Genomic DNA, 72,089 nt, shown 5'->3' on the forward strand with positions numbered 1-72,089 from the left:
GAACCTCAATGGATAGAGTGAGATGCCAAAACTATTCAAGAGGCAAAAAGCTATAAGTCCCGCTCATATGATTGAAGCTATGTTTCATTGATAGTTTGGAATTTATAGTATATTCTCTTCTTTTTATCCTATTTGATTTTCAGTTGCTTGGGGACAAGCAACAATTTAAGTTTGGTGTTGTGATGAGCGGATAATTTATACACTTTTTGACATTATTTTTAGTATGTTTTTAGTAGGATCTAGTTACTTTTAGGGATGTTTTCATTAGTTTTTATATTAAATTCACATTTCTGGACTTTACTATGAGTTTGTGTGTTTTTCTATGATTTCAGGTATTTTCTGGCTGAAATTGAGGGACTTGAGCAAAAATCAGATTCAGAGGTTGAAGAAGGACTGCTGATGCTGTTGGATTCTGACCTCCCTGCACTCAAAGTGGCTTTTCTGGAGCTCCAGAACTCGCAATGGCGTGCTTCCAATTGCGTTGGAAATTAGACATCCAGGGCTTTCCAGAAATTTATAATAGTCCATACTTTGCCCAAGTTTAGATGATGTAAACTGGCGTTCAACGCCAGTTCTCTGCCCAATTCTGGCGTCCAGCGCCAGAAACAAGTTGCAAAGTGGAGTTCAACGCCCAAAATGGCACAAAAGCTGGCGTTCAACTCCAAGAATGACCTCTCCACGTGTAGACTTCAAGCTCAGCCCAAGCACACACCAAGTGGGCCCCGGAAGTGGATTTATGCATCAATTACTTACTTCTGTAAACCCTAGTAGCTAGTTTATTATAAATAGGACCTTTTACTATTGTATTAGACATCCTGGATTGTATTTTGATCCTGTGATCTCGTTTTGGGGGCTGGCCATCTCGGCCATGCCTGGACCTTTCACTTATGTATTTTCTACGGTAGAGTTTCTACACTCCATAGATTAAGGTGTGGAGCTCTGCTGTTCCTCAAAGAGTAATGCAAAGTACTACTGTTTTCTATTCAATTCATCTTATTTCGCTTCTAAGATATTCATTCGCACTTCAACCTGAATGTGATGAACGTGACAATCATCATCATTCCCTATGAACGCGTGCCTGACAACCACTTCCGTTCTACATTAGATTGAATGAGTATCTCTTAGATCTCTTAATCGGAATCTTCGTGGTGTAAGCTAGAATGATGGCGGCATTCAAGAGAATCCGGAAGGTCTAAACCTTGTCTGTGGTATTACGAGTAGGATTCAATGATTGAATGACTGTGACGAGCTTCAAACTCGCGATTACTGGGCGTAGTGACAGACGCAAAAGGATAGTAAATCCTATTCCAGCATGATCGAGAACCGACAGATGAATAGCCGTGCCGTGACAGGGTGCGTTGACCATTTTCACTGAGAGGATAAGATGAAACCATTGACAAGGGTGATGCCTCCAGACGATTAGTCGTGCCGTGACAGGGCATTTGGATCATTTTCCCGAGAAAAGACCGAAAGTAGCCATTGACAATGGTGATGTATCACATAAAGCCAGCCATGGAAAGGAGTAAGACTGATTGGATGAAGACAGCAGGAAAGCAGAGGTTCAGAGGAATGAAAGCATCTCTATTCGCTTATCTGAAATTCTCACCAATGATTTACATAAGTATTTCTATCCCTATTTTATTAATTATTTTTGAAAACCCCATTACTATTTTATATCCGCCTGACTGAGATTTACAAGGTGACCATAGCTTGCTTCATACCAACAATCTCCGTGGGATTCGACCCTTACTCACGTAAGGTATTACTTGGACGACCCAGTTCACTTGCTGGTTAGTTGTGCGAAGTTGTGAACCATGGTATTGGCATCATGTTTTTGGCGCCATTACCAGGGAAAGAAAGAGCGATGAATTTTACATAATTAAAGTGTAATCACAATTTCTGCGCACCAGTGCTCCAGTGTATTTATAGTAGTGTGGGCTGACCTTTCTGATAAGATAAGTTAGTTATCTTATCTTATCTTATCTTATTTTGGGTGAAGTCAGCTTTATCTTCAAGGGAACCGCCTTTATCTTTATAGGCTTGGATTGCCTTTGGATGTGGGTCGTGTTCCTCTATTTGGGCCCTTTGTTGGGCTTTCTTGTCGATTTGGCCGACCTCTTTGAGAAGAGGTCGGATAGCCTGACCTGAAGAGGTCGGTCGCTTTGTCGCCAATCATCCCAGGTCGGGTAGCGCGACCCGGGGTATGAACACCTACCCATTGCCAGCCCTATTTCCAGTCTCTCCTCGTGAACGCGTACGACCCCATCTAAGAGTAGCCATTAGGGTTCCTGTCTACACCAAACAATCGATATCAAGGTGATCAGTCTCAATATCAAAAGCCTAGTGCTTCAATTATGCCAAAAAGGCACTCACAAACAAGTATGCTATGCAATATCAATGAGATAACCAAAATAGCATAAAAAAAGACACAGAGTATGCATTGAAGCCCAATCGGTCCAACCCTCAGGCTCACGAGGACGAACCGCTCTGATACCACTAAATGTAATACTGGTGCACGAAATTGTGATCTCAGGCAACGGCGCCAAAAACTCTGTATGCACGTCTTAATAAAATCGTTTTTCATTCACAACTTCGATACAACTAACCAGTAAGTGCACTGGGTCGTCCAAGTAATAAAACCTTACGTGAGTAAGGGTCGATCCCACGGAGATTATTGGTATGAAGCAAGCTATGGTCATCTTGTAAATCTCAGTCAGGCGGATAATAATTGATTATGGAGTTTTCGAAAATAAATAATAAATAGACAGAAAATAAAGATAGAAATACTTATGTATATCATTGGTGAGAATTTCAGATAAAGGTATAGAGATGCTTTCGTCCCTCTGAACTTCTGCTTTCCTGCTGTCTTCATCCAATCAGTCTTACTCCTTTCTATGGCTGGCTTTATGTAAGGACATCACCATTGTCAATGGCTACTTTTCATCCTCTCTGGAAAATGGTCCGATACGCTGTCACTGCATGGCTAATCATCTGGAGGTATCACCATGGTCAATGGCTGCATCCTATCCTCTTGTGAAAATGGTCCAAATGCTCTGTCACAGCACGGCTAATCATCTGAGGTTCTCAATCATACTGGAATAGGATTCACCCTCCTTTTGCGCCTGTCACTACGCCCAGCACTCGCGAGTTTGAAGTTCGTCACAGCCATTCAATCCCAGAATCCTACTCGAAATACCACAGACAAGGTTTAGACTTTCCGAATTCTCATGAATGCCGCCATCAATCTAGCTTATACCACGAAGATTCTGATTAAGAGATCCAAGAGATAATCATTCAATCTAAGGTGGAACAGAAGTGGTTGTCAGGCACGCGTTCGTGGGGGAATGATGATGATTGTCACGTTCATCACATTCATGTTGAAGTGCGAATGAATATCTTAGAAGCGGAATAAGTTGAGTTGAATAGAAAAATAATAGTACTTTGCATTAATTCATGAGGAACAGCAGAGCTCCACACCTTAATCTATGGAGTGTAGAAACTCTACCGTTTGAAAATACATAAGTGAAAGGTTCAGGCATGGCCGAATGGCCAGCCCTCATGATCTAAGAACCAGAAGTCCCAAGATGTTTAAAAATAATAGTAAAAAGTCCTATTTATACTAAACTAGTTACTAGGGTTTACAGAAGTAAGTAATTGATGCATAAATCCACTTCCGGGGCTCACTTGGTGTGTGCTTGGGCTGAGCTTGAATGTTACACGTGCAGGGGCTCTTTCTGGAGCTGAACGCAGGTTGTAACGTGTTTCTGGCGTTCAACTCTGGTTTGTGACGTGTTTCTGGCGTTTAACTCCAGACAGCAGCGTAGAACTGGCGTTCAACGCCCTTTTACGTCGTCTAAACTCGGCCAAAGTATGGACTATTATATATTGCTGGAAAGCCCTGGATGTCTACTTTCCAACTCAATTAGAAGCGCGCCATTTTGAGTTCTGTAGCTCCAAAAAATCCACTTTGAGTGCTGGGAGGTCAGAATCTAACAGCATCAGCAGTCCTTCTTCAACCTCTGAATCTGATTTTTGCTCAAGTCCCTCAATTTCAGCCAGAAAATACCTGAAATCATTGAAAAACACACAAACTCATAGTAAAGTCCAGGCATGTAAATTTAACATAAAAACTAATGAAAATATCCCTAAAAGTAACTAGATCCTACTAAAAACATACTAAAAACAATGCCAAAAAGCGTATAAATTATCCGCTCATCAAATACCCTAATTACCCTAAGCCTTACCTCGCGTAGTAAAGCAAATGAATCAAAGGTTACGACAATTCTAAAGCTTGTACATATTTATATAGAAAGAAATAATATATTCTAAAAGCCCGATGAAGGATTTAAGCCCAAAAACAGAATTCGAAAAGCGCAAAATGTACTCACGAAGCTACACCAAACGAGGCACAAGATATACGTACAGATATCTAGGTATATGTATATAGATATATCAAAAGATAATAATATAGAGTTTAAGCCAGCTAGTTACATACAAACATACAGAGTTTAGACAGATAAAATAGCTTATACAAACTTCCTCTCAAAGTAAGCCTCTAGGCCAAAGATAAATACAAAAGTGAGATATCTTAAACAAAATACTCAAAAGACTTCAAAACAAGATAGAGATCCTCCGCTCTGTCACCACCAAAGCAACTCACCGAGGTGGGTTGCGACCTGCATCTGAAAAATAACAACAGAATATAGTATGAGAACCGGAGGTTCTCAGTATGGTAATAATGTCCAGTGATGTAAGATATAAGACTCCGAGATGCCAGAGGCAATCCTAGAACTTCATATCCATCACAAGATTCATCTTAAAGCAAAACTAAAACATTAAAACATAACATGAAACCATAAAATTAAAGAGGTATTCTAACTTAGTGGATTTCTAATCTAACAACTCTCCGCTGACCCACAGCCTTCACCAGCCTATCCTCCATGCAATCCCATCGCCACCGCCTTCCGAACCTCCTCAATCCCAGTAGAATACACAATTAATACAACGCAAGCAAAACACAAGTATAAGCATATATGTCAAGTAATTCAAATAGGCACTTAGGCATGTTATACAATTAGGTAAACAATACAAGTCGGCAAAGCAAACAAACAGATAGCATATGTACATGATATGAATGCCTGTCCTATAAACTGTGATATCACATTGTCGGTTCAACTGCTAACCCAACACACCTCCATGGAGATGTCGCCCTTCGGTATCATACTGGCAACCCCTGAGATATCGTGCCCAGAACACGGTCCAGGATATAGTGCCTGCACACTCTAGTGATCCGAAGGGATACGAGCGGGATACTCTTGCCACAGACCTCACAGCTCAACGTAAGCGGGATTAACTACCGTCCTTACACCGCCGCTGCGACCTCGACAGGCGGGATTAACTGCCGTCCCTGCCAGGTGCATAGCGTCTCATAATTCTCAGTATAAAACAATGATTCAGTGGTTTTCAGAAAATCATTTCTATTTAGTACTCAATAATTCACCACTTTCATAATTCATTCAAAACTCATTAGTTCACCACTTTCACATTTCATTGTCAACAATCACCAATACCATACGCTGCCTTCTCACTCAACCAAAACCGTCCTCAGTACTCCAGAAACCTAAGCCTCGGTCCTCTAACTTTTTACCAGAAATACCTAATTAGATTCACCTAGGACTTTCTCTATGTTTTGACATCCAAAAATAAGCCAAAGAGTCTTAGATAAGTGTCACAAAAGTTTATAAGCTTGCCGGGAAGGTGAAACAGTTAAGAACAAGGTTTTTATTGAAAAATAGGACAGTGTGCATACGCATAGGGGTGTATGTACGCACGCCCAAGAGGATTTTCAAGAAGTGTGCGTACGCATAGAGGTGTGCGTACGCACAGGAGTAAAAATTTCCAATTATGAGCTTGAATGTTATACGTGCAGGGGCTCTTTCTGGAGTTGAACGCCAGGTTGTAACGTGTTTCTGGCATTCAACTCTGGTTTGTGACGTGTTTCTGGCGTTTAACTCCAGACACCAGCGTAGAACTGGCGTTCAACGCCCTTTTACATCATCTAAACTCGGCCAAAGTATAGACTATTATATATTGCTGGAAAGCCCTGGATGTCTACTTTCCAACGCAATTAGAAGCGCGCCATTTTGAGTTCTGTAGCTCCAGAAAATCCACTTTGAGTACAGGGAGGTCAGAATCCAACAGCATCAGCAGTCCTTCTTCAACCTCTGAATCTGATTTTTGCTCAAGTCCCTCAATTTCAGCCAGAAAATACCTGAAATCACAGAAAAACACACAAACTCATAGTAAAGTCCAGGCATGTGAATTTAATATAAAAACTAATGAAAACATCCCTAAAAGTAACTATATCCTACTAAAAACATACTAAAAACAATGCCAAAAAGCGTATAAATTATCCGCTCATCACAACACCAAACTTAAATTGTTGCTTGTCCCCAAGCAACTGAAAATCAAATAGGATAAAAAGAAGAGAATATACTATAAATTCCAAACTATCAATGAAACATAGCTCTAATCAGATGAGCGGGACTTGTAGCTTTTTGCCTCTTGAATAGTTTTGGCATCTCACTTTATCCGTTGAGGTTCAGAATGATTGGCATCTATAGGAACTCAGAGTTTAGATAGTGTTATTGATTCTCCTAGTTCAGTATGTTGATTCTTGAACACAGCTACTTTATTAGTCTTGGCCGTGGCCCTAAGCATTTTGTTTTCCAGTATTACCACCGGATACATAAATGCCACAGACACATAATTGGGTAAACCTTTTCAGATTGTGACTCAGCTTTGCTAAAGTCCCCAATTAGAGGTGTCCAGGGTTCTTAAGCACACTCTTTTTTTTTTTTGCTTTGGACCTTGACTTTAACCGCTCAGTCTCAAGTTTTCACTTGACACCTTCACACCACAAGCACATGGTTAGGGACAGCTTGGTTTAGCCGCTTAGACCAGGATTTTATTCCTTTAGGCCCTCGTATCCACTGATGCTCAAAGCCTTGGGATCCTTTTTATTTACCCTTGCCTTTTGGTTTTAAGGGTTATTGGCTTTTTGCTCTTACCTCTTGGTTTTAAGAGCTTTGGCTTTTTCTGCTTGCTTTTTCTCTCTATTTTTTTTTTCTATTTTTTTTTTCTGCAAGCTTTATTCTTTGCTGCTTTTTCTTGCTTCAAGAATCATTTTTATGATTTTTTAGATTATAAATAACATGTCTCTTTGTCATCATTCTTTCAAGAGCCAACATATTTAACATTCTTAAACAACAACTTCAAAAGACATATGCACTGTTCAAGCATTCATTCAGAAAACAAAAAGTATTGTCACCACATCAATATAATTAAACTAAGTTCAAGGATAAATTCGAAACTCATGTACTTCTTGTTCTTTTGAATTAAAACATTTTTCATTTAAGAGAGGTGATGGATTCATATTCACTTACTTTAAGGCATAGACACTTAGACACTAATGATCATGTAGTAAGACACAAATATAAATAAACATAAAGCTCAAAAATCGAAAAACAGGAATAAATAGACAAGGAGATTAAGGAATGAGTCTACCTTAGTGAGGATGACATCTTTCTCTTCTTGAAGAACCAATGGTGCTTTTGAGCTCCTCTATGTCTCTTCCTTGTCTTTGTTGCTCCTCCTTAGTGATTTTTGGTATTTCTATCCTCAGTTGCTCCCAATAATTATGTGGGGAAAATGTATCCCCTGAGGTATCTCAGGGATCTCTTGATTTGCAGTCAAATGTTCTACCACTGAGCTATAGATCCTTTACATTAATTTCTCCATTTCCCATGACTTGGAGGTGGAAGCTTTTGTCTTCCCTTTTCTCTTCTCTCTTTTTTTTTTTTTTTTTTTTTTTGAGGTTTCTCTGGCCTTAGGTGACATCAATGGTTATGGAAAAGCAAAATAAGCAATGCTTTTACCACACCAAACTTAGAATGTTGCTCGCCCTCGAGCAAAAGAAGAAAGAATAGATGAAGAAGAAGATGTGGAAAAAAACTAGGATTATTAGGAGGGAAGGTGGGGATCCTGTGGGGTCCACAAATCTTGAGGTGTCAAGGATTTACATCTCTACACCAATTAGGCATGTAAAATGCCTTTGCATGCAATTCTGGCATTTAAACGCCGAACTGATGCTTGTTCTAGGCGTTCAACGCCCAGATGCAGCATATTTCTGGCGTTGAACGCCAGCCAGATGTTGTTTCTGGCGTTCAGCGCTAGCTCTTCCTCAGTGTGCATTTCTGGCGTCTGAACGCCAGGATGCTGCTTGTTTCTGGCGTTCAACGCCAGAAACATGCTCTGTTCTGGCGTTGAACGCCAGACAGATGCTCCTTACTGGCGTTTGAACGCCAGTGAACTCCTCCTCCAGGGTGTGCTATTTTTTTATGTTGTTTTTGATTTTTCTTCAATTTTTTCAGTTGTTTTTGTGACTCCACATGATCATAAACCTATGAAGACATATAACTAATAAAAAATATAATTAGATTAATAAAAATTGGGTTGCCTCCCAACAAGCGCTTCTTTAATGTCAATAGCTTGACAGTGGGCTCTCATGGAGCCTCACAGATGTTCAGAGCATTGTTGAGACTCCCCAACACCAAACTTAGAGTTTGGATATGGGAGTTCAACACCAAACTTAGAGTTTGGTTGTGGCCTCCCAACACCAAACTTAGAGTTTGACTGTGGGGGCTCTGGTTGACTCTGTTTTGAGAGAAGCTTACTGTGCCTCTTTTCCATGTTTACAGAAGGATGACCTTGAGTTTTAAACACAAGGGAGTCCTCATTCAATTGAAGGACTAGTTCGCTTCTGTCAACATCAATCACAGCTCTTGCTGTGGCTAGGAAGGGTCTTCCAAGGATGATGGATTCATCCTCATCCTTCCCAGTATCTAGGACTATGAAATCAGCAGGGATGTAAAGACCTTCAACCTTTACTAACACATCCTCTACTTGTCCATAAGCCTGTTTTCTTGAATTGTCTGCCATCTCTAATGAGATTTTAGCAGCTTGCACCCCAAAGATTCCCAGTTTCTCTATTACAGAGAGGGACATGATGTTTATCCCTGAACCAAGGTCACACAGAGCCTTTCCAAAGATCATGGTGCCTATGGTACAAGGTATTAGGAACTTTTCAGGATCCTGTTTCTTCTGAGGCAATGTCAGTTGATCCAGATCACTTAGTTCATTGGTGAACAAGAGAGGTTCATCTTCCCAAGTCTCAATACCAAATAATTTAGCATTCAGCTTCATGATTGCACCAAGGTACTTGGTAACTTGCTCCTCAGTAACATCCTCATTCTCTTCAGAAGAGGAATACTCATCAGAGCTTACGAATGGCATAAGGAGGTTTAATGGAATCTCTATGGTCTCTAGTTGAGCTTCAGATTCCTTTGGTTCCTCAGAGGGGAACTCCTTATTGATCACTGGACGTCCCAGGAGGTCTTCCTCCTTGGGATTCACGTCCTCCTCCTCTTTTGTGGTTTCGGCCATGATGGTCATTTCAATGGCCTTGCACTCTCCTTTTGGATTTTCTTCTGTATTGCTTAGGAGAGTACTAGGAGGGATTTCAGTGACTCTTTTACTCAGCTGGCCCACTTGTGCTTTCAAATTTCTAATGGAGGACCTTGTTTCATTCATGAAACTCACAGTGGTCTTAGATAGATCAGAGACTAAGTTTGCTAAATTAGAAGTATTTTGTTCAGAGTTCTCTGTCTGTTGCTGAGTGGATGATGGAAAAGGCTTGCTATTGCTAAACCTGTTTCTTCCACCATTATTAAAGCCTTGTTGAGGCCTTTGTTGATCCTTCCATGAGAGATTTGGGTGATTTCTCCATGAGGGATTATAGGTGTTTCCATATGATTCACCCATGTAATTCACCTCTGCTATTGCAAGGTTCTCAGGATCATAAGCTTCTTCTTCAGAAGCTGCCTCTTGAGTACTATTGGATGCAGCTTGCATTCCATTCAGAATCTGAGAAATCATATTGACTTGCTGAGTCAATATTTTATTCTGAGCCAATATGGCATTCAGAGTATCAATTTCAAGAACTCCCTTCTTCTGAGGCGTCCCATTACTCACAGGATTCCTCTCAGAAGTGTACATGAACTGGTTATTAGCAACCATGTCAATGAGTTCTTAAGCTTCTGCAGGCATTTTTTTTAGGTGAATGGATCCACCTGCAGAAGTATCCAATGACATCTTAGCTAATTCAGACAGACCATCATAGAATATATCCAGGATGGTCCATTCTGAACGCATGTCAGAAGGACACTTTTTGGTCAGTTCCTTGTATCTCTCCCAAGCTTCATAGAGGGATTTACCTTCTTTCTGTCAGAAGGTTTGAACATCCACTCTAAGCTTACTAAGCTTTTGAGGAGGAAAGAACTTGGCTAAGAAAGCCTTGACCGGCTTATCCCAAGAGTTCAGGCTATCCTTAGGTTGAGAGTCCAACCATATTCTAGCTCTGTCTCTTACAGCAAAAGGGAAAAGCATGAGCCTGTAGACTTCAGGATCTACTCCATTAGTCTTAACAGTATCACAGATCTGCAAGAATTCAGTTAAGAACTGAAAAGGATCTTCATATGAAAGTCCATGAAACTTGTAGTTTTGTTGTATCAGAGAAACTAATTGAGGTTTCAGCTCAAAATTGTTTGCTCCAATGGTGGGGATGGAGATGCTTCTTCCATTTAAATTAGAATTAGGTGCAGTAAAGTCACCAAGCATCCTCCTTGCATTATTATTATTTTCGGCTGCCATCTCCTCTTCCTGTTCGAAAATTTCTGAAAGGTGCTTGCTGGGTTGTTGTAATTTAGCTTCTCTTAGTTTCCTCTTCAGAGTCCTTTCAGGTTCTGGATCTGCTTCAACAAGAATATTCTTGTCCTTGCTCCTGCTCATATGAAAAAGAGGGAACAGAAAAATAATAATAATAATAGGGATCCTTTTTGCCCAGGTATAGAGGTTCCCTTAGGTGAGTGGAAGAAAAGAAGAGTAGAAGAAAAGAAGAAGAGAAAATCTGAACTCAGAGAAAGAGAGGGGGTTCGGATTTTTGGTGAGTGAGGAAGAGATGTTAGTAGATAAATAAATAAACAGAAGGAGATGAGAGAGAAGGATTTTCGAAAATTATTTTTGAAAAAGAGTTAGTGATTTTCGAAAATAGTTTTTGAAAAAGGTTAGTAATTTTCAAAAATTAAAATCAACAATTAAAATAATTAGTTAATTAAAAAGAATTTTTTGAAAAAGAGGGAGATATTTTCGAAAATTGAGAGAGAGAGTTAGTTAGGTAGTTTTGAAAAAGATAAGAAATAAACAAAAAGTTAGTTAGTTAGTTGAAACAAATTTGAAAATCAATTTTGAAAAGATAAGAAGATAAGAAGTTAGAAAAGATATTTTAAAATCAAATTTTTGAAAAAAAAAAAGATATGATTTTGAAAAAGATAAGATTTTTAAATTGAAAATTTGATTTGACTCATAAGAAACAACTAAATTTTAAAAAGTTTTGAAAAAGTCAACTCAAATTTTTGAATTTATGAGAGAAAAGAGGGAAAGATATTTTTTTTATTTTTGAATTTTTATGATGAGAGAGAAAAACATAAAAATGATGCAATGCATGAAAATTTTTAGATCAAAACAATGAATGCATGCAAGAATGCTATGAATGTCAAGATGAATACCAAGAACACTTTGAATGTCAAGATGAACACCAAGAACATATTTTTGAAAATTTTTATATGCAAAGGAAACATGCATGACACCAAACTTAGAAATCTTTAATGCTTAGGCACTAAGAATTCAATAATGCATATGAAAAACACCATACAACACAAAACAAGAAAACATCAAGATCAAACAAGAAAACTTACCAAGAACAACTTGAAGATCATGAAGAACACTATGAATGCATGAATTTTTCGAAAATTTTATGCAAACTTTAAAACATGCAATTGACACCAAACTTGAAATTGACTCAAGACTCAAACAAGAAACACAAAATATTTTTTATTTTTTTTTATTTTCTAATTTTTTTTGGTATTTTTCGAAAATTAATTTGTGAAAGAAAAATAAGGATTCCAAAATTTTTAATATGAATTCCAAGAATCTTTGTACTCTTAGTCTAAAGCTCCAATCTGAGGGTTAGGCATGGCTTAATAGCCAGCCAAGCTTTAGCATGTAACATCAGGACATACTGCTCATTACTTATCAAATTAACTTGCCTCTATGTTGATGGTTGGAAGCCCCTATCCAAAAGAATTAGACATGGCTTTACAGCCAGCCAGGCTCCAACATTTTTCATGAAACTCTAGAATTCATTCTTAAAAATTTAGAATAATTTTCGAAAACAGATGAGGAATTTTTGAAAGATTTTTGAAAAAAAAAGTTTTTGAAAACTTTTTGAAAATAAAATAAGAGGAAAATTACCTAATCTGAGCAACAGGATGAACCGTCAGTTGTCCAAACTCGAACAATCCCCGGCAACGGCGCCAAAAACTTGGTGCACGAAATTGTGATCTCAGGCAACGGCGCCAAAAACTCTGTACGCACGTCTTAATAAAATCGTTTTTCATTCACAACTTCGATACAACTAACCAGCAAGTGCACTGGGTCGTCCAAGTAATAAAACCTTACGTGAGTAAGGGTCGATCCCACGGAGATTGTTGGTATGAAGCAAGCTATGGTCATCTTGTAAATCTCAGTCAGGCGGATAATAATTGATTATGGAGTTTTCGAAAATAAATAATAAATAGACAGAAAATAAAGATAGAAATACTTATGTATATCATTGGTGAGAATTTCAGATAAAGGTATAGAGATGCTTTCGTCCCTCTGAACTTCTGCTTTCCTGCTGTCTTCATCCAATCAGTCTTACTCCTTTCTATGGCTGGCTTTATGTAAGGACATCACCATTGTCAATGGCTACTTTTCATCCTCTCTGGAAAATGGTCCGATGCGCTGTCACTGCATGGCTAATCATCTGGAGGCATCACCGTGGTCAATGGCTGCATCCTATCCTCTTGTGAAAATGGTCCAAATGCTCTGTCACAGCACGGCTAATCATCTGAGGTTCTCGATCATACTGGAATAGGATTCACCCTCCTTTTGCGTCTGTCACTACGCCCAGCACTCGCGAGTTTGAAGTTTGTCACAGCCATTCAATCCCAGAATCCTACTCGGAATACCACAGACAAGGTTTAGACTTTCCGAATTCTCATGAATGCCGCCATCAATCTAGTTTATACCACGAAGATTCTGATTAAGAGATCCAAGAGATAATCATTCAATCTAAGGTGGAACGGAAGTGGTTGTCAGGCACGCGTTCGTGGGGGAATGATGATGATTGTCACGTTCATCACATTCATGTTGAAGTGCGAATGAATATCTTAGAAGCGGAATAAGTTGAGTTGAATAGAAAAATAATAGTACTTTTCATTAATTCCTGAGGAACAGCAGAGCTCCACACCTTAATCTATGGAGTGTAGAAACTCTACCGTTTGAAAATACATAAGTGAAAGGTTCAGGCATGGCCGAATGGCCAGCCCCCATGATCTAAGAACCAGACGTCCCAAGATGTTTAAAGATAATAGTAAAAAGTCCTATTTATACTAAACTAGTTACTAGGGTTTACAGAAGTAAGTAATTGATGCATAAATCCACTTTCGGGGCCCACTTGGTGTGTGCTTGGGCTGAGCTTGAATGTTACACGTGCAGGGGCTCTTTCTGGAGTTGAACGCCAGGTTGTAACGTGTTTCTGGCGTTCAACTCTGGTTTGTGACGTGTTTCTGGCGTTTAACTCCAGACAGCAGCGTAGAACTGGCATTCAACGCCCTTTTACATCATCTAAACTCGGCCAAAGTATGAACTATTATATATTGCTGGAAAGCCCTGGATGTCTACTTTCCAACTCAATTAGAAGCGCGCCATTTTGAGTTCTGTAGCTCCAAAAAATCCACTTTGAGTGCAGGGAGGTCAGAATCTAACAGCATCAGCAGTCCTTCTTCAACCTCTAAATCTGATTTTTGCTCAAGTCCCTCAATTTCAGCCAGAAAATACCTGAAATCACAGAAAAACACACAAACTCATAGTAAAGTCTAGGCATGTGAATTTAACATAAAAACTAATGAAAATATCCCTAAAAGTAACTAGATCCTACTAAAAACATACTAAAAACAATGCCAAAAAGCGTATAAATTATCCGCTCATCAAATACCCTAATTACCCTAAGCCTTACCTCACGTAGTAAAGCAAATGTTAATCAAAGGTTACGACAATTCTAAAGCTTGTACATATTTATATAGAAAGAAATAATATATTCTAAAAGCCCGATGAAGGATTTAAGCCCAAAAACAGAATTCGAAAAGTGCAAAATGTACTCACGAAGCTACACCAAACGAGGCACAAGATATACGTACAGATATCTAGGTATATGTATATAGATATATCAAAAGATAATAATATAGAGTTTAAGCCAGCTAGTTACATACAAACATACAGAGTTTAGACAGATAAAATAGCTTATACAAACTTCCTCTCAAAGTAAGCCTCTAGACCAAAGATAAATACAAAAGTGAGATATCTTAAACAAAATACTCAAAAGACTTCAAAACAAGATAGAGATCCTCCGCTCTGTCACCACCAAAGCAACTCACCGAGGTGGGTTGCGACCTGCATCTGAAAAATAACAACAGAATATAGTATGAGAACCGAAGGTTCTCAGTATGGTAACAGTGTCCAGTGATGTAAGATATAAGACTCCGGGATGCCAGAGGCAATCCTAGAACTTCATATCCATCACAAGATTCATCTTAAAGCAAAACTAAAACATTAAAACATAACATGAAACCATAAAATTAAAGAGGTATTCTAACTTAGTGGATTTCTAATCTAACAACTCTCCGCTAACCCACAGCCTTCACCAGCCTATCCTCCATGCAATCCCATCGCCACCGCCTTCCGAACCTCCTCAATCCCAGTAGAATACACAATTAATACAATGCAAGCAAAACACAAGTATAAGCATATATGTCAAGTAATTCAAATAGGCACTTAGGCATGTTATACAATTAGGTAAACAATACAAGTCGGCAAAGCAAACAAACAAATAGAATATATACATGATGAATGCCTGTCCTATAAACTGTGATATCACATTGTCGGTTCAACTGCTAACCCAACACACCTCCATGGAGATGTCGCCCTTCGGTATCATACTGGCAACCCCTGAGATATCGTGCCCAGAACACGGTCCAGGATATAGTGCCTGCACACTCTAGTGATCCAAAGGGATACGAGCGGGATACTCTTGCCACGGACCTCACATCTCAACGTAAGCGGGATTAACTACCATCCTTACACCGCCGCTGCGACCTCGACAGGCGGGATTAACTGCCGTCCCTGCCAGGTGCATAGCGTCTCATAATTCTCAGTATAAAACAATGATTCAGTGGTTTTCAGAAAATCATTTCTATTTAGTACTCAATAATTCACCACTTTCACAATTCATTCAGAACTCATTAGTTCACCACTTTCACATTTCATTGTCAACAATCACCAATACCATACGCCGCCTTCTCACTCAACCAAAACCGTCCTCAGTACTCCAGAAACCTAAGCCTCGGTCCTCTAACTTTTTACCAGAAATACCTAATTAGATTCACCTAGGACTTTCTCTATGTTTTGACATCCAAAAATAAGCCAAAGAGTCTTAGATAAGCGTCACAAAAGTTTATAAGCTTGCCGGGAAGGTGAAACAGTTAAAAACAAGGTTTTTATTGAAAAATAGGACAGTGTGCGTACGCATAAGGGTGTACGTACGCACGCCCAGGAGGATTTTCAAGAAGTGTGCGTACGCATAGAGGTGTGCGTACGTACAGGAGTAAAAATTTCCAATTATGCTCATTCGCACAATGCGTGCAAATGCCCTCAACAGAGTGCACCTTCCAACGTGTGCATACGCACAAGGCTGTTCGTGCGTGCAGCTTGCAAAACTTCATTGGTTGTGTGTGCGCACAGAGCGTGCTAGCGCTCCCAACAGTAGCCATATCCCCGTGTATGCGTGCGCACATTTTCAAAAATACACGGGGTGTGCGTGCGCACAGGGCTGTGCGTGCACACACAAACCAGAAATCACAAATTCTGCAACATTCACAGAATTTAGATTTCAGACACCAACTTTTAACGATCATATCTTTCTCTACAAAATTCAGATTTCCACAAAATATATACCATTTTAAAGCTTTTTAAATTATCTTTCATTTTATATAAAATGCAATCAATTTCAGGAACTGTAGCTCAAGAATGATCAGTCAAAGTTCACTAAAAATCCATTTTTACCAAAGTTTCCTAAATTCTCAACTTACCAACATTTCCAACAAAACCACTCCAAACTCCAATATACCTCATAACTTACCTTTTGTGCCATAAATCACCATTTACACCAATTTCCATTCACATTATACATTCATCAACCTCAATTTATCAATTATTTTACACTAAAATATTTTTCACCCAACACAATCACCCATCATCATTATATCACCACAATCATCATGATCAATCTCAATCTAAATCTTCAACACCATATTGTCAATATCAACATCACAATTCATCAAAATAACCCAAATCATCAAATCATCATACATCATCATACAACAATTCCAACAACCAATTTAATTCAATACTATCCTATGGGTCTCTAGCCTAAATGTCCAGAAATATTATATATTACATAGAGAAAACCGAAACCATACATTGGCTGATTCCCAATATGCACTAAAACCCAATTTGAGTGCAATCAAGCTTCCAAACACAACCAAGCCACCAATTCAACTCCAAAGCTCCAAGTAAATGCCAATAATCACAACTTCAAGATATATATACACGTAATTCATAGCTAATTAACATAGGGATCATCATAATCATAATTTCACAAGGGTTAAGAACAACTCACCTTACCCAATAGTTTTGGAAGCAAAACCCAATAGATTCCTCAAGCTAGATTGATCCTAAACACATCAAAACACCAAAATCTCAAAAATCCCAAACACTAGATTTTTGGATTTTTGAAGGAAATTCTAAGAAGGGATTCGCAATTTCCTTACCAGTTTCTTGGATGAGTTTTGTAGAGCTCTTTGTGGTGATCGCGTGGCCACAAACAATGCGGTGATCGGAGCTTCGTAGCTCAAGTTATGAGCTTGGGAAGTTTGAGATGAATAGTGTTAATGGAACCCTCTTCTCTCTTCTGTTCTTAGCTGTGTTGTGTTGTGTTTATGGCTGATGGGTTCATTAATGGAGGGTTATATATGTTGGGCTTGGGCCCAACTTGGTCCCGGTCTAACTCGTTAGCATTTTTGGTCCGTTTGGCTCAATTTCGGGCCAAACCTTTTTAATTAATGCCCGGTTTTTCGACTTTAAATATTTTCCCAAGGTTTTCTACTGTTTTTAATTATTCTCACACACTACCGAACAGACTTAAACTGGTTCGGTCGGTTCATCTGCCGGTTCAAGTTTTTATGCGGTTTTTCGCAGAAAATTAAATTTTTTGACTCAGATAAATCTACTGAGTCCAAAATCATATTTAATGTCCCTAATTCTCACTCTAAATTTTCGAAACCCAATCTGGGCAATTTAATTATTTAATTGAATAATTAATTAATCTCGATTCTTACAGAAGGAGCTTGTATCCCCTAACCACAGGCCTATAGAGGCTTAAATTTCTGATTTTTTTTTCAGGAGGATTTCTCTTATCCTTATCTCTTTGTTATCATAAATATTATTTTTTGAAATTGCAGAGGAACTACCTCTAAGGGGTTCCTTTTTTCATTAAAGACCTTGTTTATAAATATCATGCTAACTTAATTTTTCTACTTGAAGCTCGTATTTCAGGACACAAAGTGGAAGCTACTATCAAGAAGCTAGGGTTCGATTCTTGGTGTATTAGTGATGCTGGTGGTTTTGCGGGAGGTATTTGATGCCTTTGGAACAAGTCTCTTTGAAATATCAAACCTGTGCTTATTGAGAAATAGTTTGTGCACATGAAAGTTAGATATGAACAAGGAGAACCATGGTGGCTTACTGCTATTTATGGTAGTCCTCATGTAAGGAATAGAAGCGGCCTTTGGAATAAGTTAAAATATTTAGCTATGGGAATTAATGGCCTTTGGTGTCTTGGAGGGGATTTTAACTCGATCATCACTTTGGAAAATATTGGGAAAAATTCTAATGTTTCACAAGATACCAACAAATTCATTAGTTGCATGAGGAATTGTAATTTAAATTCCTTAGACTTCTCTGGTCCACCATACACTTGGCAGAGAGGAAAAGTCAAGAGAAGACTGGACAGATTCATCTGTAACATTAATTTTTGTAGTTTGTTTTCGACAGCAACGGTTAAACACCTTCCGAAGCTCAAATTTGACCACTTTCCACTTCTCCTAGATTTCAACATTGCCACTATACAAGGTGGGGAGAGACCTTTTTTGTTTGCTGGCACCTTGGTTAATTCATGAAGATTACAATCTGGTAGAGCAGAGTTGGGACAATCAAGGAAACCTTTTGGATAATATTTCAGTTTTTATGGGTAATGCCAAATATTGGAATATCCACACTTTTGGCGATATTTTTCAAAAGAAGCGTAGACTCTTCATGAGGCTGGATGGTATTAATCACAACCTCTCTTTCAGCACGAATCCCTTCTTAAAAAAGCTATAGAAGGATCTTTGGAAGGAGTATGAGATTATTACTATTCAGGAGGAAAGCTATTGGTAACAGATGTCTAGGTATAATGTGATAAATTTTGGCGATAAGAATTCTAAGTACTTCCACCAGAAAGCTAATGGAAGAAGACGGATAAACAAAATCCTTACCTTAAAGAATGATGAGGGAAGTTGGATTGAAGATGTGGATATTCTTAAGGCTATGGGAGCCTCTTTTTTCAAATATTGATATTCACCTGATCAATACAATCCTGATTTGCCTATATTTTCTATTGTAGGTCGGTTTCCTATTATCTCAGAGGAAGGAAAGCAACAACTTGTAAGAGAAGTCACAATGGAGGAAATAAAGCTGACAGTCTTTAGTATGGGAAGTTGGAAAGCTCCAGGAAGCGATAGGCTACCTGCCAAGTTTTTCCAACATTCTTGGAGCATTATGGTTGAGTCCCTTACCAAGTGGATAAAGTTGATTTTAGAGAGCCTGAGAATATAGCTCACGTCAACCGGACTCTTATCTCTATTATACCTAAGATCCATTTCCTTGAAAATTTTACTCATTTTAGGCCTATTAGTCTCTGTAATGTGTGTTATAAAATTGTTACTAAAATTATTGCTGACATATTGAAACCTTACTTGGACAGTCTGATTGCTAATACCCAAGCTAGCTTTGTCCCAGGCAGAGTTAGTGTAGATAACATTTTAGTTCCGCAGGAAGATGTTCATACTATAAGGACCAGGAATAAAGGCATGGGACTTATGGCCATAAAGATAGATTTGGAGAAGGCGTATGACAAATTAAACTAGCTATTTATTATTGACATGCTTAGGGATATTGGAATACCGGAGGAAATTGATACGTTCATTAATCTTTGTATTTCGTCTCCTAGCATGAGCTTTTTTTGGAATGGATCTTCTTCTGAGGCTTTCACACCATCCAAAGGAATAAGACAGGGAGATCTCCTCTCACCCTATATTTTTGTACTTTGTGTTGAAATACTATCACATCTTATCCTTTCTTTTATTGAAAATAAAAAGCGGAAACCTATAAAGTTGTCTGGGAATAGTCCTAATCTTTCTCATCTTTGTTTGCAGATGACATAGTCTTTTTTCCGCAAGTTAACTGGGACCAAGTTGGTGTTGTCAAAGAGGCACTAAAAATCTTCTACAAATCTTCAAGACAAAAAGTCAGCCTCAACGTGCATTTGCTTTTCCAAAAATGTGAACCACAATATCAGAGAAGAGCTTAGCCGGGAACTAGGGATACCCCTCACTAGAAATCTGGGAAAATACTTAGGTGTTCCGCTGATCCACGAGAAGTGCGGTAAACAACATTTTCAACATATCATTGACAAGATGCAAGCCAATCTCTCTAGTTGCAATATGAAGACCTTATCCATAGCAGAAAGAGCAATGCTTGCTCAGTCTATTTTGTCTTCTATTCCAAGCTATGTTATGCAAACTATGAAAGTTCCAAACAAAATCTGCAACAAGATTAATAAGATTTTTGTCAGGATTTTTTTTTTTTTGGGTTTGAGTGATCAAGATAGGAAAATTCACCCTCTTAACTGGGACACCGTGTGTAAACCGAAAGATCAAGGCGGGTTAGGCATTTGCAAAGCTCAAGAAACAAATAACATTTTTCTCATGAAAGTTGCTTGGGGGCTTATGACGAAATCTGATAGTTTGTGGGTTAAAGTTTTCAAAGCCAAGTACAGATGTGGTGAGTACTTGATTCCTAAAGTCCATCAAAAAGCTAACTGCTCAAACGCTTGGAAAGGAATCATGAAAGTCTGGAACCATTTTCAAAGGAATTTAATCTGGAGAATTGGTGATGGACAATCTATTGCAGTTTGAACTGATTATTGGATTCTTGGAATTACCAGCCTAAAAGATGTATCTTTATGTCCTGTCGCTGCAGATAGACTTGTTGAGAAGCTCTCAAGTTTTACTAATGGGGATGGGGAATGGAATTGGGAGATGATAAACAGCTATTTCCCTGAAGATATTACTAATATAATTCACACTCTAAAAGCTGCTCACAACTCGCTTCGTGTGGACTGTATTAGCTGGCTACCCTCTACTAATGGAGAATTTTCTATTAAATCAGCATATTCTACTTATTACAGTGAAGATGGAGAATCCGACACTAATTTCAAATTGTGTTGGAAAATCAAAGTTCCTCAAAGATTAAGAGCTTTCACTTAGATAATCTACCATAATGCACTTCTTACAAATGCTAAGAGAAGGACAAGAGGTCTTACTATGGTTGAAAGTTGCCCCAGATGTCCGGATCAAGAAGAGACTCTACTTCATGTGCTGCGCGACTGTCCTTATGCAGTGTCTGTACTAGCAGGTCACCCAGTGTTCTTCTCCGAGGTTTCTTTAATCAACCTTTGCAAGATTTGTTAAGGATAAATCTCTTCAGGATCACTCAAAAAATTAGTGGGACCCCTTGGCCCACCTTCTTTATTACTGTCTACAACAATATTTGGAAAGCCCGGAATGAATTAATCTTCAATTCGAAAAATTCTACCGCTTTCATCTGCATAATCTATCTAGTTATTTGGCAGAGTAGTAGAACAATTTGATGAACCTCATAGAAAGCAGTAAAAAAATTCTCAACAAAAAAATTCTCAACCCCACTAAAGCTTACCTAGTCGGTTGGGAACCTCCAGTATATGGGTGTATAAAGCTAAATGTTGATGGATTAGTCATCCAACCCGCTAGTTTTGGAACCTGCGACGGCCTCCTTTGTAACGGAGATGGAAACCTCATGGCGGGTTTCATGATATGAGGATTGGAAAAGTCACCATAACATCTGCAAAAATTTGGGCCATCTACATCGGGATGAAGCTAGTTGTTCCGAGGGTTACCTGAAAGTGTAGGTCGATCTCAGATGAGATCTGTTGTTGTGGTCGGAGCTGCCGTGTCCGACTTGTTGGAGCTGGTGCCGCTGATCTTTGATCACCGGAGGGTGGTAGTACCTGCAAGAGACTCCGATGCTTAAGTTAGCATGGGCTTTGAGCATGTACTTTTGTGTAGAATCAGAGTATGAGTTATACCTGGGTGCTCCAGTGTATTTATAGTAGTGTGGGGTGTCCTTTAAGATAAGTTAGTTATCTTATCTTATCTTTTAGGGGAACTGCCTTATCTTTCTAGGCTTTGCCGCCTTTAGAATGGGCTGCGTTCCTTCATTTGGGTCTGCTTGGGCCTCTATGGCGATTTGGCCGAACTCTTTAAGGAGAGTTCGGGGGCGACCCAACCTGAAGAGGTCGGTCGCTCTTGTCTTCAATCAGCCCGGGTCGCATAGCTTGACCCAGGGTATGAACAGTGCCCCTGCTCGAGTTCGATCTTTCCCTTGAGGTCGTGTCTTTAGACTTCGACCCCTTTGAGGAAGTCGTGCTCGAGCATTTTGCCTTTAGTCGATCTCCTGTATAACTCCTGCTGGGACTCCTTGAATGCAAAACGCTTTCTTTCTTTTTCTTTTTTAATTGTAGCGTGCGTTGTGCTTCCTTGAGAACGTGCAAGGGTTTAAAAGCTCATTAATTTCCCTTCGCCGTTTTTTCTTTTCCCTCTTTTGCATTTTGAAATTTTAAAGAATCACTTTCAATTTCTTCTTTCCCTTCCTTTCTTTGTTCATTTCTTGCTTAACTCTTCTGACTTTATGCCCTCAAGTCTTTCTACCTCTTCTACTTCTCGAAAAAGGCGCTCTGCTTGTTTGCTTCTATCTGGGTGGTCATCGTTCTTGCTCCTTCTTCTGCGGGTCGGTATTTTTCTTGTACTTTGATAATCGTTCTTATGCATGCTTTTACTGTTGCGTTCTTGCAAAGTTTTGATTTTATTGAGTTTGCTTTTGAGAAGCTTGATTCTTTCTGTAAAAGATTGAATCTTTGTGCCTGATTGATGTTGTGACTTTTCTCTGCTGCTCCTGTTTTGAGGAAAATGTGCACCTTCTAGGTTTTTGGTGGTTTTGCTTTCGTAGGGATTTTTTGCTTGTTGCTGTTCCTGTCGCTTTCTACCCTTGCATGGTAGTTTTTGTTTGAACTGTTGGTAGAAAAAGGTTGGAGCTTTTCTTGACGATTCTTTGTGTGGTCTTGTGATGATGATGGTCTTTTGCTATTTGTATGGAGAGATGTTACCAGAAGATGATTGATCTCTTTGTGTTTTTTATTTGAGAGGTGTTGGGGCTGGTTTAGGGCACAGATTGTCGACTTCCCTTTTCTGGGTTATTGCCTTGTTGTTGCCTCCAAAGGGTGCCCCTGGACTTTAGTGTTGGTCCTTCACTTTTTGCGAGTACTGAGGTTTCCCTTTTGCTGCCATATCTGACATTTGCTGATTGCTTTTTATTGTCCGAGTTGTTTCCTTATTGCTCGAGTTGTTTGGTAGTGACCATTTTTACTTTTTCTTATTGTAGGGATAGTTGACCTATGTCTTCATGAAAAAATATTGTCGAGATATCTTCGAAAGTTCCCGCTGGTATGGCCGATTGGCTGGACTCAATAGTTCTAATGTGTGTGACCGTAGCTAACCTGAGTACTGTGTAAGACTTAGGAGGTTCCACAGGATTTGTAGTGATAGGGACAAAGAGAAGAATTATGAGTTGGTGTTGCCTGACCCTGAGGAGAAGGTTAGTTTTCCTTCCTTAACTCAGGGAGAACGGCCATTTTTCTATGCTTATGACTACTTTTTTAGTCAGTTGAATATCACCATCCCTTTTTCCACTTTCAAAACTGACCTGTTGTGGTCTTGTAATGTGGCCTCTTCCCAGCTCCATCCGAACTCGTGGGGTTTCATAAAGATTTTTCAACTGTTGTGTCAGTAATTGGGTGTCTGACCTACCCAGACTCTCTTTCTATATCTTTTTGTGTTGACAAAGCCTGGGGTAGCTAAGAAGAAAGCCTCTTGGATTTCTTTCCGAGCTACTCAAGGAAAGAAAGTATTCTCTATGTATGATGAGTCCTTTTGTGATTTCAAGAACTATTACTTCAAGGTCTGAGCTGTTGAGGGTGCTCGGCCCTTCTTTTTAGATGAAAATAATGAACCCACCTTCCCTTTGTCGTGGCAAAAGGATCCAGTAGTAGTTAAGTATTCTTGGGAGAGCTTAAGCGAGTTAGAACAAGCCTTTGTGGGTGTGTTAGAGGAGAACTGGGGGGAGCCTCCTCACCTGGATACGAAGAGATTTCTGGGAGATCCTTCCCTCCTCCGTGCTGAACTGGGTAGTGGCCGACTTCTTTTTCTGACAACTTTCTTTTTTGTCTGTTTGCTGATTTATCCCTTTTTTACTTGTAACTTGGGTTTGCTGGTTTCTTTTTTAGAAATGGTGAAGTCTATGGACTCCATGAAGGCCTTCCATCGGGCTAAGAAGGCGACAGCTGCACAGAGTCTGACAGCGAAGACCTCTGGAGAAGGATCCTCCCTACTGCCTCTGAAGAAGCCGACCTCGGATGCTTCTGGGCCGAGGAAGGTCATTCTGACTCCTCAGGTCCGGACAGTTCCTTCTGATGTAGTTCAACCAACTTTTGGTGCTGCCTTCTCTCCTACTGCTGTTGGTCCTCTCCCAAAACGACAAAAAACTGTTGGTTCTTTTGATCTGAATAGCAAGGATTTCGATGCTGTGGGTTTTGCTGACGAGCTGATTGCTCCTCACGGTAGGATTCCTTTGGACGATGTGTCACTTCTTCATCATATGGATTTTGTTGTGGGTAGTAGCATCCGGGTTGCCAACATTGGGGCGGCCCTTTCCCGGATTATTAAGGAGTCTTCTGTCCATGCTACTAGGGCTTTCATGGAGGAAGCCAAGGCTGAGTATGATCGGGTTAAGGGTTTGAAGGATGAGCTCAACACCAAGGTTGCAAAGTTTGAGATTGACGTGGAAAGGGAGAAATCCCGAGCTACTGCCGCTGAGGCTTCTGCAAATCTGGTTGAGGAGGCGGCAAAAAAATATAAGGAGAGTTATACTCGCACTTATGGCGAGCTGCTGGAATTTAAGGAAAGGCTTGAGTCTACCCAGGCCAATTATGCCAAGCTCCAGGGTTATCTGGTGGGCAGTGTGACTGATGAATATGAGAACTTGAAAGCCCAAATTCGAGTTCTGGCCCCTGAGCTCGACCTGACTCTTTTTAGTTTGGATAATGTGGTCGAGAATGGCAAGATAGTGCCTGCCCCTGACGATGAGGATGAGAGTCCTCCTCCTCTTTTATGTTTAATCGGACGAGGGGTGGGATCTTTTCAGTGTTGCATATCTCTCTGTATACATCCACAAGGGACACTCTGAGCGGAGTGTAGTTGTGGTACTTTTGAGTTTTTTTGGCAGGATGATCCTCCTTTTTCCTGGACTTTTTATCCTTATCTCGCGGTGGGTGGGAGAATCCGGATTTTGAGGTTTCTCCTAATCGAGAATTTTCCTCCATATTGATATATTTTTCTGCCCGTTCTTGTATCTCGTTCAGAGATGTTGGATTTTTTTGGATATTGAGTGGCTAAAAGGTCCCTCTCTCAGGCCGTTGATGAGCCCCATGATGGCTGCTTCTGTTGGGAGACTTTGTATGTCGAGACATGCTTTGTTGAACCTTTCCATGTAGCTGAAAAGGCTTTCTCGATCTCCTTGTTTAACTTCCAGTAAGCTTGGAGCGTGTTTGGTTTTGTTCTTTTGGATGGAGAACCTGGCAAGAAACTTTTTGGCTAGGTCGTCAAAACTTACGATCGATCTTGGAGGCAAATTATCTAACCACTTTATTGCTGTTCTTGTCAGGGTAGTCGGGAAATCTTTGCATCGAATTGCATCTCGAGGCGTCTGTGAGATACATCCTGCTTCTGAAATTGCTGAGATGATAGCTTAGATCTAAGGTACCATCATATGGAGTCATGTCAGGAGCTTTGAAGTCCTTTGGGACTTTAGTTTTCACGATCTCTTTAGTGAATGGATCTTGATCCTTGCGGGTGTTATCTTCATGGTTGGAATGAGCAGCTTTGGTTTTGAGATTGGCCTCGAGCTTTGCAAGCTTGTCCTCTAGCTCTCGGTGACGTCTCGCTTCTCTTCAGAGGTCTCTCTCGGCCTCCCGCTGATGTTCAGTGATGAGCGGATAATTTATACACTTTTTGGCATTGTTTTTAGGTAGTTTTTAGTATAATTTAGTTAGTTTTTACTATGTTTTTAAGCAAAATTCACATTTCTGGACTTTACTATGAGTTTTTGTGTTTTTCTGTGATTTCAGGTATTTTCTGACTGAAATTGAGGGACCTGTGCAAAAATCTGATTCAGAGGCTGAAAAAGGATTGTAGATGCTGTTAAATTCTGACCTCCCTGCACTCAAAATGAAGTTTCTGGAGCCACAGAAACCCGATTGGTGTGCTCTCAATCACGTTGGAAAGTAGACATCCAGGGCTTTCCAGCAATATATAATAGTTCATACTTTTCCCGAGTTTTGATGATACAAACTGGCATTCAAACGCCAACTTCATGCCCTATTCTGAAGTTAAACGCCAGAAACAGGTTACAAACCAGAGTTAAATGCCAGAAACAGGCTGCAACCTGGCGTTTAACTCCAAGAGAAGTCTCTACACATGTAAAGATCAATGCTCAGCCCAAGCACACACCAAGTGGGCCCCAGAAGTAGATTTCTGTACTATCTGCACTTAGTTACTCATTTTCTGTAAACCCTAGTGACTAGTTTAGTATAAAAACTACTTTTAGTGATTTATTTCGAATCTTTTGATCATTTTTGAGATTATCTTTGTATCACTTTTGATCATTGATCACGTTTAGGGGGGCTGGCCATTCGGCCATGCCTGGACCACTTTCACTTATGTAATTTTCAACGTTGGAGTTTCTACACCTCATAGATTAAGGTGTGGAGCTCTGCTGCTCCTCATGAATTAATGCAAAGTAATATTGTTTATCTATTCAAGTCAAACTTATTCCTATTCTAAGATATTCGCTTGCACTTCAACATGATGAATATGATGATCCGTGACAATCATCAATATTCTCAACCTATGAACGCGTGCCTGACAACCACTTCTGTTCTACCTTAGATCGAGTGTGTATCTCTTAGCCTCCATTCCGAAAGATCGGAGTCTTCGTGGTATAAGCTAGAATTATTGGCAGCCATTCCTGAGATCTGGAAAGTCTAAACCTTGTCTGTGGTATTCCGAGTAGGATCTGGGAAGGGATGACTGTGACGAGCTTCAAACTCGCGAGTGTTGGGCGTAGTGACGGACGCAAAAGGATCAATGGATCCTATTCCAACATGATCGAGAACCGACAGATGATTAGCCGTGCGGTGACAGCACATTTGGACCATTTTCACTGAGAGGACGGGAAGTAGCCATTGACAACGGTGATGCCCAACATACAGCTTGCCATGAAAAGGAGTATGAATGATTGAATGAAGGCAGTAGGAAAGCAGAGATTCAGAAGGAGCAAAGCATCTCCATACAATTATCTGAAATTCTCACCAATGAATTACATAAGTATCTCTATCTTATTTTATATTTTATTTATATTTTAATTATCAAATCTCCATAACCATTTGAATCCGCCTGATTGAGATTTACAAGATGACCATAGCTTGCTTCAAGCTGAAAATCTCCGTGGGATCGACCCTTACTCACGTAAGGTTTATTACTTGGACGACCCAGTGCACTTGCTGGTTAGTTGTGCGGAGTTGTGAAAAAGAATTGAGATTATGAACGTGCGTACCAAGTTTTTGGCGCCGTTGCTGGGGAATGAACAATCACGATTTCGTGCACCAAGTTTTTGGCGTCGTTGCCGGGGATTGTTCGAGTTTGGACAAATGATGGTTCATCTTGTTGCTCAGATTAGGTAATTTTATTTTAATCTTAAGCTTTTTGTTTTTATTTTTTTTATTTTCAAAAAATTTTCAAAAAAAAAAATTATTCTATGACTTCATAATTTTTAAGAATGAATTCTAGAGTTTCATGATGATTTGTTAAAGTCTGGCTGGCTGTGAAGCCATGTCTAATCTTTTGGACTGAGGTTTCAACTTATCATCACAAGAGCTTGTTGATTTCTATCAATCTTGCTGTTGAATGTAATGATCTGGTAAAGCTTGGCTGGCCATTGGCCATGTCTAGTGTTTTGGACCGGAGCTTTCACTGAAAGCTTGGCTGGCTAGTAAGCCATGTCTAATTCCTGGACCGGAGTTTTAGACTAACATTGCATGATTCCTAGAATTCTCATTAGAAATTTTGAAATTCTTATTTTCTTTTTCCAATTAACTTTTGAAAAATACCAAAAAAAATTAATAAAATCATAAAAACCAAAAATTTTGTGTTTCTTGTTTTAGTCTTATGTCAATTTTTAAGTTTGGTGTCAATTGCATCTTTTTAATTTTTCTTTAAATTTTCGAAGAACACCTGCATGAAACTGTTCTTCATAATCTTCAAGTTGTTCTTGATGATTTTCCTTGTTTGATCTTTACATTTTCTTGTTTTGTGTCTTTTCTTGTTTTTCATATGCATTTTCAATTTATTAGTGTCTAAACATTGAAAATTTCTAAGTTTGGTGTCTTGCATGTCTTTCTTTTCTTAAAAATTTTTTAAAATTATGTTCTTGATGTTCATCATGATCTTCAAAGTGTTCTTGGTGTTCATCTTGACATTCAAAGTGTTCTTACATATTTTTCTTGTTTTGATTCATAATTTTTATGTCTTGTGTCTTTTTTGTGTTTTTCTCTCTCTTCATTAAAAATTCAAAAAATCAAAAAATATCTTTCCCTTATTCTTCTCATAAAATTCGAATATTTGAGTTGACTTTTTCAAAAATTTTTAAAATCTAGTTGTTTCTTATGAGTCAAATCAAATTTTCAATTTAAAAATTCTATCTTTTTGAAATCTTTTTAAAAAATAAAATCTTCTTCATTTTTTCTTTTATGATTTTCGAAAATTTTAAAAATAATTTTCAAAATCTTTTTCTTAATTTCATTTCATAATTTCATAATCTTTACTAACAATTAATGTGATTGATTCAAAAAATTTTAAAGTTTGTTACTTGCCTATTAAGAAAGGTTCAATCTTTAAATTTTAGAATCATATCTTTTAGTTTCTTGTTAGTCAAGTAATCAACTTCAATTTTCAAAATCAAATCTTTTTGAATTTTTTTTTTCAAATCTTTTTCAAAACTTAATTTCAAAATCTTTTCTAACTTCTTATCTTTTCAAAATTGATTTTCAAAATCTTTTTCAATTAACCACTTGACTTTTTGTTTGATTTTAAAATTCTTATCTTTTTCAAAACTATCTAACTACTTTCCTCTCTCTGATTTTCGAAAATCACCAACTATTTTCTCAAAAATCTTTTTAATTAAGTAATTTATTTAGTTTTTAAATTTTATTTTATTTCTTCTCTTAATTTTCGAATTATAACTGATTTTTAAATAAAAACAAAAATATTTTCCTTCTCTTTTTAATTATTTTCGAAAACTCTCCCTCTCATCTCTCTCTATTTATTTATTCATCTACTAACACTTCTCTTCTACTCATAATTTGAACCCCCTCTTTTTCTCTGTGTTCGAATTTTTCTCTTCTTCTTCTTCTATTCTTCTCTTCTTCTACTCACATAAAGGAATCTCTATGCTGTGATATAGAGGATTCCACTTCTTTTCTGTTCTCTTCTTTTTCATATGAGCAGGAACAGGGATAAAGACATTCTTATTGAAACTGATCCTGAACCTGAAAGGACTCTTAAGAGGAAACTAAGAGAAGCTAAAGCACAACCCTCTGGAGAGGACCTGACAGAAATTTTCGAAAAAGAAGGAGACATGGCCGAACCCAATAACAATGGTGGAGATGCAAGGAAGATGCTTGGTGACTTTATTGCACCCTCTTCTAATTTCTATGGAAGAAGCATCTCAATTCCTGCCATTGGAGCAAACAACTTTGAGCTTAAACCTCAATTAGTTTCTCTAATGCAACAGAATTGTAAGTTTCATGGACTTCCATTGGAAGATCCTCATCAGTTCTTAGCTGAATTCTTGCAAATCTGTGACACTGTCAAGACCAATGGAGTTGATTCCGAGGTCTACAGGCTTATACTTTTCCCTTTTGATGTAAGAGACAGAGCTAGAACATGGTTGGATTCACAACTTAAGGAAATCCTGAACTCTTGGGATAAGCTGGTCAGTACTTTCTTGGCCAAATTCTTTCCACCTCAAAAGATGAGCAAGCTTAGAGTGGAAATCCAAACCTTCAGACAGAAGGAAGGTAAGTCCCTCTATGAAGCTTGGGAAAGATATAAGCAACTGATCAAAAGGTGTCCTACTGACATGCTTCCAGAATGGAGCATCATATGTATATTCTATGATGGTCTGTCTGAGTTGTCAAAAATGTCATTGGACCATTCTGCAGGAGGATCTCTTCATCTGAAAACCCCTGCAGAAGCTCAGGAACTCATTGAAATGGTTGCAAATAACCAGTTCATGTACACCTCTGAGAGGAATCCTGTGAACAATGGGACGCCTCAGAAGAAGGGAGTTCTTGAAATTGACACTCTGAATGCCATATTGGTTCAGAACAAAATATTGACTCAGCAAGTCAATATGATTTCTCAGAGTCTGAATGGATTGCAAGCTGCATCCAACAGTACTAAAGAAGCATTTTCTGAAGAAGAAGCTTTTGATCCTGAAAACCCTGCAATGGCAGAGGTGAATTACATGGGAGAACTCTATGGAAACACCTATAATCCTTCATAGAGAAATCATCCAAATTTCTCATGGAAGGACCAGCAGAAGCCTCAACAAGGCTTCAATAATAATGGTGGAAGAAATAGGTTTAGCAATAGCAAATATTTTCCATCATCTTCTCAGCAACAGACAGAGAATTCTGAACAGAGCCATTCTGGCCTGGCAACCATGGTCTCTGATCTATCCAAGACCACACTAAGTTTCATGAATGAAACAAGATCCTCCATTAGAAATTTGGAGGCACAGGTGGGTCAGCTGAGTAAGAAGATTACTGAAACTCCTCCCAGTACTCTCCTAAGCAATACAGAAGAAAACCCCAAGAGAGAGTGCAAGGCCATAACAATAACCAACATGGTCGAACCTGGAGAGAGTGAGGAAGACGTGAGTCCTAGTGAGAAAAGCCTCATGGGACGTCCTCTGGACAGAAAGGAATTTCCCTTTGAGGAACAATAGGAATCTGAGGCTCATACAGGAACCTAGAGATTCCATTGAACCTCCTTCTGCCATTCATGAGCTCTGATGACTATTCTTCCTCTGAAGAGGATGAAGACACCATTGAAGAGCAAGTTGCTAAGTATCTAGGAGCAATCATGAAGTTGAATGCCAAGTTATTTGGTACTGAAACTTGGGAGGATGAACCCCCTTGTTCACCAATGAACTGAGTACATTAATGAGGCAGACATTACCTCAGAAGAAATCGGATCCCGGAAAATTCTTTATACCTTGTACCATAGGCACCATGACCTTTGAAAAAGCTCTGTGTGACCTGGGGTCAGGGATAAACCTCATGCCACTCTCTGTAATAGAGAAACTGGGAATCTTTGAGGTACAAGCTGTAAGAATCTCACTAGAGATGGCAGACAAATCCATGAAACAGGCTTATGGACTAGTAGAGGACGTGCTAGTGAAGGTTGAAAGCCTTTACATCCCTACTGATTTCATAATCATAGACACTGGGAAGGATGAGGATGAATCCATCATCCTTGGCAGACCCTTCCTAGCCACAGCAAAAGCTATGATTGATGTTGACAGAGGAGAGTTGGTCCTTCAGTTGAATGAGGACTACCTTGTATTCAAGACTCAAGGTTCTCCTTCTGTAACCATGGAAAGGAAGCATGAAAAGCTTTTCTCAATACAGAATTAAACAAAACCCCCACATTCAAACTCTAAGTTTGGTGTTGGGAGGCCCCAACCAAGTTCTAAGTTTGGTGTTGAGAGGCCACAACACTGCTCTGATTATCTGTGAGGCTCGATGAGAGCTCACTGTCAAGCTATTGACATTAAAGAAGCGCTTGTTGGGAGGCAACCCAATGTTATTTAATTATATCTATTTATTTTCCATTGATATTTTATGTTTTCTTTAGGTTGATGATCATGTGAAGTCACAAAAATAACTGAAAAATCAAAAACAGAATGAAAAATAACACTAAAAATAGCTCACCTGGAGGAAGAGCTTACTGGCATTTAAACGCCAGTAAGAGTAGCAGAATGGGCGTTAAACGCCCAGTCTGGCACCATTCTGGGCATTTAACACCAGAAACAGGCACCAGACTGGCGTTTAACGCTAGAACAGAGCATCTACTTGGCGTTTAACGCCAAGAATGGGAGAAAAGATGGTGTTAAACGCCAGAAACAAGCAGCAACCTAGTGTTTAACGCCAGACGTGCACTCTAGGGGCGTTTTGCACGCCTAAATGGAGCAGGGATGCTAAGTCCTTGGCCCCTCAGGATCTGTGGACCCCATAGGATTCCCACCTACCCCACCTCTTCTTCTCTCCTCTTCACACCCTTTCATAACACTCTTCCCCAAATACCCTTCACCAATCAAATCCATCCACTCTTCCCCAAAAACTCCACTACCTCCAAATTCAAAATCCTTTCCCTCCCAAAACCCAACCCTAATACACGAAACCTAACCCTTCCCCCACCCCTATATAAACCCCTCAACACTACTTCAATTTCACACATCACAAACACTTATTTCCCCCCTTGGCCGAATACACACTTCTCATTCATCTCCTCCATTTTCTTCTTCTTCTACTATTTTCCTTCTTCTTTTGCTCGAGGATGAGCAAACCTTTTAAGTTTGGTGTGGTAAAAGCATTACTTTTTGTTTTTCCATAACCATTAATGGCACCTAAGGCCAGAGAAACCTCAAGAAAGAGGAAAGGGAAGGCAATTGCTTCCACCTCTGAGTCATGGGAGATGGAAAGATTCATCTCAAAAGTCCATCACTAAAAAAAATATGGAGCAAACAAGAGAGCCCACTCATGGACCTCAACAAGAGCATGAGAAAATTCTTCATCATGAAATCCCTGAGATGCCTCAAGGGATGCACTTTCCTCCACAAAACTATTGGGAGCAAATTAACACCTCCCTAGGAGAATTGAGTTCCAACATGGGACAACTAAGGGTGGAGCACCAAGAGCATTCCATCCTCCTCCATGAAATTAGAGAAGATCAAAGAGCTATGAGGGAGGAGCAACAAAGGCAAGGAAGAGACATTGAGGAGCTAAAGCACTCCATAAGATCTTCAAGAGGAAGAACTAGCCGCCATCACTAAGGTGGACCCGTTCTTTAATTTCCTTGTTCTTTATTTTTCTGTTTTTCGTTTACTATGCTCTATGTTTATTTATATTTGTGTCTTTATTACATGATCATTAGTGTCTAGTGTCTATATCTTAAAGTTATGAATAATTCCATGAATCCTTCACCTTTCTTAAATGAAAAATGTTCTAAAAGCAAAAGAACAAGAAGTACATGAATTTCGAATTCATCCTTGAAATTAGTTTAATTATTTTTGATGTGGTGACAATACTTTTTATTTTCTGAATGAATGCTTGAACAGTGCATATGTCTTTTGAATTTGTTGTTTATGAATGTTAAAATTGTTGGCTCTTGAAAGAATAATGAAAAAGGAGAAATGTTATTGATAATCTGAAAAAACATAAAATTGATTCTTGAAGCAAGAAAAAGCAGTGAAGAACAAAGCTTGCGAAAAAAATTGGCGAAAAAAAAAGAAAAAAAGGAAAAAGAAAAAGCAAGCAGAAAAAGCCAAGAGCTCTTTAAACCAAAAGGCAAGAGCAAAAAGCCAATAACCCTTTAAACTAAAAGGCAAGGGTAAAAAGGGTCCAAGGCTTTGAGCATTAATGGATAGGAGGGCCCAAAGGAATAAAATCCTGGCCTAAGCGGCTAAACTAAGCTGTCCCTAACCATGTGCTTGTGGCGTGAAGGTGTCAAGTGAAAAGCTTGAGACTGAGCGGTTAAAGTCATGATCCAAAACAAAAAGAGTGTGCTTAAGAACCTTGGACACCTCTAATTGGGGACTCTAGAAAAGCCGAGTCACAATCTGAAAAGGTTCACCCAGTTATGTGTCTGTGGCATTTATGTATCCGGTGGTAATACTGGAAAACAAAGTGCTTAGGGCCACGGCCAAGACTCATAAAGTAGCTGTGTTCAAGAATCAACATACTAAACTAAGAGAATCAATATCACTATCTGAATTCTGAGTTCCTATAAATGCCAATCATTCTGAACTTCAAAGGATAAAGTGAGATGCCAAAACTGTTCAGAGGCAAAAAGCTACTAGTCCCGCTCATCTAATTGGAGCTAAGTTTCACTGATACTTTGGAATTTATAGTATATTCTCTTATTTTTATCCTATTTGATTTTCAGTTTCTTGGGGACAAGCAACAATTTAAGTTTGGTGTTGTGATGAGCGGATAATTTATATGCTTTTTGGCATTGTTTTTAGGTAGTTTTTAGTATAATTTAGTTAGTTTTTACTATGTTTTTATTAGTTTTTAAGCAAAATTCACATTTCTGGACTTTACTATGAGTTTGTGTATTTTTCTGTGATTTCAGGTATTTTCTGGCTGAAATTGAGGGACCTGAGCAAAAATCTGATTCAGAGGCTGAAAAAGGACTGCAGATGCTGTTGGATTCTGACCTCCCTGCATTCGAAATGAATTTTCTGGAGCTACAGAAACCCAATTGGCGCGATCTTAATTGCGTTGGAAAGTAGACATTTAGGGCTTTCCATCAATATATAATATTCCATACTTTGCTCGAGTTTTGATGACGCAAACTGGCATTCAAACGCCAACTTCCTGCCCTATTCTGAAGTTAAACGCCAGAAACAGGTTACAAACCAGAGTTAAACGCCAGAAACAGGCTGCAACTTGGCGTTTAACTCCAAGAGAAGTCTCTACATGTGAAGCTCAATGCTCAGCCCAAGCACACACTAAGTGGGCCCCGGAAGTTGATTTCTGCACTATCTGCACTTAGTTACTCATTTTCTGTAAACCATAGTGACTAGTTTAGTATAAAAACTACTTTTAGTGATTTATTTCGAATCTTTTGATCATTTTTGAGATTATCTTTGTATCACTTTTGATCATTGATCACGTTTAGGGGGCTGGCCATTCGGCCATGCATGGACCACTTTCACTTATGTAATTTGCAACGGTGGAGTTTCTACACCTCATAGATTAAGGTGTGGAGCTCTGCTGCTCCTCATGAATTAATACAAAGTGCTATTGTTTTTCTATTCAAGTCAAGCTTATTCCTATTCTAAGATATTCGCTTGCACTTCAACATGATGAATATGATGATCCGTGACAATCATCACTAGTCTCAACCTATGAACGCGTGCCTGACAACAACTTCCGTTCTACCTTAGATTGAGTGTGTATCTCTTAGCCTCCATTCCAAAAGATCGGATTCTTCGTGGTATAAGCTAGAATTATTGGTGGCCATTCCTGAGATCCGGAAAGTCTAAACCTTGTCTGTGGTATTCCAAGTAGGATCTGGGAAGGGATGACTATGACGAGCTTCAAACTCGCGAGTGTTGGGCGTAATGACAGACGCAAAAGGATCAATGGATCCTATTCCAACATGATCGAGAACCGACAGATGATTAGCCGTGCGGTGACAGCGCATTTGGACCATTTTCACTGAGAGGACGGGAAGTAGCCATTGACAACGGTGATGCCCAACATACAGCTTGCCATGGAAAGGAGTATGAATGATTGAATGAAGGCAGTAGGAAAGCAGAGATTCAGAAGGAGCAAAGCATCTCCATACGCTTATCTGAAATTCTCACCAATGAATTACATAAGTATCTCTATCTTATTTTATATTTTATTTATATTTTAATTATCAAATCTCCATAACCATTTGAATCCGCCTGACTGAGATTTACAAGATGACCATAGCTTGCTTCAAGCCGACAATCTCCGTGGGATCGACCTTACTCACGTAAGGTTTATTACTTGGACGACCCAGTGCACTTGCTGGTTAGTTGTGCATAGTTGTGAAAAAGAATTGAGATTATGAACGTGCGTACCAAGTTTTTGGTTCCGTTGCTGGGAAATGAACAATCACGATTTCGTACACCATTCAGCCTCCTGTTCGAGCTGTTTGAGGTGATTCTGCTGTTCACGGAGGGCATCTAAGATTTCGGTGTTTGGAGATTGATTGTCCCCCTTGTTTTGAGGCACATCCTTTGATGCGGCATCTGTATTTTTAGGCGGGGTTCTTTCTTCCAAACCAGAGTTGTGATCGTTGTCAAGGTTGTCCGCCATGATGAGGGGATGACTTCCAGGATCCCCGGCAACGGCGCTAATGTTCCGAGGGTTACCTGAAAGTGTAGGTCGATCTCGGATGAGATCTGTTGTTGTGGCCGGAGCTGCCGCGTCCAACTTGTTGGAGCTGGTGCCGCTGATCCTTGATCACTGGAGGGTGGTGGTACCTGAAAGCGACTCTGATGCTTAAGTTAGCATGGACTTTGAACAGGTATTTTGTGTAGAATCAGAGTATGAGTTATACCTGGGTGCTCTAGTGTATTTATAGTAGTGTGGGGTGTCCTTTAAGATAAGTTAGTTATCTTATCTTATATTTTAAGTGAACCACCTTATCTTTCTAGGCTTTGCCGCCTTTAGAATGGGCTGCGTTCCTTCATTTGGGCTTGCTTGGGCCTCTGTGGCGATTTGGCCGAACTCTTTAAGGAGAGTTCAGGGGCGACCCAACCTGAAGAGGTCGGTCGCTCTTGTCTTCAATCAGCCCGGGTCGCATAGCTCGACCCAGTGTATGAACACTAGTAGTGGAGCTGAAAATTAACAGATTACAGATGGAGACAAATTCTTCCTGTGCGTTGAAATTAATTGACGGGTCATCTAGTAGCCACCACTACACGCTTTCTCTGATCAGGGCTATTGAGGATCTCCGGAGCAAAATGACTTTTGTGTTGTTCAAGCACGTGTTTTGCGAAACTATTTTCTGTGTAGATGCACTGACAAAGCAAGCTCAGTTGATTAGGGGTGAGCACGGGTCGGTTTGGTTCGGGTTTATGGTAAAATTAGAACCGAACCGATCAAAATATAATTGGTTCGGTTTGGTTTAGATTTGCATTTTTTTGTACATGTACCCGAACCAAACCAAACCGATTAAGAGCGGTTTGGTTCGGTTCGGGTAATTGCCCGATGACTTTGAAATTCATAAAAAAAACCAAAATTTTATCTTAAAAATTCAACAAGTACAATAAACATGTAACATCAATAGAAATAATCCAAACATGTTAAACACCAAATACATTAAAAACTAAACTCATTAAAATCCAAACATATTAATAATGAATAATCATTGTCTAATGAAAAAGTCATATATATTTTTTTATTTAATTAATATATGATCAGGTTCGCGGGTTGGTTCGGGTTTTGCACCCCCAAAACCGCTGAACCAATCACTAACAAAAGCCATCGGTTTGGTTCGGGTTGGACTCGATTACCCATTGATTTCAGAACCAATTTAATTGGTTTGGTTTGGATTCGGGCGGGTAATCAGATACCCGCTACCCGTACTCACCCCTACAGTTGATCTTGTCCGAACTTTTTTGTTTTGCAGCTCCTCCCCCTTTTCTGATGCCTCTCTTGGCTGATGACAAAGGTAGAAGAAAGAGTGTGAGAATGTTTGTGTAATTATTTTTTTTTGTCTTTGGGCCTTTGGCCCTCCTGCAAATAAAAAAAAAAAGAAAAAAAAAAGGAAAACAATCTCCGTGAGCGCGTTTAGACAAATTTCGAAAGCATTTACCGCCATTTCTTTGGGTGAGAAAGCCGCGAATAGTGATACTGTTACATCCTTATTTTGCTAAACTCAATGTGAGTGAGAGGGGGCACTCATTCTGATCCCTAATCCATTGTTTTTTGTTTTCATCTAACCCACAAAGAAACTCAGATCTGATCCGGAAATGGAGAGCGACGAAGATTTTGAGCTCTTGCCTCCCCCTCCCCTGCACGAACCTAAGCCAAAGCTCAAGCGTCTCAAGAAAGCTCTTAGGGTTCCTCCCCTCTCTCCCTCCAATCATGATGGTTCCTCCCCTATCGATTCGGGAACTCTTCCCTCCGACGGTCCCACCCTTAGCGCCGGACACGTGGAGGACTCTAATTGGGGATCTAACCCCCAAATCGACCACAGAGTAACCGCTCATCTTGACGCATCAGATAGCGATACTGCCAAGAAGAATAATGGTTTTGGTGCAATGCGAGCTTTGGACTTTGATTCTATCGGTGATGGACTTGACGGAAATGACGAGGTTCACTCTAAGGAGATGGAGACTGAGAATGAGAAGGGGGAGGAAGTTGCGGATCTCGAGATCGATGATCGCGACAGAAAACGACGCAGTTTAGATGAGGATTCAGAGGATCAGGAGAAGAAGAGGAAGAGAAAGAAGAAGAAGGGATTGGACGGTGAGAAGCAGCTTAAAGAATCTGCTTCCAATAAGAGAAGGGCTGAGAAGGTCCATAGCCGATTTCGTGCTGTTACCAGATTTTGGCAACTTGTTCTTATACACTATTTGCTGATGTGCTAATTCGTGATTTCCATGGTTTAACAGGAGAGGCGGGAAAATCTCAAACAGCTTCGAGCTGAGGAGAGGAAGAGAAAGAAGAAGAAGGGATTGGACGGTGAGAAGCAGCTTAAAGAATCTGCTTCCAATAAGAGAAGGGCTGAGAAGGTCCATAGCCGATTTCGTGCTGTTACCAGATTTTGGCAACTTGTTCTTATACATTATTTGCTGATGTGCTAATTCGTGATTTCCATGGTTTAACAGGAGAGGCGGGAAAATCTCAAACAGCTTCAAGCTGAGTCTCAGAGACTTCTTCGAGGTACAAATTTGATCAGAAACTGCATCTCTTAATGTATCTTTTGTTTTGGTTTGTTCTGAAGTTTATGCTGATGTAAATAGTTTGCTCTACCTTCGGTAGAAACTAGAGATGCAGCTTTTAAACCCATTCCACTGGTTCAGAAGCCAATTTCTTCAATACTGGACAAAATTCGGCAGAGAAAATTAGAGATTCAGAAGAAGTAGGTGGATTTGCATTAGATTTTTGTGTGTTTGTGTGCAATTTAGTTGTATAATTTAATTAAACTCTATTTAAGCTGATTGCATACTTGGGTGCAGATCTAGTGGTTATCGTGATGATAATGGTTATGACTCACCGGTGGATGATGATTCTGAACGTGGCCCTCTGGATGAGGAGATATCTGACAAGGTTGAAAAGGCCAAATTGGAGGAAACACATACTTCGTGTGCAGCCATCGACAATTTGAATACATTGCATGTTAATGGATCTAAAGAAGCTGCAGATTATCCAAGTGGTGAAAGCATTCCTTCCCCCATGGTAATTGGAAATCAAATATATATAGAAACATGCATCATTGGAATTAATATTCAAGTTTGATTACATAATCAGATTAGGTACTTCAATAAAAAATATTAGCAGACATGATGCGTGATCCACTTATCAAACTATCGTTGCATTTTTCGAATAATTTTTTTATTTTATTGTTTGTCTTTTTGCCCTTCAAAGTTCAAATTAGTAGTTTATTTTGACATTTGTCTCCACATTGGCATGCAACTGCAAACAAAATAACCGTTTTGATGTCTCTGTTCTGATTTTCAGGCTGTGCGTATAGAACCTGAGCATGAATTTCGAGCTCCTATTGATGATACTCAGGTTTCTAACAGCCATTTTAAGCAGATGCTTGACTTTAACCATGGATTTTGACATTTTGTATGCTAACTGCTTGTTTGTCTGTATCTTGTAGGAGCTCGCTTATCATTCCCAAAGTACCGACACTAATGATGTTTGTGAGGAGCCAATTAACACTTCAGAAGAAGTACCAGCTTCATCAATGCTTGCAATGAACTTGAAACTTGATTCTGCTCCTCCTGATGACGATGCGTACGTCTTTAGAAATTTCTTTTTCCTTTTGTTGTGCCCAGATTTTGTGCCGCTGGCCTTTTGTTACTTTATTAAGTATCTTTGTTATCAATTCTGACAGTTATTCATTCTACTATGGAACTAGTGTTACTTTAATTACTTCAAAATGAAGTTTGACTATACTGTTTGTTTGGCCATGTGTTGATGTCACAGCAACTGATTGATAATGCTTCTTCTTTTGCCCTTGACTTATCATGACCTCTTAATTTGGCATAGCAGAGGACTGACTACTTTTACCTCCCCATTCTGAAACTTAGAAGTGATAAGTTATTCTTTGTTGCAGGTCTTCTGATGATGATGAAGATGATGACAAGGAAAACATAGATCCTCGTTTACATGGATCAGTTCACTTGCCTTCACCTCCAAGTGGCGACCCGGTTAAGGCTTTTGTTGATGAAGAAGCTGAAGAGGAAGACAATAGTGACAATGACATGCAGCGCTTCCAAGATAATGAAGAAGGTGAAGATGATGATGATATTGGGGAACTTAATGAAATGATAACACCTGAATATGAAGAAAAGTCAATTGATAGAGAAAAGCGTGACCAACTCCACCAGAAGTGGCTTGAACAACAAGATACAGCTGGAATGGACAATCTACTTCATAAACTTAATTGTGGTTCAAAATTGAAAGAACCAACATTAATTGAAGAGGAAGATGAGGAAGGTGAAGAAGCTGAAAATGAATCTGATGAAGAAGCTGAAAATGAATCTGATGAAGAAGCTGAAGAGTACATTGCACCATCAGATGCTGTGAAGATTAATCTGAAGAAGGCGAAGCAGATGATTCCGCAGATGTTTACAGATAAAGATAATGATTATGTCTCATCTGATGACGAGGAAGCTGAAAAGATGCTAGATAAGCAGTGCCTCATTGATAAATCTGTGAGTTCCAACTACTCAAGCATAGTTAATGTATAGTGCCACTTTACTTTTATTGAAGCATTTGAGCTTGTTATTATGACCATTGTATCTCTAACTTTTCATTTTGAGGTATTCGTCCAATAATAAGATTTGACTTCGTTTTGGATCAGGAAGAGAGAGCCGCATTCTTGTCACCAGCAGAGGATGAAAGTAGCAGGGAAGTTTTCAGTCTCATAAAGAAGTTAAATATTGTCCCCGATACCAAGAGGAAAGCAAAAGTTCCATGTAAGATCTATTGATTTCATCAAATTTTACTGTAATCTTATGCAATGTATACCAAACAGCCATCTTCACTGTGAGAATACTAATTGTGTTTCTGCTGTTACTCCACGCCGCAGCTTTCTTTGAAACGTCGCTCCTTGGACAAAAAGTAAACACATCATCCAAGGTAAGGAAGTTTGAACTTGTATACATGTGAAGCACATGAAGCTTTCGTTGAATTGATGGAAGTCATGGAACTCCTTTAATAATTGTCATGTGCGAGTCTATATTTTTAGATTCTTATTTGACTTGAATTTCAAGGATATATAATACCGAGTGATTAGGTATATATGAGGTGCCAACGCCATATCTGAGTTATCTTATATCTAATATTTGCAGTCTTTTGTCGGTCGGGCTACAAATCATTTTATGGCCACATCTCAAAAGCACGGATCAGCAAAGGTTCGATCATTTATATTTGGGCGAGATGACAGCAGTAGCAGGCTTTCTGCCTCAATGTCAGAGGATTCTTCAGAAATGGTAACAACTTACCGACTACAAATTAGTAGAAAGCTAGCATGGTATCCTATAATTTAGAATTGTTTTTCGTTATCGTGGTCATTTTAATTCTGATCCGCCAACAATTTTAAATATATTTTCAAAAGAAAAATCTTAATGACAATTATTTGAAGATTTTACACTTTATAATGATATTATTTAAATTTTGATATATCATCAATATTAGTATAAAAAAATAAATTGTATAGATTTGTAGACTCATGATATACATAATAAAACATATTTGATATTTTCAAATATTTTAACTGATGCTTGTATTAAGATTTTTTAATTAATTATACACACAATAATGCTGTATAAGTGGATGACACTGCAAAATTTAATTTCAATAATCGGCTAATACATGTTAAAATTATTCTTACATGATAAAATTATTAAAAAAACTTCAAGTTTTGTTTGAAAATGTTCGAATTTAACGTCTCAGTTATATCTGTTAAATGATTCTCAAATTTTTTAAATTATAGATAATGTTATTATATTTGAAATTTATAAGAGAAAAGTTTAAATTAATTACGTATTGAGAAAATATGAGGTATAGAGTTTAAAACTATTATTAGAAGCGATGTTGATCCCAATGTTTGCATCGTCAACCCATTTTACTACATTCAATAATCCAATGTTGGCTGCCATTTACTATCTGGACATTAAAGTGCTTGATTGTTTATGTTTAGTTTTATTTTATTTATTTTATATATATATATTTTTTAATACAATGATGGTAATTGTAATGCGGTTTTGACCCGATACAACTTACAGATTCAGAGGGAGAGCCAACCAGCAAAAGCTGTTTCTGCCAAGTTCCAAAGAAGTACACAGAAAATATCTGCCACCTTGAATTCCACAACTCAAGAGTCAAGCGTGTCGCTTTTAGATATATTAAGGAGGTCTTCACTACGTGCAGAGCACTTTGTCCAGAATGTCAAAGTTCAACCAAAGGAATCCGTATTTGATGCATTCAAGTTAGCAAAGAAGCCAATTAAGACAGACGCAGGGATATAATGTACTACAGGAGGAAACTTTAGTCATATTCGTATGGTTATACCGTTATCACTTGTCATGTGCTTTATTTAGGTTACCTATAAATTAATTGGAAAAGACTGGATTTTGCTTGCGTATCTCGTTTTTTATTTTTGTTGACCCTTACCTGTGTTGTAATCATATGACTTACCAAACCAATATAACCTTTTAAAAGTGATGCAATATGAACCTAATTTAGAGTAGGACCCAAAAAAAAAGAATAAAAAAAGGAGGTTTACAAGTACTGTTTTTTCATCTTTTCTTGTGATAGTTAAATAATTTTTTTGCTTATTGATAGAGTAAAGTATTATTTTTTAGTTTCTAATATTTCTTATAAATTTTAATTTGATCTTTAATATTTTAAATGTTATATGTAGGTTTTAAAAAATTTCAAACGATTTATTTTAATTTTAAAAAGTTTTAAATAGAGTTTAATATTCTTCTATTTTTAAATTTGACACGAACAATTCGTATATTAAAGAGTTAATAATGTTTAATTTTAGTTATATTTTTTAATATACAAAGAAGATATAATATAACTAATAACATTATAATATCACAATATTTCGTTAATTATTTGTATAAAATGTAATGACAGGATAATGTTAAATTTTTTTGGAACTTTTAAAACAGAAATAGAATTTTTAAAATATTAAAAATTAAATTAAAATTTGATTCAAACATTGAAAACTAAAATAATACTTTATTCTTTATTTAAATGTCACTTATTTCACCTTATATTCTTATAAAATGCTTTTTTGTTACATAAAATAGGGTTTGCTAATAAGGCAAAATTCTATAAAATATGTTCCGAGACGTGTACTTGCTACTACCTGTACCAAATCTATCGGCTTAACTCATCATGATTTAACCATATTGAACACGTAACAAATAATGGAAATAATTTAAGCTATGATAATTGATAAGTTTCCCTTTAAAGGCCCAATTGTCCAAAATTATGTTTTTTTCACTCTAAAATATCAACCACGACGTGGCGTGTTAGGAATTTTTGTTTCTTTTTTTTTTAATGCTATGCCTCAGCTTCTGTTTAACAAAACAAAAAATACGTGGACAGAGCTCTGGAAAATCGCAAGCGTTTTGCAAACGAATATAGAGCGTGAGTGCGCAAAGCAAAGTTGCAGTACTTACTATTAACATTAACATTTTTGTTTTCCTTTGGATTATTTGGATTGAAAAGCACAACACAGTCACGCAGTTCACACAGATTCTGTGATTATCAACTCTCAAATTCATCAAAGCGCGATCGTTTCATTTCTATTCTCACCACCTCCGACATCACATGGCTAACTCTGGTTTGCGCTCTTCTCTCTGACCTTCCCAATTTCCCTGCAAAAAAATCCAAGCTCACTCTATTTCCTTTTTCTTCTGCTTATTATAATTGTTATGAGTTCTCGATATATAATTTCAATTGAGTTTTCCGTTAGGTTTCTTATAATTATTATAATATTACTATTATTATGGCCTTAGACTTTAGTGAGCGAACCGATCTATGGCGGTTATTTAGTGTGGCAGCTGCTCTGCACAATGAGGTTGATAGGGCTTATCCTGTGGAGGATATGCATCATCCTCCAACTAACTTCAAATTTTCATGTGTGAATTAACACTTATATCTTGAATTTTATATTGTTTTCATGATATAACTTGAACTTAATTGGCTAAGCTCTGTATATGAAACTTCTGTTCTATCTATGAGCTTACTTCTCTTTTGTTATTTTGATCTGGATCGAACATCAGTATCAGTGTGCAGAATCTAAATAGATTATACAATTTCTTTAAAAGTATATTTTTATGTTCCACTTGTCTAACTGTTATGCTCCATCTAGAATCTTCGTTGATGTGAAAAGTAAGAGATCTTTTAAAATGCTTTCTTGAAATTATAGGAGTTTTTTTTTCCTTTAAAAAAAATTGAATAGTACTTTGATCTTGAAGTGACACTGTACCTAGATATTTAAATTTAATTGCACCATCATTTGTTGATGCATCTGGCAGGAAATTCTCAAGAGGCAGTGCCACCAGTTGAAGGTGTTGCTGGAGGCGGTACGGCTTATGGGTGGAATGATGGGGGCACAGCTGGTTTGAGTAATCTCAAGGGAGCAATTGATCCGACCGAAATTCCAACTAAGGATTTGGTGAATGTCTGGTGCATGCCAAGCACAGCAAATGTTGGACCTCAAGATATGCCCAGACATTTAGAGCCTGTTAGTATTCTTATCTTACAGCAGTGGCTTATATATCATAATCATCCTTACTCAATTTGATGGTGTTTTATTTTTAAATTTGGTCCACATAATTATACAAAATTGCATATGTTCTGTATTCATGAGCCTACCATTGCTTGCTTTTTATGCATAGGAATTGCATGAGTGATTTATCATATGCTGTAGTTACCTAGAAACTGAGCGTTGCCTTTATACTTGTACTTGCACAGTACATACTTAAATACAGTTGATGAATGCTTCAGCAGTTATATTGAATATGATTAATCAAATCATGATAGTGCTTCAATTTGTTGTAGTTGCTAAACTCACAATTTGCTTGTAGTGTATGATTAGTCAAATCATGATAACACTCCAATTTTTTTAATTTTAAGATATTATGAATATGGGAGGAATATAACTCCATATTTGCACTGATGGCCTTAACTATTTGAAACTTAAGTTCTGGAGTCTGTACCTTAGACTGGATGCTGGTGTTTAGGCATATAGAAGTTGAGGATAAAAATTAGCCTAAAGAAAGTATGAAAGTATTGAAAGATGATATTGTGCTTCTGACACTAGTAGTTTTTTTATTATTTTTATTTTTTTTTATACAATCTTGAAGACAAACCTGCTGGCAGCTAGAAATGAAAGGGAGAGTGTTCAGATAGCTATCCGACCAAAGGTTTCGTGGGCTGGTTCTGGTGTTGCAGGGGCTGTGCAGGTTCAATGTAGTGACCTATGCTCCACTTCTGGAGACAGGTTGGAAATCTCTTCCTACCTCATCAAATAAATAATATGACATAGTTTGATATTGTTCTGGTTTTGGTGTGTTGGCAGATTGATTGTTGGGCAGTCAATACAGTTGAGGCGGGTGGTACCCATATTAGGTGTACCAGATGCTCTTGTGCCCCTTGATCTTCCAGTTAGTCAAATAAACCTATTTCCAGGGTATTTGTTTGTGATATTTTCTGTCGAGTTTTTCTCATAGTGGTGTTACAAGATACTTAATATTTATTACCCTTTTACAATCTGATTTTTGGCATTATTTTGCTTCTGCAGAGAGACTGCTGCACTTTGGATATCTATTGATGTTCCTAGTGCCCAACCTCCTGGACAATATGAAGGAGAGGTTATCATTACTGCTCTAAAGGCAGATGCTGAGTGAGCCTTGTTTCAGTTTCTTCTGATTTTTTTTTCCTTTTAAAATCGAAGTTTAATACTGTTTATCAACTTTGTCAACATTAACCATTCTACAGATCCTCTGGTCAAAGTTTAAGCAAGGCTGAGAAACATCAGTTGTATAAGGAGCTTAAGGACTGCCTTGAAATGGTAGATCCCATTGACGGAAAACCATTAGATGAAGTGGTGGGTATTTCCCCCCTACTGCTGTTTTTCATTCTGATACCTTTTTCAAAAAACAAAAAATTTAAAAATTCTGGGTTTGAGGATATGTGCTTTTCATGACATTTATTATATATGAGCTTTTCATTAGAACATCTGATTTTTTAGGTTGGAAGGATGAAATCTGCAACTACAACTCTAAGAAGGATTCTGTTGTCGCCATCATTTTCTGAATTCACTTCAGATAACGGAGCAATAGATAAAATGGAGGAGGATGCCATTTCAAACCTTTCTATACGGGTGAAGTTGAATCTGACTGTTTGGGAATTTGTACTTCCAGAAACTCCTTCGCTCCCTGCTGTCTTTGGTGTATCCTTTACACATTAAATTTCCAAAATGCAAACCCATTTTGTCATTTTCTAAAACACTTACAGAAGATGGAACTTGTCTCTCTGTTTTATGAGTAGTGCTTATTTAGCATCCCTTCCATTTACTGATGCGATTCAGGTCTACATCTTTGTGAAATTAAGAAACATTGTTTGTTGCAAAATTTGTCATGTCCTTTATTCTATACTAGATATCGGATACCGTAATTGAGGATCGGTTTGGTGTTCAACATGGGACAGCTGAGTGGTATGAGGAACTGGATCAGCATTTCAAATGGCTTCTTCAATATAGAATTAGCCCTTATTTTTGCAAATGGGCTGATGGTATGCGTGTTTTGACATATACATGTCCATGGCCAGGTATATTTATAAGGCAATAAGCTTTAAAGAACTGTTCCCAATAGAAGAAATAATAGCATTGCTGAGTCTTACTCTCTTCTTAAATTGTAGCGGATCATCCAAAATCAGATGAATATTTTTCAGACCCACGGTTGGCAGCATACGCTGTGCCTTACAGTAAAGTAATCTCCAGGTACACAGTTTTGAGTTTTCCGTGTTCGTTTCTATCAGATATATTTGCAATTGGAGTTGATTACTAAACCCACATGTTCTTCTGCCTCAGTAACGTTGTAGAGAAGGATTACTTGCAGAAACAAGTTGAGATATTGAGAACGAAGTCTCACTGGAGAAAAGCTTACTTTTACTTGTGGGATGAGGTATAAACAGTGTTTTGATAGTGCTACCATAAAAAAAAAAAAAAAAAAAAAAAAAAAAAAAAAAAAAAAAAAAAAAAAAAAAAAAAAACGAAGAGGCGAAAGACAAATCAATTTTTTCTGAATTCATGCGATATTTGCCTTCTTGTTTTCATGCTGACCTAAAATTTCTAATACCTTCAGTATATCTTCTAGGATCCTAAGTGGTGTAACTACAAACTTGAAGTAGTTTAATTTGATATCTTTCATATTTTTTTACAGCCTCTAAATTTCGAACAATATGATTCTCTTCGCAACATGGCCAGTGCAATTCATGCTTACGCTCCAGATGCTCGTATTTTAACTACTTATTATACTGGTATGTGTTGTTTAGCTTAATAATTAGGGCCTAAACCCCGCAGCCTTGTGCTCAGACTCGCTTCAGTTTCTTCTCTCTGTTGTCTTTTGGGTTCCATTTCAACTCAGCAATGGATTTAATTTATAACTTTATTTGATAATTGTACTTTTTGTAGTGGCTGCAAATATTTCGGTCAATTGCTTGTGAACAGCTTAAATTAGTTGAATTGTTAGCTGTAACCGGTATCATCCTGGTGGTCTTTCAATAATAATTGAGGTCAATAAGAATAGTTTTGCTGTATAGTTAAGTCTGCAGTCTGTTTCTAGCTGCATAGGTCCCATCTTTGGTCTTGTATATTATTATATGAGAAACTGCCTTTTATCTTTCTTAACAAACTAAGCATTCAAATAACAGTTTAGCAGAACAGTATATATTGCTTTCTGGCACATCTTTGGCATCTATTGATGATTGCCTTTGCTGTCTATTTGAGAATTATGGGGAGTGCTTCTACAGAGTACAATTAGTTAATATACTTTCTGATGGATGTGTCAATTATAAATTATCTCCATTCTCCATGTAACACTTCACTACCTTTTTCTTCTTCCCCCCCTGAATTTCTTAGGGCCAAATGATGCTCCTCTTGCACCTACCCCATTTGAGGCTTTTGTCAAAGTTCCTAGTTTCCTGCGTCCTCATACTCAAATTTATTGTACAAGGTAACCCCTGTTTAGACATCTTGATCTGATACGTACTTTTTAGAACTTTAATGTATTTGTTTTCTTAAAAAAAAGGCAGCCTGGTGCACAAGCATCCCGCATTAACTCAGGGTTCGGGGAAGGACCGACCCAAAGGGTGTAATAAAAATTTTAATACTTTAATCTGATTATCATTTAGGTTACTGAACTTTGTAATTTTGGATACTTAATATTCATAATTTTGTGCACGTGGAGTAAATTAATTTTCCAATGGTTGAAACAAAAAGGTAGGAGGGAAATCAGAAAAATCAAAAGTCCCTTATTACTAGGCTAAAAATTTGAATGTCTCTTTGCAGTGAATGGGTCCTGGGCAATCGTGAGGACCTAGTGAAGGATATTATTGCTGAACTACAGCCAGAGAATGGTGAGGTAATATTATATTTTTGTTGTTCTTGTTGTTCCCCCCCGTCTTCCCTTTAGTAATAGATATTTAATTTCTTCACGATGTTATCCATTTTTCTGAAACTAAATTTGTCCAATTCTCAAGCTAAGCATCTTAACCTGAATCCTGCTAGAGTTGAATGGGAGAATTCCATGTTTGGTGCATAGTAGATTACGTGTTGCTGTTGTGCTTGTTCTTTATATATGTACTCTCATTTTCTTATTAGAAGGTGGCGTTTTTTTACAGGAATGGTGGACATATGTCTGCATGGGGCCATCAGATCCTCATCCAAATTGGCACCTTGGGATGCGTGGTACTCAACACCGTGCTGTCATGTGGCGTGTGTGGAAGGAGGGTGGCACCGGATTTTTATACTGGGGTGCCAACTGCTATGAGAAGGCAACTGCAGCCAGTGCAGAGGTATCTTAATAGTCTCTTTGTGCTGAATTTGGAAAATAATGGAGCTGTTAGTACTAGTTATACTGTATTGTTATTTTCCTACCAACCGGTCTTATGGAAACAGATAAGATTCAGGCATGGCCTTCCTCCTGGGGATGGAGTTTTATACTACCCTGGTGAGGTTTTCTCAAAATCTCATCAACCAGTGGCTTCTCTTAGGCTAGAGCGCCTGCTTAGTGGCTTGCAGGTAAAGTGCTAACATTTTTCTCGTACTGTAAATTTATTCTCAACTCATGCATTTATCGGAAATACTTCTGCCCTTTCTGTTTTTAACTGATTTCCATGAATGAAGGAGTATTTTCATGGTTTGTCCATCCATGACAGGAATTGATTTTCATTTTCATTCTAATCTTTATGCCTCTTTTTAGGACTTTGAATACCTGAAACTATATGCTTCGAAGTATGGTCGAGAGGAAAGTATTTCGCTTTTGGAGAGGACAGGAGTGTACTTTGGTCCTGAGCGTTACACGGTTGAGCACATGCCGGTCGATGTAATGAGAGGACAAATTTTTAATGCTTGCCGTTCATAAATTATGATGTTACGATGGTCGGATGGTGTATGGTTCCAGACCAACGCTGAAAATTTCAAGGCGTATCTAGCTTTTGAAGATTCCCACTTGGCATGGTGCTGCAATGTCATCTCATCTACACTGTGGATATATTTTCTACATTGTAATTCCTTTTCCTCAATAGACCGCATAATTGGAACTTTGTTCAGTCGGATTGTGATTCTGATATAAATTTGAGAATGGAACGTAATTATGATAGAGAGATCTTTTGTTCCTTGCTGAAATGTGCTCCATTGGTTCGACAGTACATGTTACAAATGATAGCAGTTTAGACAGATTTACTAACAGTTAGGCCCATTTATATTCTCACAAGTTACCGTCATGTTACAAACTTATAATGGGAGGATGAGTACCATACCATATTGTACCCTTTTGTTGTTGATGGTGCGGAAATTTGACATAAGAATATAAGATGTTAGATAATTTCAGAGCGGAGAATAAGAATACCAGGGACTAGTATTTTCAAACGAAAAAATTGGAAAAAATGACTAAATTTTCAAAGTGGTCATTGAGAATCACGTCATATATCGATTTGGTTCTTGATGTTTCTATTCCGCTATTATTGTTTACGAGATTGATCTCTTGGCATTATAGTGGTTTTTCGACTTCTTTTTGACAATGACTCTGCAAACGAAGTGATGAATTGGTACTCCCGATGCCACGATACTAGAGAAACATTGTTTGCTTTTGACGTCTAATGAAAGCAGATACGAAGTCGTTTTAATATATGTTGGTATCTAAAACAATATTCATATGTATCAAAATGATGTTGCATTTATTTTTGTTAGGCATCAAAAGCAAACGCCATCGTTTCACTAGTGTCTAGTGTGATATTAAGAGTGTTTTGCAAGAGGGCCAAGGGACTACTATGCTGTCTGGAAATTAAACCAAATTGGGATATGGTATTGGTGTGGATCTCATGGACCACTCTCAGGATGTAGTCGAAAAAAAAGATTAGTGTTAATTTAAATTTAAAATATATATAAGAGAAAAATATTGGTGACTTAGCATTTGCATTTTGAAATTATTGAATAATAAGGAGTTGAAATTCCATAGCAAAAAAAAAAGATGATAATAGTTAACCAAAAAAGAATAAAAGTTAACCAAAAAAGAAAGGAAAAAAAAAAACAAACAAACAAACGCTTAAAGTCAGAGATGAATCCAAAAATTTGGTAAAGGAGAGACCAAAAATTAAAATTTTGTACAATTAAATAATATATTTGATAATATTAATTAACACTTGTCAAATAAATAAGTTATCTTAGTCGTCCTTATAAATTTTTTTTTTCATTTTAGATCCGATAAGAAAATATAAAAATAATCTATTTTTGATTTTTTTGATTCAATTAATTTGTTTTACTAAGTATTAATGTGACAGTAAGTTATATTTTTATGTTTTATATCATAAAATATATGGCATACAATAATATAAATCAGATGTTCAAATTATATGTATTTAAAATATATTTGTGAATAAAAAATATAAAATATACTCATTTTAATAAATTTATTTAATATGTTATAATTTTAATATCGTGAGAGAAATAAATAGATTTTGAAATTATTTATTTTCATCATTTCATGTACTATTATATATATAGCTTTATTAACATCCAATTAAATATTGATATTATTATAAATATTTAACTATTTTAATATAATAATAGATGTAAAAATTAAGTGAAAAGAAAGTAAAAAAAAAGAAGAAACAACCAAATAAAATAAAAGCAATGTTATTATAAATATTAAAGTACATTTTATAGGATAATAAGTGCAAAAATTAATTGGACAAATAAAGAAAATGTAAGAGGAAAAAAAGGAACAACTAAACCAAATATAAAACAAATAATGCAAATGCATGAGTGGTGATTTAAAATCTAAGTACATAGATATAATAATCCTCTTTATTATTATTGTATTATAAGCATTATTTTCACTTATTAATATTATAATATAATAGAAGGCCTAAATTTTGGATTTAGATCTTTTAAATTTTGAATTTCACTTTAGAGTGTAAAGTGTAATTTTTTACCATTTATTTTATAAGTGGGACCAAGAGAAAATATGAGAGAGAAGCCATTCAAAGATGAGAGATCATATTTTACCTTCTAAAATAAAAATTTAAAATTTAGAGAATCTAAATTTCTAAATTTTTATGGGGGTGCAAGGCCAATACACGCCCCCACTTAGATCTGTCCCTGCTTAGAGTATTATTTTAAAAACTTCTACTTGCAAATAACCTTATTGCTGAATCTGTGAATTAAATTTATAAACTTGTTTATTTGTTTAAGAAAAAAATTGGGTTTAATTCTTAAATTAATGTTCACAATTATGTTTTATATTCAAAAAGGTAATCTTATGAACTTTTAAAATACCTTTCGATAATAGAAATTTTATGGCATAGATTGAAAAAGAAATTCACACGTATGAAAATTGTGTGACATTATTTATACATTAACATCTGAAAATTTTGTGCAATTTAGAGATGCAGTGAGATGATTGAGGATTTTTTTTAAATAAATAAAATAAATTTTTATTTATCAAACTACACAATTTGTAGTATTTTTATTAAAATGTATTGTATTTTTTATCTCGTTTACAGTAGACGTGTATATTTTGTTTACAATGTAAACGAGATACGTGTAGCATTATTTCGTTTACATTGTAAACGAGATATGTTACGACAAATTATAAAAGGATGTACAACCCTTTGTATTCTCCACAAATATTTCACTACTTCTCTATCTTTTTCTTTCGAAAATAAGCCAAAATCTCTAATAGTAGTGGATATTTGGTTGTAAGTGTGTATCCCAATTGCCATATCAGAAATAGTGACAATGGGTGATATTTGAGTATGAGAATCCCATTTTGTTGTGTATCCAGCGTGTAAGTTCTTTGTCCGAGCTGAAGAGTCTTATATAGGTTGCTAGCACCGATGGAAAACAAAATTTTTCAGTTTCGTTTCTTTTGGCTCTATGGTGACGAGCATGTGTGCCTGATGTTTGACATGAATGGGAGAATTGTGGCAGAACAAGTGATGGAGCTTTCTGCTGAGGTTGGTGATGTCGATGACGGTGGATCTGGCCATCTTGGACTTTATATAGGATGACCCACCTCTCGCACCCAAACCGATACACGTTGCTAGTCTAGTAGAAGACATAGACGTTGACGGTGAGGACTCAGACGAGGAGTATGTTGCGGATAGCAATGCGAGCAGTTCTTCTGAAGATGATGATGAGGAGGAGTTTGTACCGAAGATCCCGGTCAAGTCATCACGTTGGTATCTTCTGCCTGCCCCGCACCCGGTTCTAATTCTGTCATCTGTACCCAGTCACTATCATACATTGGATCTGGACGCGATACAAGAGAAAAATTCATTTTCTAAAATGGATGAAGACGATTACAACTTGGACGGTGGTGTGAAGTTCTGGGTTGGTCACAGATTCAAAAGTAGAGATGCAATAATGCAGGGTATAAAAAATTACAGCATTCACAGAAATGCTGAGTACCGAGTTGTGGAGTCGGATTGATTAAAGTACCACGTGCATTGGCGATAATATGAAGCAGGATGCCCTTAGAGTCTCTGTGTTGCTCTCCGACATAATCTCGGATATTGGTAAGTTCCAGTTTAGTTATCTTCTATATTCTCAATTATCATTGTCATACTTGCTGTATATGTCAACCCCGATTGTTTTATTTCGTTAGGAGGTGTGTAGGGTGGGAGGAGCGCACACGTGTTTAGCACCACCACGTCTCAAGACCACCGACAGTTGGACAACAGTCTCATTTGTTGTGTCATTCTCCCGTTGGTACAATCTAGCCCATTCGTCAGCATCTTTATCCTACAGGGTGCAGTTAAGCAAAGCTATTATTTTAAACCCTCATATAAAAAGGTCTGGATGATGAAGTAAAAGACAATTGCATAGATATACAGTGATTGGAAGGAGTTATATAATAAGGGGCCAAGGTTGCTGCAAGCAATGCAGAGTTGTTGTCCCAAAACGATATGTGACATCAGTGCAGTACCGTACTATGACATGCTCCTTATGGTTCGTGATTACAGCATGTTTGATAAGGTATTTTGGTCCTTTCCTGCCTGTGTGGAGGCTTTCAAGCATTTCAAGACGTTCGTCTCTGTTGATGGCACGCATTTGTATGGTAAATATGGTGGTGTATTGCTTATTGCAGTGGCACAGGATGGTAACAGAAATATCTTTTCTGTAGCCTTTATAATTGTTGAGTCTGAGATGATAGAGTCATGGTCTTTCTTCCTTACCAACCTGAGGTGACACGTCACCCTACAGAAAGGCCTGTTGATTATTTTTGATAGATCCTAGGCAATCAAGACTGCATTGAGAGCTAACGATAGTGGTTGGCATCCTCCTAGAGCATTTCATACTTATTGTGTCCAGCACATGGCGGCGAACTTTATGTCTTGTTTCAAGTCCACCGAGGAAAAGCGATATCTCATAAATGCTGCTTACATTCCAAGCAAAGCTGGATACGAGTGGTACATAGATGCATTGAGGGATTTGTCGCGGAAGACGGCGGACTGGGCTAATAGGTTCAACAAAGAGATCTGGCTACAACACTGCAATAGCGGTCGTCGATTTGGGCCACATGACGACGAACCTTTCCGAGTGCATCAATGTTGTGCTTAAGGATACACGTTATTTACTGATTTCAGCCATCTGTGAGATGCACCTACGAGAGACTACAACAGTTGTTCGTCAGGAAAGGAATATCGAAGAACAGATAGGGAATATCAAAGATGCATGTCACTTAGTGCGACAGACGGGCTTCAGTGTTCCTGATCGAAGAGTTAGAGCCTTTCAAAGCTTGGTCGCAAAGGTCGTTCCGTGTTCACTTGACGGTTGGGACGTGTGACTATGGCATTTTCCAGTCACTCCATTTCCCATGTCATCATGCGCTTGTCGCCTGTGCCACCGCGAGTGTTAAATGGGGTCCATACGTCCATCCGATGTACCTGCAGCAGGCTATATTCAAGGTGTATGAGGTGGAGTTTCCCCTGATACCAGATGAGAAGCTTTGGCTGGAGTGGTATGGGACACGGCTTCATCCCAACCCTGTCATGCGCAGGAAGTCTACTGGCAGACCTATTTTCACCAGATTTTGTAATGAGATGGATGAAGGCGAGCACTAAGAGAAACGGTGTGGTCTCTGCAGGCAAACCGGTCATACTCGAAACCAAACCAGTCAATGAAGGACGCTTAGTTTACAGTCGCTACTTTGTAGGTGTTTGTTGAGGTTGTTGATTGCGTCTTTTATGTTTTTGTGTGGTTCATGTCATCGTTCACTTTGTTATATTTTCAGTAAGCATATTTTGCACTTGAATTTTTTGCGATTTAAGTTATCCATGATCACGACATTTTTGTTGGACTTGGGTTAAAACGATTTAGTATGTGAGAAACAAGCTTGCAATAATTTAGTAGGAAGGGGATGTTTATTGTGAAATTGCATTGTGTATCATATAGTAGGATTGCAAAATGTTTGATGAAAGTCTTTTATCTCTAGTTCACCATAAGGGAAAAATTAAGAAAAATCTAGAGAGAAAATCAAATTTAGTAACAAAGATCTAATTAATATCTTTGTTTGTTCATCTATCGATTTTGTGAATTGCAAAATAATATACTATAGAGACTTGAGGTTTGTGAAATCAAGCGAGTGGAAAAGTTAATTTACAAGGTTCCTGTTTGGCAAGGATTTTGTGAAGTATGATTATTTTGTAATAGAAAATGATGAAAATTTGCAAGTTGTTGTTTTACTGTCGCAAAAATTTTCCTGAGATGAGGGTGACTGAGTTGTATGCCAAGCTTGGGGATGTGGTTGAGAGTTCTAGAGGATCAGCTCCAAATACCCAATCTGTTACTTTAGGTGGAGCTTTTAGTTCAAGGCTTGTGGTTGTACTGCATGCAGTATTGATGGCATTGCCGTCCTTTGCAATTGATTTAAACCACGATAATGATGGTGGTTTTGATATCAGAGATAATTGTACCGTTGGTGAGCTTGTCATTGCGTTGGAAAAAAAGCAGATCTGAGAGAAGAGGCTCTATAGGATCATGAAGAGGACGAGGATCCTTCCATGATAGGTGATAAAGGAGTATTCCAGCAAGGCGAGAAGGTCTGTCAAGTTCTAAAACATAGCAATACCCACCTCACTTCTTGACTTTGAACTTGGAGGCAATGACGTAACAAGAATTTCGGACATGAAATCTGCGTGGGGATCTACAAGACGTCTCAAATCCAAACGAGTGTCAACTTGGTCAATCATTCCAGAGTAAAGAAGAAGTTGTGCTAAGTGTCAAGAATTATAACATTCGTCGTGGGATTGAGTACCGTGTGTTAGAGTCAGATCACATCAAATACCACAGAAAGTGAAAAGAGTTTAGAAATAGTTGTAATTGATTGATTCAGATTACCCATCGACAGAAGAAGGGTACTTGGTTAGGAAGTATTATGGATCTCACACATGCTTGGCAACTGAAGTGTCTAGTAATCACAAGCAGCTTGATTACCATGTGATATGTTCATTCGTCTTTCCGATGGTCAGGGAAGATGCCACTGTGTCAATAAAGGTCCTCCAAAATGCAACAGAGGGCAATTATGGTTTCAAACCAAGTTATAGGAAGATTTGGTTGAAAAACAGAAGGCGATAACACAAATTTATGGAGATTAGAAGGAGTCTTACAACAAATTGCCAATTATATCTCCCCAACTTGTGAAGCTTGGCGAATAAGGCGACCACCTAATGTGACATCGTGCCCTAGACTTTTTACTAAACAGCTGAGAAGACAGCAATATCATGATGTATGTTCAAACATATACCCTACCAATATTCTCACTTGCATGGGGAGGAAGCACCCTAAACCTATATTGAAACCACATGTACAAGACAATGAACTAGTCGATGCACCTCGAAACAAACCCATGCTGGTCTCCCACCAGGAATGGTTTGTTTAAAATTTTTGAGACACCCACTGACTGCCTCACCATCAATCGAAAGTCTGAGCTGGTATACCACATCTTGTAGCATAATAGTATACTTATCGAATGGCATATGGAACATGCGAGTATCCAAATGCTACCATTCAATGAATGTACTAATCAAAGGTTCATCGAGCATAAACCAACGATCATTAAACCTAATAAGGTGGTACAGTCCGACAACCTACAAGTAGGAAAAGATGCGATTATGAAAAAGTATATTTTGTTGCCTCCTGATAATCTTAATACAACGAGTAGGCTATATCACATAACAATATTTTCACACTCAGTATGCTATACATAATTAATCTAATTACAACAATAACTGAAACTATAATAAACTTGTTTCCTTAGACCATTTAACTTAAAAAACCATTTAACTTAAAAAATTAATAAGGGACAAATAATTATTTAATTAGAAAAAAATATGATACAATAATTCGGAGTGAACTACCAACCTGACCCCTATCCATTTCTCAGAATGACAACGCAATCTCTAAAAAAAAAAACGATCCACTTCGGTTCCTGTCCTTTATTTCGTGACACAACGCGGTCCTTGTGACTGTTTCTTCGTCAACTTTGAACGGAAAATGTTGACGTGTCAGGTTCAAAAATGGATAGAGACCTAATTGTCTCTAAATTTAAATTGGTTAGAGATTTATCATTTGTCCTTATTTTTTAAACGATATCTTTTTCAAATTATTTTTTATTCAAATTAAAAAATATCATTTATTATGAAACTAAATAATTAATTCTCAAATATAATTTTTAAATATATAAATAATAAACATTAAAATATGGTTAATACATTAATAATAATAATTCTATAATATACTATTAGTATTATGATTCTAGATAATTTTCACAATAAATTGAAAACTAATGAACACATTATTTGATATATAATAAAAAATTTTTGAGTAATAACAACTTTAATTTTTTATCTCTCTAAAATAAATTAATAATTCTAATTGATATTTTTGTACTAAAATACACTATGAGTAGGCTACTAATACTAAATAATATATATATATATATATATATATATATATATATATATATATATATATATATATATATATATATATATATATATATATATATATATATAAACTCAACAAACTCAAAGCATCAATAATATTATTAATCTATTAATAATACATATTTTTCTAAGGCTACAAATCGATAGATTTATCATTATTATAATGTGGATTGATTAAAATTTTACATATATTAAAATTCAATTAAATTTAAATATATTTTACTCAAAATCAAGTATTATGATTTAGATAATTTTCACAATGAATAAAGTGAAAACTAATGAACACATTATTTGATTTATAGTAAAATTTATCTGTGTAATAACAAATTTAATTTTTTATCTCTTTAAACTAAATTAATAATTCTATTTGATAACTTTGCATTAAATTAATAACTCTAATATTATAGGGTTATCATTAATGTATTAACCGTATTTTAATGTTTATTATTTATATATTTAAACATTAGATTTGAGAGTTATTTATTTAGTTTCATAATAAATAATATTTTAAATTTGAATAATTTATTAATTAGTTTGTACTTATTATACCATATATTTAATAATTTATTAAAAAAAGAATATTAATATAATAAATAAAAAATAATTTAAAAAAAATATTGTTTAAAAAATAAAGACAAATAAACCCTTAATTAATTTAAATTTAGAGACAAATAGGTCCCTGTCCATTTTTAAACCTGACACATCAGCATTTTTCATTCAGAATTGACGGAGAAATAGTCACAAGGACCACATTGTGTCACAAAATAAAAGACAAAGACCAAAGTTGATAATTTTTTTTTTGAAGACTCGCGTTGTCATTCTGAAAAATGGACAGAAGTCGAGTTGGTAACCTTTCTACAAGAGTAGTAACATTTAAAGTGGATAACTTCTATAGCAACTTGTAGCTTTATCTATAACTTTAATAATAATTTTATACAACATATACTACATATCATATAATCTAGCCTTATCTATAACTACACCAACACCATCACAATCATTCTAAAACTAATAAGTTAAGAATTTACTTTTACTGTAATACAAAATTAATAAAAATTTTATACCCTAACCTCTTCATTTATATGTCTAATAACATAAACAATGTCATCTAATCTGTATAGATAATCTCTATCATCATCATGAATACTTTTTTATATATACAAATAATTGGATTTCCTCTAAGAAAGCGAAAGGTGAGAGGATAAAATGATAAATCGTTGACTAAATCTGAGTTTTACAGACGCCTCTCACACTAAATCGTTGTGGATATATAAAACTGACTTATATAGTCTCCCCACCTACTAAATCGGTTGAATCAAGATCGATTTACCCATGGCTCTCCCTCTTGGTAAAATGTCCTAACTCAAGTCGATTTATAGAGTCTCCCTTCTGCAAAATCATTTTAACCCGATTTGATTTACCCATGGTGCTCTTTCTTGGTAAATTTTTTTAACTCGAGTCGATTTATATAGGCAACCTCACTCCTTAATACATCCGAAGTATTGACGATTTATATACATTTTAATACACATGGATAAATCATTTTAGATTACACTGATTTACTAAGATATGACACTAAATCGTTCTAGTTTATATCTTTTAAATAAAATATACTTCTATGATTGCTCTCAAATTATATTTATTATATCTTTTAAATTAAATATTCTTCAAATCTCATCTTTAGATCTTATCTTCCAAATCTTTTGAATTTGTACTTGAATTTTTTTAATTTAAATATTGAATCTTCACATAGCCTTCCTTATCTTTTTCTTCATGAGAGATAATTTATTCAAATCCAAATATTTCACTATTCAAAAATAAATTGATTTATACCTGAAAATAACCAAAATATATGAAATAAGACATCAATTCAAAATTCAACTTTAAAACATATATTCTTAATATTTTTTATGATTTTTTTATATCTTATAACATTTTATTATGTTATTAGGCAATATTATCCGTTAATTAAGGCATATTTTACAATGAACAATACAATTATCAATATAACTTTAGTAAAATTTTAGTTTTTTTTTTTAATTTCTATATTAATTTTAAAAAGATTCTATTATTTAAAATGCTATGTTCACATTAAAAATTAACCACTAAATAAGCCATTATATATTTAGGATAAATCATCTAAATAAAATATTTTATTTCTAATATTACATATTTGTCTAGAATTGAATTCGGTTATATCTATTTCATATGTAATTTGTTATAAGCCACAACAATTTAGTATTGTATTAGAATTAAATCATTTCTACCCAGAATGGTTTAGCAATAAAAATCGTGCATAAATCGTTCTAATCCAGAATGATTTACTGTGACAGAGACACTTATATAAATCATTCCAAGGCACAACTATGTAGTATGTACGAGGAATTTATATAAATAACACAAACTAATAATAACAGTTTTTTTTATTGTAAATAATTTTATAAAATTTTAAAAGTATTTACTGTACTCATGCAACTTGTATGGAGTACAACTAAAATAACGAGTAACTAAGTACGATTTTGATCCGTAATGTAGAGGCTGAAAATTTATTTTGTTTTCGGCCTTTTTTCGCTATAAAATAAGCCCAAAGATTTCAATTTGTTTTAAAATCGTCCTTTTTATCAATTTATATTTTTTTATTACCAAATTACCTCTCATTAAAAAAATTATAAAATAAAATAAATAAAAAAGAAAGAAAGGCCGTGAGAGGAATAAAGAGAGGGGGGGGGAAGGTGGGGTGGGGTGCGAGAAGGGGGGAGGAGGGAAGGGAAGGGAAGAAGGGGGAAGAAAAGCCACACCGCCGCACCACCGCACCGCCGCCTGTGATCCGCCACTGCTCCCTACACTAATGGCAAGAGAGGAGGGAGCAGAGGGAGAGAGAAAGAGAAGAGAGGAACGAAGCCCTCCACAGCGCCGCCGACCACCAGAGCGCCCTCCTCGTAGCGATTTGTAGCCCTCCAACACCGCATCGTCGTTAAATGCCGCAGCCCCTCTTCCCCCACCACCGCAACCCTTCCATCTCTGTTTCAATTTTTTATTCTTTTTTTCTTTAATTTTTCAGATTTAAAGGATTTCATTGTTGTTGTTGTTGATGATGCTTTTAGTTGCTTCTGTTTATTCCTTTTATTCCATTGTTGTTGTTGATGCTTTGGTTGTTTCTGCTTCTGCTGCTTCTGGTTTTGTTTTTGTTGTCACTCTAATTCCATTATCCATTGTTATTGTTGTTGTTCTGCTGATTGTTATCCATTGTTGCCTGCTTTTATTTCTGCGTTTGCGCTTCTGCTTCTGCTTCTGGTTAATGTTGAGGACGAAGAAGGGTGTTGAGGAAGAAGAGGGGAGGGAGGGGTATTTTCGTCCGAAGGACGATTTTAAAACTAAGTTAAACCTTTGGGACCATTTTGTAGCGAAAAAAAGATCGAGGATAAAATAAATTTTCGACCTCTATATTAGAGACCAAAATCATACTTAATCCTTTTAATTATCATAAGCACTTTTATAAAGTTTAAAATTTTTTATTGTACAAATAAGATAACGTAATTTTAAACGTCTCTCACCATTTAGTTAAAAATATGAGCATGTAAATAACACATTGCAATCTTATAAAATTTAAAAATATTTGTTGTACTCGTTATAAGATGTATCGAGCACATTAAAATTTTTTACAGTACTCATTAAATTTTGTAACAAAATTTTAAGGTGAAAACTCAGGTGAAGTCGACTTCACGTGAAGTTGATACTTGAGAGCCGTTGGATAAATTTAGTCAAATAAGTCAAATCATCTAACGGCTCTCAGGTATCAACTTCACGTGAAGTCGACTTCACCTGAGTTTCCACCAAATTTTAAACTTATTTGTAACACCCTTATTTTTAACATTTTATAATTGTACAAAAAGTTTATTTTTTACTTATCATTAATCCTTTAATTTGATACTATATTTATTTAATATTGAGTTTTCACGAATATAAACTGAATCCTTAGTTACGAAATCAAAAAATCTTTACTTTAATTTACTTAATCACACAATTATATTCATATAATAATAGATACATAAACTTATTCAAAACTTGCTAAATACAAGTCCTACCCCTCTAAAAAACTCAAAATGTCAATTGACAAGGGGTAAAATCTCAACTAAACCAATAAACTGAAAATACAACATTTATATAAAGCTTGTAGAACAATCGCGGCTTCGCGCCAAAACTTCCTGAACCTATCACTGAAAAAAAAAGTGTCGGGGTGAGAACATCGTCCTTGCAGGTTATCAGTAGGGAAAGAATACCATCAAAACAAAGAAATACTTGAAAATAAAAAGATGTTCATTATAAAACCAATTTTTCCCTGAAATAACCTTTTGGAAAAGTTTTGTAGAAAACTTACTTTGAAAGATCGTAAAGAAATTCCTTTAGTTTACAAATCAGTAAAATGAATAGTTTAAAAAAAATGAAAAATGACCAATGGCATTGACGTTAGGATTTTTGCTAGTAAAGAATTTTATAAAAATAGTCACGTTGTAGATATAGATTCTAAACCAACAGAAATCCCTTCGTACAAACGTTTTGGTTGTCACAACTAACAAACCCCTAAATAAATTGATAACCGAAGTATTTAAACATCGGGTCGTCTTCTCAAGGAATTGCAGGGAAGTATGTTTTTATTATTGGTTATGAAGATTGTAAATTGGGATTTTGAAGATGAGGAACAAGTAATTTAAATTGCAATTAAAATAAGTAAATGACTGTAATTTAAATAAATAACTGTAAAATAAACTTTTGGCAAGGTATGAGAAATTAGAAGTCCTATCCTAGTTATCCTTATCAATGATGATGAAAATTGAATCTTAATTCCACTCAATTAGTTTGATCTTCGAATCCTAGTTAATCCTAAGGGAAGATTGGGATTATTGAAGTTCAATTTAATTAGCAAAGATAACAATTATCAATCATGCTTGAGTTTGATAACTCCTGAGTTACTGATTTCTTAACCAAGACCAAAAGGAGAAAAGTGAATCTACTGGAATAAAAATATCTTTAGATGAGAATAACAATAATGTAAATAAAAGAAAGCAATAATAAACTGAAATACCTCAAATAAGAGTAATTCAAAGAGTAATCTGTAACATAGAAGAATTCATAAATAAAATTGGGAAAATAATAAAAAGGAATATTGAACCTGATAAAAAGAGATAATCCTGAAAGCGCATAGAATCCTAATCTAAATCCTAATCCTAAAGAGAGAGGAGAGAATCTCCCTCTCAAAACTAGATCTAAATCATGGAAAACTAACTAATTGGAGACTCTCCTTGAATGGATGCATTCCCCCACTTCAAAACCTCTGGTCTATGCCTTCTGGACTTGGATTTGCGCCAAAAAGGGCTTCAGAATTCGCTATGAGCGTTTTCTGCAATTTCTGGTGCGTGGCCTCTGTCACGCGTCCGCGTGGGTCACGCGGTCGCGTCAGTCATGCGGCCGCGTCATATGTGTTTTACTCGAGGCGCACGATCGCGTCAGTCATGCGGCCGCGTTAGTGCCTTTTCGCGCTGGCATGCGGCCGCGTCGCCCATGCGATCGCGTGGCTGCCAGTTTCTTCAAAAACTCCGTTTTATGCTTTCCTTCCAATTTTGTATGTTTCCTTTCCATTCTTTAAGTCATTCCTGCCTTAGAAGATCTGAAACTACTCAACACACGAATCACGGTATCGAATGAAAATAAAGGGTAATCAAAATAATTATTTTTAAGCATAGGAAACATGTTTTTCACATACATCACATAATAAGGAAGGGAAAGTAAACCATGCAATTAATATGAATAAATGGGTGAAGGATTGAATAAATCACTCAGATTAAGCACAAAATATATCATAAAATATGGGTTTATCAGCCTTCCCACACTTAAACAATAGCATGTCCTCATGCTAAGTCCAAGATAATGTTAGGTTAAAGTGGTGGAATGCCATGCAATGCAATCTAATCTAAATGCAACTACCTAGATGCATTATGCAATTCTTAATTGTTATTCACTTGTATATAAAGCTTACATGTAGTTGAATTAATTCACATTCTCAAGGAGTCATAAAAATATATATATATATATATATATATATATATATATATATATATATATATATATATATATAAAGGGTTTAGGGTTTATATATATATATAAACCTTAGATAATGATAAAGCACTTTTATAGTTGAGATGGGAGAGAAAAACATTTTATAAATTTGCAAGATAATTAATAATTCAAGCAGAGATATATGTTAATGAGCTATTGAACCCTCACTGGATTTTGTGTTTACTGTCTAGTCACTCAGTGTTTATTGGGTTAATCACTCTATTCTTCTTTTTATCCTTCCTTTCTATAACTTTGTTCTTCATCTAACCAATCAACAATTATAGAATATAGGTATACAAAAGTCACGAGGTCTTTAATTAAGGTTGTAATGGGGCCAAGGTAAAGGTAAAGGTATATGTATAAGGCTAAGTGAGCTAATTAAGTGAATCCTTGATTAGTCTAAGATCTCACCTAACATACATACTTTGTAAAGCAAAACTTCTTTACCTATGTTCCCACTTTTTTCCACTTTTGATGTTACATGCTCATACTTTAACTTTTGTCCCATGTGCATTTATTTTGCATTTGGGAAATCCTTTTGTATCCCCTTTATTCAAATACTGAAAAATAATTTTTTTTTTATTTATTGCAAATGGTAATTCAATTATTTGATTTTACATGAGTATGCTTCCCAAAAATTCTTATTTTGAATTATTTTATTCTTTTCAATTTTCTACCCTTTGTTTTTATCATCCATGTTCCCAATAGGTTTCCCACACTTAAACAATTACACACTTTCTATCTTAAGCTAACCAAGGATTCAACTTGGGATTTTTATTTTGTTTTTCTGCTTAAGGCTAGTATTGTGGCTTATAGAATAAGAGGGGATTTAAAGGCTCAAGGGGGCTAACAAGGGTGATGTAAAAGGTAGGCCAATTTGGGATAAGTGAGCTAAAATCAAACAATGGCCTCAATCACTCTCTTGGTATGTATTTCTATTCTATAATTGGACATATAGATTAAAACAAAGTAAAGAACATCAGAAAAAAGAAGGGCGGAACACACAGGAATAAAAATTATGGTTTGAATGTAACCATACAATTAAGCTCAAAACTCACAGGCTGTGTGTTCTCTAACTCAGAAATCATATATCAATTATGTATGTCATGCAAGTAAAATTAAAAGTTCCCATTATTCTCAATGTAAAATTTATTTTGAATGACTTTAAAGTTTTAGTTTCTCCTTGATGAAATGTTGTTAACTAACTAACATATAATGCTATATATACAAGGTGTGGGTTGTTTCTATTATGTTCAAGTCTCTAGTTTACTTCCTTTTTATATTTTCAAATTAAACTAAGCTATCTTGTGCTAAAAAGGGTAAACTATACTAATTAATCCACAATTTCTATAACTAATAAGTTGGAATTGCAACTAGACTAAATGGTTAAAATATGAACTAAAAATGCGAAATGCAGAAAATAGAGTATAAATACATGAAAATAGCAATGTATAAGTACTGAGAAAATAAAAATAAAAATAAAGAGAAAAAATATATAAAAATAGCAAAATAAAATGAAAGAGTCTGTAGTGGTTCACCAAAAAATATGTACGCCAGAGATGGCGACCTCCCCACACTTAAAATGAAGCATCGTCCTTGATGCTCACTCAAGCAGGGTGTGAAGGGGTGTCATCACTGGAAGGACGGGTAGCTGGAGTCTCTGTGGTGGTGGTCTGAGGATCTGCCTGCTGCAGAGGAGGTGCTGACTGGATAGGGATCTCTGGGTCTACAGCCTGAATTTGAGGCGGAGCCTCCTGATGTGATGCGGCCTGCTCTGTGCCTGCCTGCGCAGCCTCGCTCTGTGGATGGGTCTCTGCCTCGTGATCATCCGCCTCCTCCTCAGATGCCTCGGATGGTGTGTCAGGCTCGGAGGGGATGTCGCCAGATCGTATCATCAGCTTCAGGTGCTCATAGCGTCGCTTGTTGCGACGCTCTATCTGGTCAAGCCGTCGAAATAGGCGGTGCACTAGGTGATAGATGGGCTCTGAGGCAGGTGGAGGTGCAGTGGTGGTAGCAGGGGTAGCTGTGGAAGAAGAGGGGCCGGCAGATGGTGTGGCTGTCTCAGCAGTAGTAGTGAGGAATGGAGGTCTGTAGCCCAAAGCCAGAAAGTTCCTGCTGTGAGGGATAATCTTCTTGCATTCTGCAGCAGGTGGCTTCTCATCAGCATCCTCCCAAGGCACGTCAGCTCGACGGCCTAGCTGTGTAATCAGATAAGGAAAGGGAAGAGTGCCTCGGACTTGGACCCTGGCCATATAGTACCGGATAAAGCGTGGCAGGTACAGGTCCTTACTCTCCATCACACACCATAGGAGGATGATCATAGCGGCTGGTATCTCAATCTTGTGAGTACTCGGCATAATGAAGTTGCTAAGTATCTGATGCCATAGCCGAGCCTCATCATTCAAGTAAATCCGCTTGATTCCCTTTGACATGGTAGTGTTCTGACCCATAATCCAAGGAACGGTCGGGTCAAGGGCTATCCTGGCCTTGACTACATCCCAATCAAACTTCAGGAAGCGCATATCCTCCTCAGCTCTTTGATAACCATCCAGCTGATCAGATTTAGGCAGAAGTTTCAGAACATCTTCAATGGCCTCTTCAGTGACCAGAATCTGCTTCCCTCTTAGGTTCACTGCATCTAGGGAAGTCTTGAAGTAATTGCAGTAGAATTCTCTTACCACAGATGCATTGACCTCAGTCAGGTTTCTTTCCAGGAAGAACCAGCCTCTTTGTTTGATCTGATCAGAGGTGTATTGTTGGAGTTCTTCTGGGATCTTCAGAGTCCTCTCCAGGTACAGGTTCCTGGAGGTTGCAAACACCGGATACCTCAGCTCACAGTATCGATTTGCAAACTTTACTGGATCAGTAGCAGGGAGTAGCTGGTCGGCCTTTTCCTGCGGGGTAAAGTTCTTCTCCTGCTAGGAGTCATTGTGCATGATATCCATGATGGACATAGTGGATTCTCCTCTTTTACGTTTGCCAGTAGTAGCCTTTGCTTTTCCTTTTCTTTGGCTGGCAGACATCCTGAAAGACAGAAAACCAGGATATAAAAAAAATAGAAAAACAAATAGGCAAATAATCAAAAGAAACACAAAGTGGCAAAGTAGCAATAGAATAAGGAAATTGAGTTAAGCAAATTTGCATTAAGGATTGTATAAGAGTTAGAATACTGAGAAGAAAAATGTCACAATCCAAAATGTACTTCAGTTCAAGTTAATTAGAAAAAGTATCATCAGGCCTTGGTTAGAATGTTAAAAGAAAGTGAAAAATCAGAAGAAAATTTTTTTTTTTGAAAGGTTAGGTTTGGTTAGAAACGAAAAATAGTTTAGGAAGTTAAAATTAGTGAGTTAGTAAAAAGTGGGTAAAGTAAGTGGCATAATGATCGTATTCCAAGTAACAGGTGTTCACAAATAGAAGCTATAGGTAACTCATATCCAAACAAGGAAATTAAGTTGATGATGATTCAGATAGATATAGAAATAGCAAAAATTGGAATCTAAACATCAAAAATGCAGATTAAGAACCAGGAAATCAAAAAGAATAAGAAAGCTTGCCCTGGCATTCATGAATTGATTTGGTAAAAGCAGAGTAAAGCAGAGTTTAAATAACCAAAACCAAAACATGAATGAAAGTAAAAAAAAAAAACAGTTTATAAAAATTTGAGCAGCATTTTGGCTGAAATTGGATTGTCTCGGAAAATAAATAGCAACAGAATAGTTCATATGAATCAAAAGTAAAGCTGCAATTAAATAGTATGAATAAGAAAGAGCATAGCAGCATGAACTTGAAGGGCAGCATATGAACATTACTAACTTCACAACAATAGCAGAATTGCAAATTGATAAAACAAGAAACACGAACAGTGCAATTAAACAGGCCTAAATCCACTAACCACATCCTAGGCTACCTAACAACCTAGAATCCACTACAACATGCATATCTAACTAGCCTAAATATGAACATAAACAGAAAAGTATGAATTAACTACGAATGGAAAGAAGGGTGGCGTTAAGCAGAACCTGGTAGGCGAATTAAGGAGAGTGGGGCAGAGAGGTGGCTGGGGATGGTGGCAGTGGTGTCTGGCGCGGCGGAGGAGGGTGGCGCGGCGGTGGTGACTGCTGTTCGGGGGCAGGGAGGAAAAGGTAAGGGTAATGGAGGTGGGGGGTTAGGGGAAGGAAGGGGGGGCGTGGGTGGCGCTGGGCGGTGACGGCGGCGTGGTAGTGGTGATCGCGGAGGAGGGCAGGGGCGGTGAGGAAGGAAGAAGAAGGAAGAAGAAGAAAGAGAGGGGGGGGGAAAGGAAGATGGGTGGGTGGCGGCGGGGTCTGGGTGGTCGGCGGGGTGGCCGTCGGTCGGTGATGGTGGCTGGGTGGTGGTGGTGTGATCGGAGAAGAAGAGAGGAAGGAGAAGGGTTTGGGGGGGGGGGCGAATGGTAGGGTTCGCGTGACGGGGGGGGGTTATAAATTTGAATCCACGCGATCGCGTGGGGCACGCGGTCGTGTGGTTGGGCTGAAATGGTGGTTGACGCAATCGCGTGAGTGGCGCGATCGCATGAAATAGCTAAAGAGTGAATGACGCGATCGCCTGGGGTATGCGATCGCAACGCTGGAAATTGTGCTAAACGCACGCATCCAGCGTCGTTTCAGTGCAACTCTCTGTCTCCTTTTGGGGTGTTGTGTAATCCATGCGATGCGATCACGTCGCTCACGCTATCACGTGGGATTGATGTGGTGCAAGTGACGCGATCGCGTCAGGGATGCGACCGCGTGGGCATTTTGTGCAAAACGCACAATGGCCGCACGATTCCAGCCTAACTTTCTGGTCGTTGGATGTTTACGCTGATCTCCAGATCACGCGGCCGCGTGAATGACGCGGTCGCGTGGGAAGTGTTTTTCGCAACTTGACGCGATCGCATGAATGATGTGGTCGCGTCGCACACCCTCTTTTTTTTTTTTATGCAGGTATGCAATTATGCAGTATGCAAAATGCAATGATTAATATGAATTCGATGCAAAACTCCAGGTTCAATATAATAAAATGAAATAAAACTTGAAAACAAATAAAACTAAATAAAAAAATTGAAAAAGGAACGATCATACTATGGTGGGTTGTCTCCCACACCTAGCACTTTTAGTTAAAGTCCTTAAGTTGGACATTGGATGAGCTTCTTGTTATGGTGGCTTATGCTTGAATTCATCCATAAATCTCCACCATTGCTTGGAATGCCAATAGCCTCCGGGGTCCCAAACCAGGCATGTGAAGCTTTTGAGTAGCTTCAAACAGATTGTCAGGCTCCCGGGGTGATGAATGTCAGCATAGATTCCAGGATCCCAAACTTTGCTTTTAAATCCACCTTCGTCTTGATCTATACTTTTCCATCTGGGCGGTTTAGAAATTAGATTCTCACCAGGATAACCAAACATTTTCCGAGATCCATCCGATTTATCATGATGCCAATCCGTGCACTTCGAGTTGAAGCGTGGAACCTTATTAAACCTTGTGCACCAGCTCTGAGTACGAGCCATTTCCCGCTTACTCTTAAAGCCGCAAAGAGCTCTAAGCTGGCCATCTGTTTCAAGCAAACCATATTCAAGTGGAAAAATAAAGCTAAAGGTTAAGGATTGTACCCACTTGAAGCTTGTATTGGGTGGTAATGGCCTTGGGATAGGTGGTTCCAGTGGTTCTGTGAGTTTTACTCCCTTGTGCTCTTCTGTGAAATTCTTCACTTCTTTGCAAGATTCTTCAAATGTATCCATGTCCTGATCAAAGCCTTCTATGTCTTCCTCGTCACTTAAGTCATAAATTGGAGGTTGAGAGAAATCTACCTCCGCATCATCTTTGTATTCACTTGGGAAAGATTCTTCGATCTCAGAAAATTCACTTGCGGATGCAAGTTCATTACTAGGGGCGCTTGACTTGTGACTATCATCATCAAGAAAACTTGCTTCTTGGATTATTCCGTCTAGTTCTTTATAAAAGACTTGCTCTGGGGGTTGTGTACTATCCTCCTTAGCATCAGTTGTAACGTCCTTGACAGAATTCTCCACAACTCTGGATTTCCATGGAAGTTCAGCGTCTCCTAAGTCTTCAACCAACTCTTCTTCTTGTATAATGACAGCTTCCTTTACTTGTTCTAATACGAAGTTATGCTCTGTCTTGTCCGCTGGAGTTTCTAATATTTCCTTCATGCTACGCCATTCATTAGATTGTCCACATGGGGCTCTGGGAGGCCCTTGAATGTTCGAACGTCTAGAAGATAATTGACTTATTGCTTGCTCTAGTTGATGAAGGGTTGTTTGAAGTTGATCTACTGTTCCCTTGAGGCGAACTTTTGATTCTCGGGGTGATGGATTTGGACGTGGTACATTGGGAAGTGGCGGTGTTTGGGAGTAATTGGATTGGAATCGGGGTAAATGAGGATCATATGGTAGTGAATGGTGAAAAGGAGCTTGTGAGTGTGGTGGTTCAGGGTTGTGTTGAGAGGATGGCCTATAAGCATAGGGTGGGGCTTGTTGGTAACTACGAGGTTGTCCACCATGTATATTGCCTTGGTATGCATTGCAGAATGGTCTTTGTCCATGATATCTTGGAGGGTATTGCTGCCTAAAGGGTTGATCAGATCCTCTTGGCTCCATCCATCTTTGATTGCTCTGACCTTGATGCATGTTCCTGTTATAACTTTCATTCCTTTCAACAATATTAGAACCAAACTCAAAGCGAGAGGGGTGAGAATTCATAGTGACTAATAAAAATAAAAGGAAAAAAAAAAGGCAAGTAAAAGAAAAATATTTACAATAACCAATAATAAAGCACACGATTGCAATTCCCCGGCAACGGCGCCATTTTTTTTGACGTTAGGATTTTTGCTAGTAAAGAATTTTATAAAAATAGTCGCGTTGTAGATATAGATTCTAAACCAACAGAAATCCCTTCGTACAAACGTTTTGGTTGTCACAAGTAACAAACCCCTAAATAAATTGATAACCGAAGTATTTAAACCTCGGGTCGTCTTCTTAAGGAATTGCAGGGAAGTATGTTCTTATTATTGGTTATGAATATTGTAAATTGGGGTTTTGAAGATGAGGAACAAGTAATTTAAATTGTAATTAAAATAAGTAAATGACTGTAATTTAAATAAATAACTGTAAAATAAACTTTTGGCAATGTATAAGAAATTAGAAGTCCTATCCTAGTTATCCTTATCAATGATGATGAAAATTGAATCTTAATTCCACTCAATTAGTTTGATCTTCGAATCCTAGTTAATCCCTAAAGGAAGATTGGGATTATTGAAGTTCAGTTCAATTAGCAAAGATAACAATTATCAATCATGCTTGAGTTTGATAATTCCCGAGTTACTGATTTCTTAACCAAGACCAAAAGGAGAAAAGTGAATCTACTGGAATAAAAATGTCTTCAGATGAGAATAACAATAATGTAAATAAAAGAAAGCAATAATAAACTGAAATACCTCAAATAACATTAATTCAAAGAGTAATATGTAACATAGAAGAATTCATAAATAAAATTGGAGAAATAATAAAAAGGAATATTGAACCTGATAAAAAGAGATAATCCTGAAAGCGCATAGAATCCTAATCTAAATCCTAATCCTAAAGAGAGAGGAGAGAATCTCCCTCTTAAAACTAGATCTAAATCATGGAAAACTAACTAATTGGAGACTCTCCTTGAATGTATGCATTCTCCCACTTCATGACCTCTGGTCTATGCCTTCTGGACTTGGATTTGGGCCAAAAAGGGCTTCAGAATTCGCTATGAGCGTTTTCTGCAATTTCTGGTGCGTGGCCTCTGTCACGCGTCCGCGTGGGTCATGCGGTCGCGTCATTGAGATTTTTTCCTTGTCACGCGGTCACGTCAGTCATGCGGCCGCGTCATATGTGTTTTACTCGAGGCGCGCAGTCGCGTCGCCCATGCGATCGCGTGGCTGCCAGTTTCTTCAAAAGCTCCGTTTTATGATTTCCTTCCTATTTTGTATGTTTCCTTTCCATCCTTTAAGTCATTCCTGCCTTAGAAGATCTAAAACTACTCAACACACGAATCACGGTATCGAATGGAAATAAAGGGTAATCAAAATAATTATTTTTAAGCATAGGAAACATGTTTTTCACATACATCACATAATAAGGAAGGGAAAGTAAAACCATGCAATTAATATGAATAAGTGGGTGAAGGATTGAATAAATCACTCAGATTAAGCACAAAATATATCATAAAATATGGGTTTATCAGGCATGCCTAAGGGCTTCCTACCTAACTTACAGCGCTCACTCCTATCCAACCAATTCATAAATTAGAATAATAAAGCAACATCTAATCCACCCTGTCTCAACTT

The 72,089-nt window shown here is 37.4% G+C and overlaps 2 protein-coding genes and 1 non-coding gene across 5 annotated transcripts; all 3 read left to right on the plus strand.

Moving 5' to 3' along the window:
* Positions 1-10,270: 10,270 nt before the first annotated feature.
* Positions 10,271-10,374, plus strand: LOC112768806 (small nucleolar RNA R71). The gene has a single exon (XR_003186193.1). It is a non-coding gene; the product is annotated as a small nucleolar RNA R71 (small nucleolar RNA).
* Positions 10,375-37,535: 27,161 nt separating this feature from the next.
* On the plus strand, positions 37,536-42,658 carry LOC112765802 (uncharacterized). 2 transcript variants are annotated; one of them, XM_025811651.3, is made up of 12 exons: positions 37,536-38,211; positions 38,308-38,427; positions 38,524-38,578; positions 38,678-38,777; positions 38,875-39,094; positions 39,377-39,430; positions 39,522-39,658; positions 39,981-40,581; positions 40,731-40,845; positions 40,959-41,008; positions 41,221-41,361; positions 42,157-42,658. In XM_025811651.3, the coding sequence occupies exons 1-12, from the start codon at positions 37,663-37,665 to the stop codon at positions 42,397-42,399; spliced, it is 2,385 nt and encodes a 794-aa protein (XP_025667436.1). In that variant the 5' UTR covers positions 37,536-37,662; the 3' UTR covers positions 42,400-42,658. The 2 variants fall into 2 exon arrangements, with proteins under 2 accessions (XP_025667436.1, XP_072079445.1); XM_072223344.1 differs by having other exon boundaries at positions 37,537-38,211; positions 38,659-38,777.
* Positions 42,659-43,384: 726 nt separating this feature from the next.
* Positions 43,385-49,802, plus strand: LOC112764442 (uncharacterized). Of its 2 annotated transcripts, none has more exons than XM_025810036.3 (16): positions 43,385-43,730; positions 44,428-44,636; positions 45,259-45,395; positions 45,474-45,584; positions 45,696-45,797; positions 45,893-46,001; positions 46,146-46,346; positions 46,555-46,723; positions 46,814-46,895; positions 46,986-47,079; positions 47,338-47,434; positions 48,036-48,129; positions 48,465-48,537; positions 48,797-48,970; positions 49,074-49,196; positions 49,378-49,802. In XM_025810036.3, the coding sequence occupies exons 1-16, from the start codon at positions 43,718-43,720 to the stop codon at positions 49,537-49,539; spliced, it is 1,950 nt and encodes a 649-aa protein (XP_025665821.1). In that variant the 5' UTR covers positions 43,385-43,717; the 3' UTR covers positions 49,540-49,802. The 2 variants fall into 2 exon arrangements, 1 of the variants encoding a protein (XP_025665821.1); XR_003183179.3 differs by having other exon boundaries at positions 43,387-43,730; positions 48,465-48,532.
* Positions 49,803-72,089: the final 22,287 nt, after the last annotated feature.

The sequence above is a fragment of the Arachis hypogaea genome, chromosome 17, assembly GCF_003086295.3.
Source record: "Arachis hypogaea cultivar Tifrunner chromosome 17, arahy.Tifrunner.gnm2.J5K5, whole genome shotgun sequence".
Classification (NCBI taxonomy): domain Eukaryota; kingdom Viridiplantae; phylum Streptophyta; class Magnoliopsida; order Fabales; family Fabaceae; genus Arachis; species Arachis hypogaea.

Coding starts and splice junctions, on each gene's coding strand:
- LOC112764442 (XM_025810036.3), top strand. Junction 46,347..46,554: donor CGCTCCCTGCTGTCTTTGGT/GTATCCTTTACA, acceptor ATTCTATACTAG/ATATCGGATACCGTAATTGA. Junction 48,130..48,464: donor ACTCAAATTTATTGTACAAG/GTAACCCCTGTT, acceptor GTCTCTTTGCAG/TGAATGGGTCCTGGGCAATC.
- LOC112765802 (XM_025811651.3), top strand. CDS start 37,663: ATGGAGAGCGACGAAGATTTTGAGCTCTTGCCTCCCCCTCCCCTGCAC. Junction 38,428..38,523: donor ATAAGAGAAGGGCTGAGAAG/GTCCATAGCCGA, acceptor ATGGTTTAACAG/GAGAGGCGGGAAAATCTCAA. Junction 40,582..40,730: donor AGTGCCTCATTGATAAATCT/GTGAGTTCCAAC, acceptor GTTTTGGATCAG/GAAGAGAGAGCCGCATTCTT.